Raw genomic sequence first — 72,089 nt, 5'->3', positions numbered from 1 at the left:
TCCTGAATAGCTGGGACTACACGCATGTATCACCATGCCCTGCCGATTTTTTATTTTATGTAGAGACAGGGTCTTGCTTTGTTGCCCAGACTGGTCTGGAACTCCTGGCGTTAAGTAATTCTCCCTTCTTGGCTTTCCAAAGTCCTGCCATTACAGGTATGAGCCACTGCACCCAGCCTAAAATAACTTTTTTTTTTTTTTAAAGAAGAAATTTTGTGTAATTACTCTGATAGTACTCCAGGTATAGCCATCTGAGCAGTGGCATTAGCATCACGTAGGAACTAGTTAAAAATGCAAATTTATGGTCCCTCTGCTGACCTAGTGAACCAGAATCTGCAGAGATGAGGTCCAGGAATCTGTGTTTTAATAACTCTCCATTGATTTTTGTGCACATTCAAGTTTAAGAATCACTGCATTACTGTCAACTGAAAGCCAGCATCAGTTGCTATCAATGAAAGGAAACTACAGAAAATAAAAATGGATCAACAACATCAAATTTTAGCTGGATACTCTTTCTTGTGGAGGCTCTGAGTTTTAGGCTTGCTCTCCTTTTATTAAAAGTGCAATTAGCAAATGCTATAAAGGTATTAAATATATACAAACACCAAATGGAGAGTTTATCCTTGAAATGTTGAAACAATGAAGAAAATCACTTTCTTGCCATGTCCTACACCAATGTAAAATAGCTTCTCTTACTACCAAGTGGTACCTATTCTACATTTTAGTACATATTGGTACAATTCCCAAATGTGTGGTAAACTTGAACTTCCAACACCATGCTGTTTCCTTCATATCCAGCTCTCTTAGACTCTGATCTGTGATTTGGAAGTTGATTATTTCAGCCTTTGGTCACCTTGACTTCTTTGTTTCTGTATATACATAGGTGTGGTTTTGTGGGCAGAAATGCTTTATATCCTCTCCATGAAACTAGATTACCTTTAGTCTTTTTTAAAAATCAAATCATCCTGGCCGGGCGTGGTGCTTCATGTCTATAATCCCAGCACTTCAGGAGGCTGAGGAGGGCGGATCACGAGGTCAAGAGATCAAGACCATCCTGGCTGACATGGTGAAACCCTGTCTCTACTAAAAATACAAAAAGTAGCTGGGCGTGGTGGCATGCGCCTGTAGTCTCAGCTACTCGGGAGGCTGAAGCAGGAGAATTGCTTGAACCCGGGAGGCAGCGGTTGCAGTGAGCTGAGATCGCACCACAGCACTCCAGCCTGGGTGACTGAGCGAGACTCCATCACAACAACAACAACAACAAAATTTAAATCATCCCATCTCTACTTACTTTTCTAATGAAGTCCAATTTTATGTCCCTTCAACGGTGTTCAATCCTTCATCATAGAGCTGGAAGCCAACTTGGAATTCAACTCCCCTCCTCTTACTGGTAGGCAAACTTATAAGAGAATTGATTGGCACTAGAGGGTTGTACAGCCTTGAACTAAGTTAAAACCTGGATTAAAATCTCATCCTATAAGTCTTAGCTTCTTCACTTGTAAGACGAGGCTGAAAGGCTAACAAGACCTATTTTAGAGGTTTTAGTGAGGATTAAAGAAAATAATGCATATGAAAGCATTTCCATGATGCTTGGTATATAACAATTGATCAACATGGCGCTATTACGACTCTTGTTACTACTGCAGGTATTATTATTAGTATCATTATTTGTATTTCTAGCACTACTACTACTACCGTTACTATTATTGCTGTGACTAAAGGTCTCAAAGTTCGTGTGAATCATTCTACCATGCTAGGTAAGCAATACCTCAGTTTCACCTGCCATTTAAGAGGTTATTCCCTTTACTTGACAATGGTTTTTATGGTTAAATGTACCAAAAGTGACAAAAAGTTCTACTTATTTATCCAATCTGAAGCACACCAAGGGCAGTATCACATAGGGGAATAATGTCTGTTTGCCAAATGGTGTGGTTGGAAGTATTCACAAATATATCTTCCACAGTCTCAGCACCAACTTGTAAATTATCATATACCATATTGAGGTAGGCAAGTACAATAGTTAAGACATGGAGCCTGAAGCTAGACAGTACCAGTTTAAAAGCTGATTCATCCACTTACCTAGTTGTGTTACTCTGGGTAAATTACACTAATCCTGTGTCTCAGTTTCTCCATCTCTAAATTGAAGATAACACCTACCTCATTAGGTTTGAGGGATTAAGGGAGCTACTATGTACAAAGCACTTAGACTAGATACTGGTCTATCTTTGCTATCTATGCTATCTTTGTGTTAGATCTCATTATTTTAGTCATCATACCTTTCAGCTTAGGTTAACACAGTATTCTAGGGTTAGTCGTTAAGATCTTAGTTTGAATTGGATGATCAATTTAGATTGGGAGATCAAGGTGTGTGGGAATAGCACGGAAAAAAATGCATATTTTTTAAGATTTAATTGGCTAAACAACAAAATTATATACTCATACACAATAAGCACACATATAAACACTCACATACACACACACATGCATACACACATTCTCACATTCTTGACCTTGATGACATTTCTGTGATTGCAGCAGTTTAAAACCAATGATCAGGAATGATGTTTTTTGATGCAGTGGCAAGGGGTCAGAAGAGGGCTGAGAAGGAAAGCTCAGATTTCTCAGGAAAGGCCCAGAGGGCCAGGCAGCAGTCTCAACACCCCAACTGGGGTAGAATGGGATCGATAACATGAAAAGAAGAATAAGAATGGGCTAAGGGTGATAATAAAATGAATAATCTCTTACATTTACAGAGCAGGTTATCATTTCCTTAGTATAAATCTTGCAATAACCTTGGGAAGATGGAAAAGAGAAAAATAGGGAGGAAAATGGGCCTGGAAGAAAAACCCGCTCTCATCATTTCATTTTAGACTCCTGGTGTCTGCTGGTAACATCATGGAGTTTTGAGTCTGTGTGCTTTCTTTGGGCTTTTCTTAAAAATTAGACATTGATGAAAATACTCAATGGGATATTGAGGGAAAATATGATCATCTCTTAAGCATTTTATAGTTTGCTTCCTGTCTATGCTCATCAACTTGCCATTTTTAGAGAGCAGAGAACTTTCTTTGAATTTCTACATAAGTGAGTATAGCATGAGCATCAAGACTGTTTATTCCCCAATTGTGTGAAGAGATACAATAGTCCTTATCAATCTGAAGCCCCTCAAGACCACAGTCCATAGTATTGCTAGCTTATTCAAATGTCACACCATGACATAGACAAGAAGGGCAAATCTTTAGGGAAAATTGAGGTTGTGGTCTGGTGCACTGTTGTGTTGTTGACTGTATCATCCCCTTGATCTTTTCAGCCAGGGGTCATAGCAGGGTTATGGCATGGAATGGTACAGCTCTTGGCTGATGAAGTCACTCTCTGGGTCTTAGTAGCCCTGGTGGTCTCACTGTGGGGGACCACCTGAATGAGGAGTGCATAATTGAATCTGCAGTTCTAATGCAAAGCTACTTCAAAATGTTTTGATGGACAATTGTATCTGTCTTGGTATTTATAACTCCCTTAGTAAGTGGTCATTAGACCTGCCACTCCACATCTCCCCTTCTTCCTCTTTTTTCCCAGTGCCTTCTCTTGGCATGGAATGATAGAAATATCCCCAAATCTTTGCACACTTCAGAAACATGCTGTACCCTGAATATGTCTCATAGAGAAAATGTTGATAGACTTTGCATCGGGCTCATAAAATTCTAACCTAAAAAAATTATGGGCCTGGGTCAAAAGAAGTATGTACAAAAAGCCATTTGGACTCTGTACAAAGGATTGTTGACACAGAACATACTCTTCTTTTAGACCATCAGTGGGAGACTGGCTGGTCTCAAGCCATGCATAAATCTGTCCATGTGCAATTGGTAGCAGTTCCTAATTGTGGAAAAGGAGGGTGGGAACGGACTGAAGCAGAGAAAGCTGAGACTGGCAGGCGGGGCAGAGCCAGGAGGAAGACACCCAGCACTTGATGCCACCCTTCCGGAAAGCCTCCACCAAGGGACTGCACTGAGCATACATTACCACCTTTTCTGGAGCTCAGGAAAATAAGACCATAAATAATGAATAGGTACACCCAAGTGCATTGTGGAATGAATGGTTGGATATTGAGAGGAAGAACGTGTCCAGGCTAAGAGACGGGCAAGTAGAGCAGCATTTGCTGAATATTGGGAAAAGCTGAGTGTCCCAATTAATTTTTATGAAAACTTCTCCTGTAACCCAGCTATCCAGCCTGTGCTCTCCAACAGGGGAAGGACATTAATACTCTTGGTTCTTGATGGGTAATACATTGTGAATAGCCTTGGATGGGGGCATTCTTCCATGTCTGGAAGGCTAATTTTCAGGCGCTGAGTTTACTCTCCAAACGTTTCCCTGTGAACTGTCTTTCTCTGGGTTGGAACACTTTGTGCCACCATTGGAAAGCCTCTTTTGTAAATTTTTACTCCATTATGTTGCAATTTTAACATCTCATGCTTTTGGCACTCGAAGCATTTTTATAATGGTCTTTGGTTTATTTTTGGCTCAGTTTTACGGCTCTCTGCCAGCCTCCAACTTCTGCTGTGTAGCTGACCCAAAATAGTTTCAAAGGCTCAGATGCAACTTGATATCAAAATTTTTTCCCCACGTATTAAAGTTAGCCTTGTAAATGCTGAAGGCACTGAAAAAGTTTTCCTGAGTAGTTATTAGACTTACAGGACGTGTCGTACCTTCTGCTCATGAGATGAGAAAGGCAAATTTCTATGTCACTTGTAGGTAAATCCAAATAAAAGATACCTCTGCAGTGAGGTGCTTTCTACAAGTCAGAAAAAAGTTCCAGATGTATAGAAATTGGGTTGACATTTAAAGGGTTCTAAATATGCTCCATAACCAGCTAGGCTGACAAGTGTCCTCATGAATCTTCACCATCTGATTCCTCGTGACTATATATTACTACTTTCACTACAACCAGCTGACAACGGTAACAATTATTATCTGATTACTTTTAATGTGCCAAGACTTTTACCATCTACGATCTTGTTAAAGTATCTCATTAACTGTTTATAATTGGAACATTTTCACCACTGTTTTACAGATAAGAGAATTTGTGATTTAGAGCAAAGATTTCCAAACAGCGTTGTAGAATTTCCTGGGGGGTTTTCAAAAATCTCAATGCCTCGGCAGCAACCTATGCCCATTGCATCAGAATGACTAGGGGTGGAAACCAGGCATTAGTATTTTTAAAAAATACAAATGAAAAAGATGATTTTAATGTACAGTAGTTTCATGTTTGGAAACCACTGGCTTAAACAGATTTAAGAGATTAGCTGAGAATTACCCTGCTACCAAACAGTAAAATGAAGGGACCATTTGAGTCTAAGCCTTGTACTTTTACTAATATACCAGGATGCCTTTCATGCTCCTGCAGGAAAAATTATAAAATTTATACATTAATGTAGTCTATGGACCCTACTCTCAAGGAATTTATGGTCTGAGGAAAAAAATGATGTAAGTAAAGACCAAATCAGCATTAAGCGACGTAGCACTGGTTATGAACTCAGGAAAATTTGAGAGCTATTCAACTAGCCAAGGACATGGGATGGCTTGGATTTGGTGCCTTATGTAAAAGAAACAAATGAGAAAAGGCCACTCTAACAAAAGTTGAGATCTGTTAAAATCAGAAGTAGAGATTGAAGAACACTGACAGCAATGATGTTAGCACTAGGGAAATGGATTCTTTGGGAAATTATATCATACATTCACTTATCAAATAATTTACTCATTATTAGAGGCAGGGTGCTTTAGACATATTTAATGTCACAGTAACCCAGAGTGGTATTATTATCCCTGTTTTACAGATAGAAAAACCGAAACTCAGTGTAGATAAAACGGGAACTCACATAACTTAGAAATTTCAGACTTGGAATTCACATTCAGATTTATTTAACTAATATTGATAAAGGCCCTACTGTGTGCCAAGGAGTGAGATAGACGCTGGGGATATAAGGGTATATAAAAGCATAGTCCGTGATCTTACTGACCTTCAAGTCTAGTGAGTAAAAGAGACATAAACCAAACTTTCATACAAAACACATAAAAATGTAAATGTGTTCTAGTATATAAGGCAAGAAGCATAGTAGGTGTTAATTAGGCAATTAAAGGGAAGGAAACAGACTAAGGGAACAGCTCATGACATTTTTCTATGTTAAAAGGAAACGTGGAAATCAGAAGGAGATGAAAGAAGCCTCATGAAGGGGGAGCACTGGAAAAGAGGGTAAATCAAGATAAGGTTGGAGCTGGAGAGGTGGCCAGTATTAGCTCTGGATGGTGGGAGAAGCTGTGGGAAGTGACATCAGATTCATGTACTGAAAGAATCACTCTGGTTGTCTTGTAGAGAACGTTTTGCAGGAGGCCCGACTAGATTATGTCAGTGGCTGTCAAACATTTTTTGTAGGTGATTCCTTATAAGAAATACATTTTGTATTGTGACTGTATGCTCACATACAGACACACATGCAGACACACACCAGAAGTTAGTGTCAAGACCTAAGCCTTTTTATGAATGAATGTTTCTTTTATGTTTTATCTAGTCTATTTTAGTTTTTTAAAAACGGGCTGGTTGCTATCCACTTTATTTATTTCACAGTCTACAAATGGTGTGCAGTTTGTAAGAATAGTGATTGAGGCTGGGCATAGTGGCTCACACCTGTAATCCCAGCACTTTGGGAGGCCGAGGTGGGAGGATCACCTGAGGTCAGGAGTTCAATACCAGCCTGGCCAATGTGGTGAAACCCCATCTCTACTGAAAACATAAAAATTAGACAGGCATGGTGGCATGTGCCTGTAATCCTAGCTACTCAGGAGGCTGAGGCAGGAGAATCGCTTGAACCCGGGAAGCAGAGGTTGCAGTGAGTCGAGACTGCACCACTGCACTCCAGCCTGGGCAACAGAGTGAGACATCATCTCCAAAAAAAAAAAAAAAAGAATACTGATTGAAGCTGGGCATGGTGGCTCACGCTTGTAATCCCAGCACTTCAGGAAGCCAAAGCAGGAGGATTGCTTGAAGTCAGGAGTTTGAGACCAGCTTGGGCAACAAAGTGATACCCTGTCTCTACAAAAACAAATTGAAAAAATTAGGTGTGATGGTGTGCACCAGTAGACTTTAGGTACTCAAGAGGCTGAGGTGGGAAGTTGGCTTGATCCCAGGAATTTGAGGCTGCAGTGAGCTATGATTGTTTCACTGCACTCCAGCCTGGGCAAAAGAGAAAAAACAAACAAACAAACAAAAAAAACTTCGTGAGCTATAATAGCTACTAGCCTATTACAGTGGCCTCAATGAGAGGATAATAGAGAGTGAGATAAACTGAGAGATAACAGGATAGGGAAGAGATAAGGAAATCTATGAAGGATGACTTAGTTTTCTGGCTTGAGAAACTGTATAGATGGTAGTTTCATAAACGGAGAAACGATACCTTAGAGGAAGACCATCCTTGGTGGGGATAAATCATGGGTTCAGGTTTGGACATTTTGGGTTTACGGTACCATGGCGATACCTCTCAGGAGTTGTCTGCGGGAGAGGCCTGGACTGGAGATGTACGTTTTTGTGCTTTCATCAGGCGATTGAGGGACAGTCCTAAGTGAGGCTGTCAGGAGACAAGGAGTATGAGTGAGAAGAGAAGACCCAGCACCGAAGTTTGAGAAACTCCAAAATTTAACTGGCAGGTAGAGGAGGATGAACCTGTGAAGAGGATGAGAAGAATGGGCTGGTAGGAAAAAACCAGACGGCTTGAAGCTGAGAAGAGAGTGCTTAAAAAAAGAAGTCAACAGTGCCAAATGCTGCCACACAGGGTCAAGTGGGAGAATAAAAAGTCCTCTGTCTTTGTGGATATGAATGTCTGTGGTGGCCCTCCATAGAGCTGTTCTGATGGATTCATGGGGGTAGAAGCCAGACTGCAGTACTTTGAGGCCCTAGAAAGGGAGTGATAGACATAACTCCCTGAGAAAGCATCCTGCCACCTTGGTGAGAGGCCAGAAACCAAATGTACTGTTCAGAAAAGGCTTTTGTAGCAACAGAAGAGCTCCCAGCTTTCTGAACGGGTCCTGGGGCTCTGGGCTGCCCCCTTCCCTGTAGAATCTCAGTTTCTTTGGTCACCACCAACTAAGTTAATTCTCCAACCCAAGCATAAGTCACATGTGCTATCGATATGAGTGCACTTGTGCAGGTGGGAAGTTTAAAGTAATGGATGCAAAAATCGGGGACAGTGAGTATCATATCCACTGACAGTGCTAGCTCCTGACAGAAGGGCCTTTGGGCATCTCCCATGTGGCTTACCACACACTGTACCCTCCTGTATGAAAGAAACAGACGTGCAGAGAGGTAAGGAACTTGGCTCATGTGGCAAGGGCCAGAGCTGGGATTCCACCTCGAGTCCTATTCTCTAAGACTTTTGGTTGCTGGTCAAAAGTCTAGAGGCACCAGAAGGGTTCTTTTTCCACCCATCAGGGTAAGGGTGTGGTTGTGCAGAAGGTTGCTTTGATTGCCTGTTGTAGAGGGCTTGACATACGTGGGCCATTTTTGACAATAGAACTTCTTTCTATACATCTGCTCTCACCACCAGGACATTCCTCATCTACCCTCATGTTACTGAACATTTCACCATAATGGTGGCCTGTTCCACCTTTAGGAATGGATATTAGATTCACCTGAGCCATGAAAACAATATAAGGCTAATAACACTGGGAGCAAATCAACAGGAAATAATAGAATATGGACATTATTATACATTATATTTTATCTTAGATATATCTTGACATCCTTGGAAATTTTGGTTCTCTCATTCCTTTCATATTGGTAAGGTGAAGGTCTGATCTTGGAGTTGTAGATGTTCTCATGTTCAAACAAACTGTCATTAATAAAGGCTACTGCTTACAATGCTAATTAAATGTCAGATATATTACATACATTTTATCTAATCCTCAAAACAGTCATATAAAATAGGTTTTTTGTGGTCTTTATTTCACAAATGAGGAAACTGAGTCTGGGGTTGATTAAAAATGGCTGCAAATTCTTTGCCATCTTTCCATCAAGAAGTGGGTGTTTTCTCCCCTCCTTTGACTCTGAGTTGGCGCTTGTGGCTGACTTGACCAACAGCATTTGGTGGAAGGGACACTGCATGTTCTAGATCTAGTTTTTAAGAGGCCTGGAAGCTTTTGCTTTAGTTCTAGCTGCCATGTGAGAATTTCAAGTACACCGAGACTGTTACGCTTTGAAGAAGCCCAGGCTAGCCATGTGGAGAGGCTACCTGGGGAGGGGGTGGAGGAAGACAGAGAGACGGACAGAGATCTATACCCAGCCAGCACTAGCTCATCAGCCATCTTAGCCTAGAAGTCATCTTGGACATATTCTAGCTTCATTAGAAACTGGTGAAAAAACCTGCCCCCTATCCCCTCAGGAAACCCTGACTGTCAGTTAAAATGTGGGCCCCAAACGTATGAACAGAGTTGGGCCATCCCAGTCATTTTCAGTTCTCTGTACTACTCTGTTTGAGGCCACAGACATTGTAGAGCAGAGATAATCTTTCCCTGCTGTGCACTGCCCTAATTCTAGACCCTGCAAAACCATGACTATGATAAGATGGTTGTTTTAAATTACTGAGTTTTGAGGTGGTTTGTTATGCAGCAATAAGTAACTTAAACAGTATTTCGTTAAGCAATTTTGCCTGATGACAGAGGAAGGAGCGGAATCTGGATTCAAACCCACATTTGCCTGATTACAGAGCTGGCCACTCTCTGCTACTTTGTGTGGTCCCTTCTTCTGGGACTTTTAGATTGGTGTTTCATTTTCTAGTAGGTCTCCCACTAAATTTCTCTTAGTTTAAATCCTGCACAAATAGAAGAGATAAAAAGGTTTGTTGTCCTTCCTCATAACAATAAAAAGTTAAATTATAGGTGAAGAAGTTCTGAAGATAATGTTGTGACAGCCTATTGTTAATTCTTTTTCCTAGATCTTGTTAGGAAAATAGGAGGGTCCAGAAGACCATGCTAGCCAGAACTTCATCCCTGCCCACTCCTACTTTTCAATTGTTAAAATGAGACTATTTTCCCTACTTCTTGATTTTTTTTTTTTATGTTTTAAAATAAAGCATGATGAAGGTAATTCTGCCAAAGGAAGGAGGCAAAAGAGGATTTGTGGAAAACAAATGCATTACCCCCTATTCCAAATTACCATGAAGTAGGAACCCGTGGAGTCATTTTGTGGGATCTTTGGGAAATGGCAGGAATTCAGCTTACAGGATAAATAGGGGCTGTTCCTTTAGAAGACGTTCTGTGTTTCTGTGGTAGCAAATATACCATGTGATGATAGCCCTGTGAATAGCTGTGTTTATCAAATTCCAAAGCAAATACTCAAGTGAAACTCCACATGAAAGGCCAAACCACAAGCTGGAGGTTCCCCATGGCACTGCCAAATTTGCAAAAATGTCTGTGGTTTGTGTATGTGTGTGTGTTTGAATTACACATCTATTATACATGCATCTATTTCTAGTGACTGCTGCATACAACCAGAAGAAAGGCTTATCTCTTACCTGATGCTCTAATATCTGTTTATTATCTCATTTCTCTTACCTAATGCTGAGTAGGCAGTGATGGATAGACCTCATGAAAGTTTTGTTATAGAGACAACTTCCCTATCCATAGAGGTATTGTGTTATCTAACTTCTAACTCTGGCAATATCTGGCAAGAAAGACAAATATTGAGTTGCAGGGAAATGTTTAGTGTGTAAGGAATAACTAGCTGATGTGTACATAGGTGTTGTAGATTAGATCATTGTTTGGCAAATATTTACTTTCTTTATCCCCACTACCTCCATGAGAGGAGTATATTTCCCCACTCTACTGATGTGGACTTGGCATTGTGATTTGCTTTGGTTAATGGAATACATAGGAAGTGACAGTGTGTGAGTTCTGATTCCAGGCCTTAAGATGCTTTGCATGTGTCCACATAAACCTCTGGAAGCCTTCAACTTCTTCTCTTGATACCAGCAGCTGTCTCTCTAGCAAAGCGCCCAGAATGACCACTGTGGAATAGAGTTATTTCAGCTGACTTGCAGCCTAAGGAAGAGTGTATTAGTCTTTTCTCACACTGCTATAAAGAAATACCTGAGACTGGGTAATTTATAAAGAAAAGAGGTTTTATTGGGTCATGGTTCCATAGGCTGTACAGGAGGCATGGCTGGGGAGTCCTCAGGAAACTTACAATCATGGCAGAAGATGAAAGGGAAGCAGGCACATATTCACATGGCCAGAGCAGAAGAGAGAGAGGTGGAAGGTGCTACACACTTTTTTTTTTTTTTTTTTTTTTTTGAGATGGAGCCTTGCTATGTTGTCCGGGCTGGAGTGCAGTGGTGGAATCTCAGCTCACTACAACCTCCGCTTCCCGGGTTCAAGCGATTCTCCTGCCTCAGCCTCCCAAGTAGCTGGGACTACATGCGTGTGCCACCACACCCAGCTAATTTTTTGTATTTTTAGTAGAGACGGGGTTTCACCATGTTCACTAGGATGGTCTGGATCTCCTGACCTTGTGATTCACCCGCCTCAGCCTCTCAAAGTGCTGGGATTACAGGCATAAGCCACCGGGCCCAGCCTGTACACTTTTAAGCAACCAGATCTTATGAGAACTCTATAATGAGAACAGCACTAGGGGGATGGTGCTAAACTATTAGAAACTGATCTAATTGCCTCGCACCAGGCCCCACCTCTAACATTGGGGGTTACAATTGAACATGAGATTTGGATGGGGACACAGATACAAACCATATCACAGAGCCTTATGGTGTAGTCACTGAGTTCTAGGTTGGCTAGTTACTCAGCATTATTGTGACAGTTGCTGATTGATATAATAAGTGTGTTTCAACTTATGTGCAAATTTCTTTTTCCCTGAGCTTGTTCTTATACATTAAGTTTGCTTTTATGGTTTCAAGTTGGATGAAACAGTAATAAAAAAAAACCCAAAATATGAAAATCAAACCTTTGGTTTATTCAGAGTAGAGTTTGTGATGAGAAAGGATGGCTGTCAGCTGAGGACAGGATAGAGGACTGTGTGTAAGGTTATAGAATAGCTATAAACTAGACAACTGGACAACTGGGCATGCATCACAAGGGAGATGGGGCAGTTTTTTCATTGCTAGGGATTGCATCTGTTATGTGAATTAGGTAAGTGGCCTGACTGGGCATATGCAGTTGAGGAAGAGCCCTATAATGGTTCCTGGTGAAATGGGAAGATGAGAGTATGGATTTGCTGCTGCCATGTGAAATCGATAGTCTACTGTTCTAAAATATCTTGTGGGAAGGAAGAGAGCTTAATTTCCTTTAGAGGTGGTTGGATTCACCTGCTTCATGAGGCACTATATGGCTGACTCACTCTCTGAGCTTAAACCAACAGAATGACATATTTTCTGTGATGCCAACATTTTCCCTGGAGCACAAGAGACCAGCAGAGGAAGAGTGGTCTGGGCGGACAGTCAACTCTGACCACATAACAACTCTGCCTTTTTTCTTCAGATTGTATGTTCTGGAGGGACACTGGCAAACATCTTTGCCTTTTAGTGTGGACACATCAGCATCTTAGGAAACACATCCAGAATTCAGTCACACACAAGAAATCCCTCTTCACAGCCCTTTCGGCTGCTGCCGGTCTCCTCGCTTTAGCTGAGTACCAATGATAGACTGCCAAGCAAGTACTATGGTACTCCTTTGTGAGGTTGAACTAAAATGTGAAAAAAAAAAAAAATCAACCAATGTTTATGGAATGACTCACATGTCCTGGGTTAGTTGTTTTAAGTGGCTTACTTCATTTGCTCCTCATACAATAACACTATGAGGTAAGTAACCATTTTACATTATTGTAACCATTATTGTAACCATTTTACAGGTGAAGAAACTGTTAATCAACTTACTTCCGGTCACACAGCGAATTGGAAGGACTGTCTTGTTGACCCAGGTCTTTTAGTTCTCAATCCAGTCTTCTTTCCATTATGCCTGGAACTTTCCTAAAATTTAATTTTTGGCTTAGGAGATACAAATTTGGTAGAGAGATGGTGGTTGACTCTGTTAGATACAAATTGCGGGAATGTAAGGGAAGGCAGTTCAGACTGTCTCATGGAGTGGAAACAAGACATCCTTGGAGCCCTTGTCAGGAGGATAGATTAAGAAAATGTTGGGGACTTTTCTGTCAGCCTCAAGCTTTCTTCAGAGCCTTGAACCTGTATTAGAATAGATATTTGCAGCAGGCAGAAAGAGGGCAGGAGTTTCCTCTGGCCTATAAGCCGTTTTCTACTACCTGGTTATGGAAGTGAGTATAAGACTCCTGATATCTGGACAATGGTGACTTCTGTTTGATGAGAACCTGTAATACTGCAGAAGCCAATCTAACTGTGAGTGTACATCTGTTTTCTGTTGGTACCTTTGTCAGTCTCGAAGCTGAGAAGGAGGAATGAGCAGAGTGAAAATCAGAATGGGCTTTTATTATCAACTCTGCTGTGTGATTGTTGCAACCTAATTAGCATTCTTCAACTTTGCCTTTCTGTATTGTGAGGAGATTAGATGATATCATTGCTTCTTTCTTCTTTGTAGCAGCAAAAATATTTTTTAAAAATAACATCTGATGTGGAATCTTAAGATGTAATATAGATTCAACTCTTCTGGATGAAGCGAGGATTGGATTAGGTGCCCGATATGGTCTGAATGTTTGTGTTTACCCAAAATTCCTGTGTTAAAATCTAATTACCAATGTGGTAGTAGGAGGTGGGGTGTTTGGGAGGTGATTAGGTCATGAGAGCATCTCATACATGGGATTGTTGCCTTATAAAAGAGGCCTCAGAGAGATCCCCTGCTACTGTGTCAAGACACAGCAAGAAGGTGCCATCTATGAACCAGAAAGTGGGCCCTCACCCAACAGCAAATCTATTGGTGCCTTGATCTTTGACTTCCCAACCTCCAGAACTATGAGAAATAAGTGTCTGTTGTTTATAAGCCACCCAATCTATGGTGTTTTGTTACCACAGTGTGAAGGGAATAAGACAGACCCAAACTGAGGGGCTGTCTGGAAGCCCTTGAGTCACGTATGAGAAACCCAGGGCTTTGTGGACGAGATTTAAAACTGCTGTTCTGGGTGATCTCTTGGGTCCTTTTCAAAATTAACAGCATGGGATTACAGAACATGGTGGTCTACGTCGCCCTCTAACTGTCCTCCAGGTGTTTGTTTCTTGGTTATTTCCAAATCTTCCAGCCTTGGGGAGGCATCCTTCATTATGTATTTACATTTTCTTTTAATTGTCAAATGAACTGGCTTGAGCTTCTACCTATAAGCTTCTCACCACCCTTTCCATCCATATCTGAGGATTCTTGAGGAGTGTCCATATCTCTCAGTCATATGTTGCTCCAGTTTTCTGCTTCTGCTAACCACACATTTCCTCTTTTGCAGTTGTCTCTTTCTTCTTCCTATATCAGCTCAACATAAACAGCAGCTGTCTTTGGTTCTTTTCCAAGAACCACTCACATATGGCTGCATGAGCCTTGCTTTTACTGAAGGTTGGCAATAATGGAGGGTTGGGGGGTCACGGCACCTTAAAGCGCAGCAGATAATTCAAAATTGAATTTTAGCCATCCCTGTTTTACATAGTCTCATAGCCATAGTTAGCACTGAAAATTTCTTTCTTTTTTTCAAGGTCATGCCCTCTGGGGCTTTATTCACCAGGGCCTTCTGAAACCCTCCATGACCCCACACAAGGCACAGCCCCAGCAGCCTGGAGCTCAGCCACTTGCAGTCCCTGGTGGGGTGGGGGGTGGGGGTGGGGGTGGGGTGGGGGTATGGAGTGTTGGATTTGGGGCCTGTGTTCTGAGTTTTCATTTCTGAGTCAATTCCAAATTCGGGGAAGGGGCTGGATTAACCACCTGACCCTCTGCTTTCCGGGTCCAGACAAAGCAGTCGCTGGGGAAGCGCTTATGCTCTGGGGCGCTCCCGTAGCTTGGGAGGCTTTGGCCTCAGAAGCAGGTAGAGAGTGTTACTGGGCTGCATGTCCTACCGGCCGCCGTCCCTCACACGCTAGTACTGCCTCTGCTCCCGCTTGGCTTGTTCTTACAAGGGCAGGTCCATCCCCTCCACACAGTTCAGCACCAGTGCCTTTACCATGGAGCCTCCTTACTGCTGGTCCTGGAGCCCCCCGAGGACAAGGTACAGGGAGCCCACCTGGGCTTGGAAGGGCTTCACCAGCTTGGTACAGACAAGAACCTGGTGCCGATCAGATCCATGCTGAGCCATCAGCGTCACTCCGGACTGATCACGTCATAGAGGCACAACCTGCCAAATGTTCTCAGTGTGACCCCACCAGGAACTTGGCTTGTACTGACCTCCCAGTGGAGGGAATAGGTCCCAGGTTTGGGCAGCATCACTGGCTCCTTCTCTACCCCCTCCACCTGGGTTGCTGTTGGTCACCTGCCAAGGGGAAAATTTCTTTATGGAAAAGACTTCCTTCCAGGGTGCTGGGTTCCCTCGCTGTCTGTACTTCCTTAGATCTTCTCTTCTTCCTTCTGAGGCCATTCACTTCTCAGCTTCCTGTGCAGGTCCCAATTCTCATTTTTTAAAGTCATAAAAAGGCATTTATTCTTCTCATTCTTCTACTATTTTCTTCTAGACTACCACCATTGTTCTACCTAAATGGCTCATTTTTTGCTTAACAAAAGACAGTTCTGTTATAAGAAATTCTGCCAAGATCCTTTAAAATAATATTGTCCCTCCTTTCTAATGGTTGGTCATGGAACTATTAATATATGAGGTCTTTCTTGATTTAGCTATAAAACAGGTGTTTTCTTCCAAGCCTTAATATTCATTCAGAGAAATAAGATACCTTTAAATTGAAGATGGATAATTTGGATATTTGTGATTGTTCTGGAACTTTAAACTTTTATTATCTTTACAAAAAAAGGAGAAAAAAACAGTAAAGAACACCCATATTCTTATCACCTGTTGAGCAACTTTCAACTCATGGCAAATCCTGTCTTATTTAACTCCCTGCTACTACTCGCAGATGGATCATTTTGAAGCAAATCCAGGACGCTGAATCATTTTATTCATAATTTTAGTATGTATCTAAAAGGTAAGGACTCTCTTAAGACAACATAATTATGTTACCATTGTCATAAGATTAATAATAATTCCTTAATATCATCAAACAGCTAATTGGTGGTCAAATTCCCCAGATAAGCTAGAAATCTATTTTTTAAACAATTGTTCAAATCAAGATTAGAATAAAGTTTGTCTATTGCAATTGGTTGATATGTCTCTCAATTCTCTTTTAATTTATAGGTTGTCTCTTCCTCGCTTATTTTTTTTTTCTTTGCAATTTGTTAGTTGAAAAACTTGGGTCATTGGTCCTGTAGAACTTTTCACATTCTTGATTTTGCATCCTCAAACTGTCATTTAGTGAGATTCTTATTCCCCTACATATCTATTAGAAACTGGGTGATTCACAAGCTTCTCTGTATAAGTGGTGGTATCTACTTTCAGAAGGAGACATATATCTGGTTATCTCTCTTTTGTTGATGTTAGAAGCCAATAATGATCATTTTCTGTGTTCGTTATTTTATCAGAGTTTGCAAAAATGATGATAATACAATTCAGTAATTCCTTCCTGATTTATAAGCTGGAATATTTCTGTAAAGAAATATACTATTCCTCATTAACTATTTGCTTATCCTCAAGTATAGTTGGTATAGGAGAGGAAAGGTATTGCTTGATGCTTTCTTTTGATTCATCAGTTTTCAGAATATTAAATTAATTCCCTAACACTTTCCAAAGGTAGCCAGTGAGTATTTATTTTAGAATAATAATTATCTAATGCATTTAAACATATACAATGTGTTTTAATCCATTGCAGTTATTATTATTACTTTCTGACACAGGATCTCACTGTGTTGCCCAGGCTAGAGTCAAGTGATTCTCTTGCCTCAGCTTCCTGAGTAGCTAGGACTACAGGCAGGTACTATCATGCTTGGTTATTTAAATTTTTTTTTTTTTTTTTAAGAGCTGGGATCTTACTGTGTCATTCAGGCTGGTCTCAAACTCTTGGCCTCAAGTGATCCTCCCACCTTGGCCTCCCAAAGTGCTGGGATTACAGGTGTGAGTCACCATGTTCGGCCCATTGCAGTGATGATTAATATTAAATGTTCACATTGTTCCATCTTTGCCACTGTAATGCTTTTCAAATTGGCTCCTGGACCATTTTGACAATTATGATAGCATGTGATAGTTTTCTTGCTTTCTAGTTTGGCAAAATGTTCCAGGTTCATCTAGAATGGGCCATTTCTTCAAATATAGCTGGTTCCTTTTGCTGGGAAAAGGTATTTAGAAACCACAATCTGAGTGTTAGAGTGCTTATTGCTACTAGAATGCTGATTATTTCTAAGCCTTTTCAATGGACAGAGCTAGGAAATGTATTTGTGTATTTTTTAATGAGAAAATACATCTTAAGTTTATAGTGGTATTTCAAATTGATATTTAGAATTACCAAGTTTTTATTTAACTTGAAAATTTCTTGTTTCTCTTTGCTGAAAATCTTGTATCCTAATGATATATGTATCATTGGGATATATATATTTAAAATTTTTAGCCTATATATTTAAATTTTTATGAGTACATAGTAGGTGTATATATACAGTTTTTTGAGACAGAGCTTTCTGTGTCACTCAAGCTGGAGTACAGTGGTGCAGTCTTGACTCACTACAACCTCCATCTTTTGGGTTCAAGTGATTCTTCTTCCTCAGCCTCCCGAGTAGCTGGGACTACAGGTGCACGCCACCACGCCTGGCTAAGTTTTGTAGAGACAGGGTTTCACCATGTTGGCCAGGCTGGTCTTGAACTCCTGGCCTCAAGTGATCCACCCACCTTGGACTCCCAAAGTGCTGGGATTATAGGCATAAGCCACTGTGCCTAGCTGTGAGTGTATATATTTATGGGATATATGAGATGTTTTGATACAGGCATGCAATGTGGAATATGCACATCATGGAGAATGGGTATCCATCCCCTCAAGCATTTATCCCCTAATGATATTAACATGAATATTTCTTAGTTTGATCTTATAAACAATATTTTCAGAATATTAAATTTAATATGATTACAAACAACATAATGACTTGTGTTAGTTCATTTGGGCTGTTATACTAAAATACCATAAACTGGGTAGCTTATAAGCAACAGAAATTTATCTATCACAGTTTTGGAAGCTGGGAAGTCAAGGCACTGTCAGACTTGATGTCTCGTGAGGGCCCACTTCCTGCTTCATAGACTGTGCTTCTCATTGTGTCCTTATATGGTGGAAGGGGGAAAGAAACTCCCTTAGGCCTCTTTTGTAAGGACACTAATCCCATTCACTAGGGTGGAGCCCTGATCGTTTCCTAAGGTCCTACCTTTTAATACCATCATATTGAGGTTTAGATTTCAACACATTAGTTTTGGGAGACACAAACATTCAGACTCTAGAATTACTGAAAACAGTTTCCAAGAAGTTCTTTTTGTCCTTCAGGTATATTCGTCTAAGAACGTGCAGTCTGATTTTTATGCTTTAAAATCACTTGAAATAATTTTTCTATGTTAATATTACCACTTTAGTACAAAATCTAGGTTAATTTATTTTATCTTGCTTTAAGTTTTTAGAAATTTTTTGCTTAAAATTTATTTTGTAATCTTATAAAACACATACAGCATTCCAAAATCAAATAAGTCCAGCATCTACCTCATCCCTTTTACCCTGTCCGTACCCTACCTCTCCACATTGCTTTGTTTTTAAAGGTGTGTGTGCGCACGTGTATGTGTATTTATATTTTCTTTCTTCCTTGGATAAATGACATCATTGCATGCATACTTTTCTCCATTTTGCTTTTCTCATTTAACAGTGTTTTTGGAGACATCTTCATAGTGATATAGAAAGATATTCTTTATTCATTTTTACAGCTGCACAGTATTACATGATTCTACATTGTATGAATGTACTTGTATTTATTTAGCTAGTTTCCTATTTATGAATATTTGGGTTGTTTTCTTTTTTTGCTATTATTGATTGTATTGCAATGGCTATATAAATATGATTTTTAATATTTTCTGATTAACAATAATGAAGCTAGTGTATCATTTGGATGTATTTCTAGAAGTAGGTTTGCTTGGTTAAAGGGTAAATATATATCAAATCCTGCTGGACATTTCTAATAGTTCTCCAATGGAGTTGTGTCATTCTGCATTTCTACCAGTACAGGTAATAGTATCTCAGTGTAACTTTAATTTGAATGTAAAAGAAGTTTGAAGAAATCCGGAAGCTTTTACAGTTGCGAGAATTAAGGACCTTCTATCTAGAAAGTCTTCAAAAGTCAACTGTCTAGAGTAGTTGAACCATTTCTTATTTATGAGGAGTGGACATCCAGGTTTCCTATCTGGGCTTTCTTTCTCCTGCTCGCCACAGGTATAGGTGAACAGTACAGGCATGCCACAGAGGTCTTTCTGTATCACCTCTGAGCCAGGACTAGTGGTTTAAAAATATTTTTTTCTTAGTTTTATTGTAAATGGAGATTTTTCAAATTTTTGTCTTTTTTTGGGGGGCAGAGTTTCACTCTGTCACCCAGGCTAGAGTGCAGTGGCCCTATCTCGGCTCACTGCAAGCTCCGCCTCCCAGGTTCACGCCATTCTCCTGCCTCAGCCTTCTGAGTAGCTGGGACTACAGGCGCCCACCACCGCGCCCAGCTAATTTTTTGTACTTTTAGTAGAGGCGGGGTTTCACCGTGTTAGCCAGGTTGGTCTCAATCTCCTGACCTCGTTTCGTGATCCGCCTGCCTCAGCCTCCCAAAGTACTGGGATTACAGGCGTAAGCCACTGCGCCCGGCCTAAACTGAGATTTTTCTATTTGCCTGTGGACTTGATTTTGTTATATTATATTTTCAATGAAAGAATTTTGATTGATTTGGGATTTGAAAACCTGATATATCTATGTATTTACCTACCCATCCATCTATCCATTCATCCACCCTAGCTATAGCCAAAATGAATTGAGGTGGCCTATACACTATTAGTGAAATAAGATTTTTAAAAGGTAAATACACGGTAACAGGTTAAAAATGTGGTAAAGGGGTGGAAAAATAGGGAGAAAAATAAATCATGAAATTATAAGCTGAAAAAGCCATGAATATAAGCTCTGATTTTCAACATGTAGGCTCAGAGTAAAACACAGTACATTATGTAACTCTCATTGTATAATGGTAACAATTGTACCAGCTCATTAGAAAAGAGGTACAGAATTGAAGAAGAGTTTAGGCTGGGTGCAGTGGCCCATGCCTGTACTCCTAGCATTTTGGGAGGCCAATGCAGGAGGATTGCTTGAGCCTAGGAGTTCAAGAACAGCCTGGGCAACCTACTGAGATCTTGTCTCTATTAAAAATCAAAAAAATTAGTCGAGGGTGGTGGCATGTGCCTGTAGTCCTTGCTACTCAAGAGGCTGAGGTGAAAGAATCACTTGAGCCCAGGAAGTCAAGGCTGCAGTGAGCTATGACCATGCCACTGCATTCCAGCCTGGTGACAGAGTGAAAACCTGTCTCAAAAAAACCAAAAAACCAAAAAGCAAAACCACCAAAAAGTTTGGTTGGAAATTCTGTTTCTAAAACATGGCTAACAAGCTTGTTATAGTCAATCTTCATATATATACATACATGTTACATATATATGCATATATATGTTTTTGTGTGTATTCATCTGTTTGAAGTTTTAAAATATCATAAGGCTACAAAAAAAAAAAAACCAAACCCACAAAAAACAAAAAAACCAGCAGTGAGGATTTGCAGGCCAAGATTCCCAGAAAGTAAGGAAGGACAGAGAGGACATTTGGCCCCATGTGCCTTTTCCAGTAGGGAAATCTGCTGATTTGCCATTAGTATGGAGAAGCCAAGAGGCTGAGCAGAGATTTAAGTACTCTTATGGGGCTAGGATGAAATAATTAGAATTAAAGACCTGCCAAGGAGAAAGGGTCTTAGTAGTCATCCTAGGTTTTCATTTGGGATTCTGAAGAACCAACTCTTAAAAATAAATAACCTGGGCCAGGCACGGTGGCTTACACCTGTAATCCCAGAACTTTGGGAGGCTGAGGCAGGCAGATCACGAGGTCAGGAGATCGAGACCATCCTGGCTAACATGGTGAAACCCTGTCTCTACTAAAAATACAAAAAAATTAGCCGGGCATGGTGGTGGGCGCCTGTAATCCCAGCTACTTGGGAGACTGAGGCAGGAGAATGGCGTCAACCTGGGAGGTGGAGCTTGCAGTGAGCAGAGATCATACCACTGCACTCCAACCTGGGCCACAGAACAAGATTCCGTCTCTAACTAACTAACTAACCAACCAACCAACCTGGGCCGGGCGTGGTGACTCAAGCCTGTAATCCCAGCACTTTGGCTGAGGCGGGTGGATCACGAGGTCAGGAGATTGAGACCATCCTGGCTAACACGGTGAAACCCCATCTCTACTAAAAGTACAAAAAAATTAGCTGGGCATACTCAGGAGGCTGAGGCAGGAGAACAGTGTGAACCCAGGAGGCGGAGCTTGCAGTGAGCTGAGATCGGGCCACTGCACTCCAGCCTGGGCGACAGAGCGAGACTCGGTCTCAAAAAAAAAATAAATAAATAAATAAAAGTAAATAAATAACCTGAAAATAGATAGTCCACCACAGGGACTGCATTTCAGCTCTGATTATCTCCATCCTTGATGCATTAAGATCTTTCCTATACCCTGGCAGAAGCACGTGTCTAGAAGAGAATACGTTTGTAATACATATCACTGTTAAGAGTTGTATCCAGAATGTATTTTCACAAAAAATACAGACAATCCAATAGAAAAGTGGGCAAAATACTTGAACAGGCACTGTTCATAAAAGAGGATCACCAAAATAGCCAAGGAACATATGAAAAGGTTAACAATCCCATTATAATTCATCATAGAAATGCAAATTTAAATCACAGCCATATGCTACATACCTGATAAAATGGCGAACATTAAAAAGTTGGAAATATCAACAGTTGGTAAGAGTGTAGAGCAACTGGAACTTTCTTATAGAACTGGTGAGAGTATGAATTGGTACAATGCTTTAAAATACTGTTTGGCAATATCTACGTGGACTAAACATTCACATGCCCCTATGACCCAATAATTCACACCCAGGTATAAATTGGGCAACAGAAGTTGGCAACAGAAGCATACATATGGTCCTCTAAAAAATCATATAAGATGTTCATAGTGGCATGATTTATAATAGCTCCAAATTGGAGACAATCCAGATATCCACCAACAGTAGAATAAACTGTGCTGTAGGTGTACAAAGAGACATTATAAAACAATGAAAATGAAAAAGGAACTACTGTTACAACACAGATGAACTTGACAAACATTATGTTGCATGAAATAAGCTAGACACACAAAAATACATACTGATTAATTTATATAAAGTTTAGAAATACGCAATCCTGGCCTGTGGCGTTAGAGATTAGGATAGTGGTTAATTTTGGGGAGGAGGCAGGAGCTGGGAATTGGAGCAGGCATGTCAAAGGCCTTTGGGTATTGGACATGGTCTATTTCACAACTCAGTGTCAATTACATAGGTGAGTTCACTTTGTGATTTAGCTGTACATTTATTTGTACTCTTCTGTAAGTATATTATACTGCAATAAAAAATTCATGTAAAGCAAAATTCTGAATGAAGATATCTCTCATTGGACTTCATTCCATTTCCTAATCACTGTTTTAAATCTGCAGATTACACTACTGACCACAACATCTTCTTAAAAATCGCCTGTATTTATCGAAGATATCAAGTGGAAAAAGATGTAGAAAGTTAAGAATCCACAATAGAGACCCCAATAGCCAGAAAAATGTGAGCCAATTGAGGATTGACGAAGATTATAAGGAAATAGAACAGTAACAATAATTCAGTTGAGTTTTCATAGACATGTACTTAACATCAGACCAAAAATAACACTGTTCTTTAAAAAATTTATTACACTAAAAATGACAAAGCTGTACTTACTGCAGAAAATACAGAAACATATAAGAAAAGGAAAAATAACCACATATAACCAACAATCTTGTCACCCTAAAATAATCTTTATAAACTTTTTGCCAATGTTTCATTCAACGCTCTCTTAAAATACATTTACAAAACTTGAATTTGACTTACAGACTTTTAAAAGTTTCCTTTTGCTTATGTCCAATCACATGTGCACTGAAGCAGTGCATTCTGTTTATCTAAGTTATCTGAACAGAACAGGGACAATCAGCTGTGATGAACTATGACTCGAAGACCTGGCTACTGTAAACCCATAGAGAGCAGCCACAGAGAAATGGAATGAGGGACTGTCTGTATCTATAATCAGAAGACAGATTCCCCTTAGAAAAACATTTTTCTCCACTGTTCAAGTCTTACAATTGAATGTTTTAGAGGGCAGTCATTAGGTAGGTAGGGAATTCTCTGAATCCCCAGAAAATAGCTTCATTTTTTTTCCCCACATTTCTGCATTGTAGATGACAAGTAAGGCAGAGCTGAGTGGCATGAAAAAGAAATGGGCACTTTTGTTTTCATGCCGACTCTAAGGATATAGACAGTGCCTTCTCACAGGGCAATTTTCTTTGGCATTTTGTCTGCTTTGGAATCCTCCTTTCTGTTGTGTTGTGTTTAAATTGCAGGGTGCACGCTGCAGTCATTGCCTGTCAATCCCTGAAGTTTCCAGAGTGTGGGGGAAACTTAATCACATAAAGCCCAGTGACATTTAGGGAGCCACACTGTTCAGACGTTCTTACCGCTTTCCTCCACCCATCTCCTCATCCAGGGCACAGGGTAACTTGAGATCTGCACTTGAGCAGTCTTTCCTGTTCACACCTGCTCAGTCCTGTCTGGGCACTCAAGTTTGAAGGGAGGGATGTCTGCAGAAGCACCAGCAGGCCCAGGGGAAGCTCACTTGTGAGGATATTTCTTCAAGGTTCCTAGGCAAGGAGGCCGAGTTGGGATAGAAAATGTATACCTGTAAAGCATTTCAAAAAATTCTGACAAAATACATGAATCATGAAATTTACCTTTTTAGCTATTTTAAGTGTTTAATCCAGTGACATTAAGTGTATTCAGGATGATGTGCAACCATCACCACTATCTAGTTCTGAAATTTTTTCATCATCCTAAAAGAAACCCTATACCCATTAATACCACTTCCCATTCCCGTGTAAGCCATCACCCTTCCCAGCCTCTGGAAACCACCAACCTGGTTTCTGTGTCTATGGATTTGATTATAAAGGATATTTCATAGAAGTGGAACCATACAATATGTGGCCTTCTGTATCTGGCTTCTTTCACTTAACATGTTTTTAGGGTTCATGCCTGTTGTAGCATATATCAGTATTTCATGCCTTTTTATGGCTAGTATCCCATTGTATGGATATACCACATTTTGTTTATCCATTCATCAAAGATGGGCATTTCGGTTGTTTCCACCCTTTGGCTATTGTGGATGGGGCTATTAGGAACATTCATGTGCAAGTAGTTGAACACCAGTTCTCAGTTCTTTTGGGTGTATATCTAGGAATGGAATTGGTGGGTAATTTGGTAATTCTATGTTAAACTTTTTGAGGAACTGCTAACTATTTTTCACAGTTTTAAAGAACTTTTAAGACTGGAAATGTTCAACACTGATGCCCACCTCAGCATAAGTTATTAATAGAAACCTAATAGAAAGTAGTTTCAAAGCTTTTCTTCTTCCTATCCTAGTTCCCTTCACACTTCCCAGTATTCAGTTTCTTCATTTTGTTCCCTGAACTCCAGAGTTTTTCCCAAAGCAAACTGTTCTGGCCTGCTTTTTTCTTTGCTAACTGCTATCTCACCATCAAACTTACCTTGTCCTATTATTTCATGGCACTTAAAAAGAACAAATTCATTCTGTTGTGTTTGGATACTTAATGAGGGATTACTACAGTGGCTCTGAAGCTAGGATGAACATTAGGCCCAAAATCATTTTCCAAAGCAACACTTATTTCTGGATTCCTTACTGAATCACACGTTCTGGAAGGGGAGGCTCAGTGTGTGTATTTTCACTGATTCTTTTCCACACTTCTATTTAATAATCAGTCCAGGTGTGATGGCTGATGCCTGTAATCCCAGCACCTTGGGAGGCCAAGGTGGGAGGATGGCTTGAGCCCAGAAACTTGAGACCAGTCTGGGCAACATGGTGAGACCTTGTCTGTATAAAAACTAAAAAAATTAGCCAGGCATGGTGGTGTGTGCCTGTGGTCCCAGCTACTCAGGAGGCTGAGGTGGGGGGATTGCTTGAGCCCGGGAAGTCACGGCTGCAGTGAGCCATGATTGTGCCACTGTACTCCAGCCTAAGTAACAGAGTGAGACCCTATATGAAAATAAATAAATCATAAAAATTTAATAATCAGTAGATTAGCGTGTTGTCTACATAATTTACAACGTTAATAGGAGTGTTCAGGGTATAATGCTTCATTCTAAAAGTTAGGACTATTGAAAATATTTCTGGCACTAAGGCAGTAGCTAGAAAAGACAATTTGACATTTTGGAGCAGGAGTGGGCCTTGACATTAGTTAATTCACACTGAATAAGGATCTGGTGGATTATAGGACTGATTCATCATGAGTTTAGGAGCATATTGCTGGTTGAGGTTGAAAATAAGCTGCCCCTTTTGGAAAAGCAGACTCCTGAATCATGCAGAGTTGGTATAAAGGAATAGAGTGGGTAGACTGGAAACTGTTGCAATTTGTTTAGTATGAAACAGATTAGGGATCTAGAATTAATTACTTGAGTGTGCTTCCAGAAGAGAGAATACAGCTAAGTGGAAATAGGCTGCTTTGAGAAACCAGAAAAAAATGTGTATTCAAGACTTCACTATGTCATGGCTCTTTCACTTGTTGACCAATTGAGATGATATGTAAGCGTGGGAATTGGCTGAGAGACTGAGAGGGTGTCATTAGGAGTCAAAAGATGAGATAGAATCCTGTAATTTTTTAATTTAGAATTTTGTGTATTTGGCATTACTTGGATTCTTTATTTGTGCTAGATACCTACTTTCAATAACTTGTCTTATTTTATACACTTACCTTTATATAAACACTAATCTAACATTTTCCGTTGACTTCCTATTCTAAAACTGGTCATTCTTAAATTGTCACGCACGCTCCAGCACTTGCTGGAAGCATTTATTATGAGGTTTTATTTGCAAGGAGGAAACTTTAAGAATGTGATAAGCTGCAGCGCCTTAAAGCTTAAGACACCACATCCTGACCCTTGTTCCCATTGTGTCTCCATCTCCAAATCTATACAATGGAGATAATGGGATGAATATCTCAGGATAGTTTAAAGATGACTCAGTTAATAATTTGGGAAGCTCACAGGAAATTACATATTTCTTTATTATGATTATGAGCACAAGAAAAACTTCAATACTGTCTCCTTTGAACACATGTCAGACATACTTCTAAATATATTTAATATAATTCAGGATATCAGTCAGTTGTTGCTCAGTTGTTATCCTAGGCTTGGAAAACAGGTGTGTTTTGCTGACAGTGCTGCCAAATTCGCACATGGGCTGAGATATGAATAGTGGTGCTAATTGCGCTTTGCAGAACTGGTAGCCAATTAATGTAATAAGAGAGTCCCACTAAACCACATCAGCCATGCTAAAAATAATATCATCCCAGTGGTGACCAATATGCTGATTTTATTTGCCTGTTGAGCTACCACAAGAGTGTATTATGTTTTCTGACTTTACCTGTTATTGAAATTAGAATGGAATAAAAACAAAATTGAAATATATGAAGAATTTTTCCTACAATACATATTTTCAAAATCTAGGTTCAATTACTTTGTTTCATACACTGGAAAGGAGGGATTACATGGTTAAATCCCATAATAAATAAGCTAGTTCAATGCAACAAACAAATAGGTACTAAATAAAATATTTTTCTTGCATATATTAATTTAGACATTTACAACTTGACAGATGAGCAGGCTGAACTCTTAGAATATGAAATGTATGAGTGTCCCCTTTGTCTTGACCATTTAAGCAGTCAACATACCTTCACCTATAAAAGCAAACCACAAGGCCAAATGTATGTTCCAGGGCTGTGTTTTCCAAACAGAAGTAATATACGGGCTTACTTTAGTGGACAACATTTTCACTCATTCTGCCCTCATTAAATGAGCTGATACCTTTTTAAGATAATAGTACTTATATCTCTGCAAATGTAACTATATATAAGCTTGTTGTTTTCTTTGAGATGGAGTTTCGCTCTTGTTGCACAGGTTGGAGTGCAATAGGGCGATCTCAGCTCACTGCAACCTCTGCCTCCCAGGTTCAAGTGATTCTCCTGCCTCAGCCTCCTGAGTAGCTGGGATTACAGGCACGTGCCACCATGCTGGCTAATTTTGTATTTTTAGTAGAGATGGGGTTTCTCCATCTTGGTCAGGCTGGTCTTGAACTCCTGACCTCAGGCGATCCACCTGCCTTGGCCTACCAAAGTGCTGGGATTACAGGCGTGAGCCACCATGCTCAGCCTTGTTATTCTTATAGATACAAAACAATTATAAAATCAAAATTGATTTACAAATTAAATATTAAGAAAATTACTAAACCAATGAAATCCAAATTCTACACTGATTTAAGAAAACATAGTTGCTGACCCCAATGCAACTCCAAGTCTTCAGTTTTGTGCAGTTTTGGTATCATAAACTCAATCTTCCTATTTGTTTAGTCGGACCATTAAGAAATCATCATTTACCAAATTTCACTTGGCCTTCAATTGGCACACGTGTGTCATTTTTATATTAATTCCTCCTCAGCTTTCTCTACATTAGCCCATGTACATTAAGATAGTATCACCTGCTGATGATGCAATAGAAAAATGAAAGCACAGACACTAAAATGAAGTGGAAATACTCACTTATAAGGTGGTTATCCATGTGGCCCCAAGTATGTTTCCTAACTTTTTTAGCTTATCATTAAGATAAATCACAAAATTAAAAAAGTTCTATTCTAAGGACTCTTCCTGCCCTTTACCTCCCAAGCACCATCACTCCCTACAGTACACCATGGTCCAGCCAAATTGGATCACTGTATGTTCCCTGTGCTTTTCTGCTTCTGCCCTTGCTCATGCCATTCCGCCTGCTGGTCATACCTCATCCCCCATCTGTGCTTTCTGAAATCTGACTCGTGGCTTAGTGCCCAACTCAGATGCCTCCCCTCTGTGGCGAAAGCATTCCCTGACCATGCCTGCTGGACACGATTCTCCCTTTGAGATTCTAGAGGACTTGGTCCTTCTCCCCATGGCCCCCATTTTAATGTGGACTCACATTTTGGCCATTGTGTACATGGCTTTTCTATCCATCCTTGCAGAATGTCAAATTCCTGGAGGTCAGGAACTGCACCTAACTCACTTTCCATTCTCCTCACTGTCTAGCCCAGTGCTTTTGGCATAGGAGAAACTAACTACTATTTTCTGTGTAAGTAGAAAACAGAAAATCACAATTCTAGAAGAGGTGTGAGTAGACAGTTTAATATAGTTCTAAGTAATAGATGGTATTTTACCTTCAAAAACAGCAAATCGACTATAAAAGTCTGATAAATTTTTCCAGGTTTCAGGCCTGGAAAATAACTGATAGTTATTTTCATTCATGATCAATAACAAATTTAACAATTTGCTCAAAGGTAAAAAATGACCATTATAAGGAAGGGTTAGCAATTCCCATCCACTAAAATAAGAATAGTTGTTTTATGCATATGCAGGAGATCTAATGAGAAAACAGAGCAATGGCCCAAGAATGTGGTCCAACAACATGTTATTAATTGTCTAGAAACTATGTTTACAGAAAACAGCTGACTTTGGGGATCTATGAACGCCTGTACTTTTTGGCAGTCATTTTTTGCTGCCAAGCTTAAAACATGAATAACGAATTCACATCAGTTCATTTACCTCACTGACTTAGTTTTTACTTATTTATTTTCTCTCCGTGTAGCATATATTAATGGGAAAATGAAAATACATAGAGATACAGTCTTCTACTAAACTCTGACATGAAGCTGAGGTCAAACTTATCATTCAGAGACATGTTTTGGGTTTTAAATAAATAATTTTCTTCTACTGGCCCTATTAGTATAAACATCTTTATGAATGGGCACATTTTTCCTCTGGCGGTGTTTATTTTCAGTTGAGTCTAAATACATTGCTTTCTCCTTGTTACATCACTATTGGTTGCCAAATTGATAATAGTAAATTCATCAAAAGAAGGTGCCTGCCATGTAGACATTCTTAGTTATGAGAAGGGCAACACAGTAAGAATGTCTTAGTCTTGACAAGGGCTGCCTCTTGAAGCTGCCATGTGACTAACCCTAGTTGACCAGGGAATCTGCAGGTATGCAAATGGCTGCTTGATTCCTGGGAATCTGACCACTGTCAGTAAAGGTTATTGCAGTTCTGGAAGCAGTGTGAGTAGCACATTGTATTGGTGAGAAACACATTGTTTTTGGGACAGTATGGTACCCCCCCCAAGAAGCTGCAAAAAATGGGAAAAATTCATTCGTCTGAAAGTTAAACTTTAAGCTCAAGGGACAGTAGCAGTGATACACAGAATCGTGAGAGGGACAACTTTCCCTCCAGGACTGACTAGTTTAGTGTCATAAAATATGCAAAGAAAAAAAAACTTGTCTGCCAGAAAGAGAGGATGTTTTATCATTGAGGGATGTACCAGGGAGACACGCATTGGCTGTACCTTTCCAAGTGCCATGTGGGAAGAGATCATCCTAGTCAGTGGGTGTTTACTTTAGTATGCTGGCTGCAGTGGGTGTTTAGTATGCTGGCTAACAGCGCTGGCAAAGCCCCTGTTCACATTTCCCCTAATTTGGTAATTCAAAGAGTTGTAGCTAGAGCACTTTGGGTCCTATTGGTAAAACCATCTCTACTGTCGGCTGCAGACACCTGGGCATCTTTATCTGATGCTCTTTGCTTTTGATTCACTTGACAGATATCTTCCTTCTGAAGGCAAATCTTTTTTCTTAATATAAGGAGATGTGCACATTGTGCTTGCACAGAGAATTCTGGTTTCTGTGGCACATATTTCTTGAGTCAAAATTAAATTTGGTAACTCCTGACTTGGGTTAAAGTAAACGGATCTGTCTCCCGTTTGAGGCTGTAAAGCTGAGAGTGAGTCTCTGAACTGCGATCAAGCAAATCCACAAAGGAACTGCCATCTTGTGAGGCTGCCCAGAAGTTTAGCCAGATGGAGGCAGGGGGGAGTGACTGTTCTGAGCACATTCTCTGAAAGTGGAACACGCGGGGCCCACGCGTTTGGACGTTTGTGCAGTTTGCTCACTGCGCAGTGAGTGAGGCTGCCACCCGGCCTCTGCTTAGTTCTCAAAGCTGCACTCCCCAAGCAGGTCCACTTGGAAGAAGGGGCTTTTTTATTTCCAATGTGCGGAAAGAGTTTGGTTTTGAATTAGAGCCCTTGCAGTGATTGCAATACTCATGAAAAGTGTTTCAGGGCAAGATACTTTATTGTATTTAGAACCTCACAGGTCATGCCCTAGACTCTGAGAAAGGGTCTCCAAATATGTGGATCATTCCTCATTACCAGGAAAAAATTAAAAGTGTGCAAATATATCATATATACAATAAGAAGGAAGAAATAATAAATGTAAACAGAAGATCTTGTGAATTAACTCTGGAGATCAGGAGATCACTAGAATAGGGAAGATGGTTAAAATGGGCCCCTTTTTGTCCTACTAATGGCTATACATCCAAGAAAAATTGTGTCCCCACCCACTGAGAGATTCATCTTTTCTGCTACCCAACCCACTGCATCACCCTAAATTCAGAAAGCCTTCTACGTGTCTATCTCAAATTCCAGTCACAGCAACCTAACCTTTTTTTTTTTCTTTTTGAGATGGAGTCTTGCTCTGTCGCGCAGGCGGGAGTGCAGTGGCACGATCTTGGCTCACTGCAAGCTCCGCCTCCCGGGTTCATGCCGTTCTCCTGCCTCAGCCTCCTGAGTAGGTGGGACTACAGGCGCCTGACGCCACGCCCGGCTAATTTTTTTTTTTTTTCCGGTATTTTTAGTAGAGATGGGGGGTTTCACCGTGTTAGCCAGGATGGTCTCGATCTCCTGACCTCGTGATCCGCCCACCTTGGCTTCCCAAAGTGCTGGGATTACAGGCGTGAGCCACCGCCCCCGGCTTTTTTTTTTTTTTTTTTTTTTTGAGATGGAGTCTCACCCTGTTGCCAGGCTGGAGTACAGTGGCACGATCTTGGCTCACTGCAACCTCCACCTCCCGAGTTCAAGCAATTCTCCTGCCTCAGCCTCCTGAGTAGCTGGGACTACAGGCACATGCCACCATGCCCAGCTAATTTTTGTATTTTTAGTAGAGACAGGGTTTCACCATGTTGGCTAGGATGGTCTCAATCTCTTGACCTCATGATTCGCCCGCCTGGGCCTCCCAAAGTGCTGGGATTATAGACGAGAGCCACTGCGACCGGCCAACCTAACCTTTTTAAAGGCACCCAATATTCTTCACAATAATGAATTCTAACAATTGGTATTTAGATAGGATTATAGTCTTGACTATCTTTAAGCAATTAAATCAATTAACATCATAAATTTTAAAAAGCTTAATTTGATAATTTCAAACATCTTATTGATAATTTTATTTTTACATTTCTGAAAGGTACCCTCAGAGCCTACTGCCAAGATAAAGATTAATAAGTTTCTGAAAATGCCACTACTACTACTTACAATAGCTATAGTAATGTATTTTATCTTTTAACTGGCTTTAAAAAGAAGCTCAACTGACCAAGTCTATTGCAGAAATTGGTCATTGAGACAAATACTTCCTGCTCCATGACAGGTTTCCAGAAGTTTTGCTTTATTATCTTTGATCACTTTATCTGGTTGTCAGTTTAGGAAATTTGGTGATAAAACTCCAGTACTTTTCTTTTTCTATGTCTACATTTTTATAGCATTGGCACCAGACTCTGTCTGGCAGAGCAATTTCATGGAGAGGATCTATTAGCCTGGTTGTGACTCCAGAAGGTCTGTTCAAAGAGACAGAGCTCTGTATAAACAGGGTTAACCCCTCAGAAGTTACTGGAACGTCAACACTCACTTTGCGTCTTCCTGGAATGGTGTTCTTAGAGGCCAAAGGAGTGTCCTTTATATACACAGGAAATTTTAACAGGAAAATATTTCTTGTTTCTTTGGAGAAAATGATTTCATGGGTTAGTATGATAAGGAAAGTGAAGGGAAGTACAAGAAAGAGTATCTTTCTACAGACTCTTGTTATCTGTTGAAGTCCTACCTTTTGAATACCTTTGAATATTATATATAGTTCAGTAAATATTTGGCAATTTTGGTTGCCCTCTTTCTATGCTCAGAACTACTTTTATATATACCTCTTATACCTCCTTAGACAGACACGTAGAAATCATACACATAGGTTAAACAGACACATAGAAATCATAATCTAGAGCCAATTACACATCATGAGAGTCAAAGGACGAATTCTCATTGATTTAACTGTTAAAAACTGGTATAATTAACACGTTCTAAGGCAACAATGTGTGAATATAGTTGGTAGAAATTCAAGTATACAGAAATGGTTTTCGGCCGGGTGCAGTGGCTCTTGCCTGTAGTCCCAGCAATTTGGGAGGCTGAGGTGGGTGGATCATGAGGTCAGGAGATCGAGATCATCCTAGCTAACATGGTGAAACACCGTCTCTACTAAAAATACAAAAAATTAGCTGGGCGTGGTGGTACGCACCTGTAGTCCCAGCTACTCGGGAGGCTGAGGCAGGAGAATGGTGTGTACCTTGGAGGCGGAGATGGCAGTGAGCCGAGATTGTGCCACTGCACTCCTGCCTGGGTGGCAGAGTGTGACTCCGTCTCAAAAAAAAAAAAAAAAAAGATTTTCACATTTTCCATTGAAATGCTAAATATTATTCATACATACATGCATACTCATACATTTAATGTGTGTATGTATGTTTGCAAAGTGGTTACTCATATATTATTTTATTATGATCCTTATAACAATTGCATGAATTAGGAAAGTAGATATTATTAGCCCCATTTCGTTTATAAAGAAACTGACTCTCCAATGTCTTAAATGTTCAGACTTGTCCCTTGCTTAATAATGATCTTTCCACTGATCTCTAGATGTACATATTTAACTGTTTATTTGACATATCTCTTGGATGTCTCCTAAACAACTTAATTTGTCCAAGTGAATTCCTGGCTTTATCCCAGAGCTTTTCGTACCCATTCACCAGTCTTCAAAAATAAAGATCATCACCATCATTTCATTGTGTATGTTAGAAACCCAGGCATCATTCTTAATTTTTTTTCCTCTTTTAGCAATCTCCTGCATCCAAACCATAATCAGTATAACAGATATGTCAGATACGTGTCATCACTTCCAAAATACATCTTCTTTCCACTCCTTTCCGTTGTCACTGCCAGTACCTTAAGTGGACTGCCATCATCTCTTGCTAGACTTACAATAGTCATCCCTGACAGGTCACCTAGATTTTACTCTCACCTCCAGTTAATTCTCCATACAGCAGCTAGTGTGTTCCAAAATGTAAAGTGGATAATGTTTTGCTGCTGTTTAAAATTCTGCAATGGCTCCTGATTTCTCTTGGGATAAAATCTGTACTTTTTATTCTGACCTATACAACCTGGTTCTGTCCAACCTTGTGTTGTCTCTGTGCCCCTTGCTCACTGTACTCCATCTACCCTAATCTTCCTTTCAGCTTCTTAAACATGCTAAGTTCACTCCTATTTCAGAACCTTTGCACAGTCTAGCCCCTCTGTCTGGAATGTTCTTGATCTGATTATCTCCTTATCATCTTTAGGTTTCAGCTTCAATATTACTTTTATACAGAGGCCTTCTGTAAAAATCCCATCCAAAATAGATCCTTGCCATTATTTTTGATTTCATCACCTCTGTTTCTTTCATAGCATTTATGACAATTAATATTTTTGAACTTGTTTGTGTTGGTTCCCTTCTTTACTTGATTGTGAGCTCCACTAGGGCAGTGGCTCTGTGTCTCTTTTTGCCATTCTGTCCTGGGCTCTTAGCAAACTGTCTTGCACGTAGTAGGTGTTCAAGAGATATTTGTTCAATAAATGAACCACTTAATTCAAATTCCTCATTATAAAATGGGAAATTAGGGTTGTTGAGGTGAAGTGCTTTGCCCAGTGCAACATGGAGACTTAATGACTGGATCTATCTCTTTTTATATCAGGCATTGGATTTAGTTGTTCAATGATGCAAAGGTAGTGGAAATAGTTTTTTGAGCCTCTCATTCAGGTATTGGGTGAGACTAGTTCCATTTTAAGCTAAATGTTTGATTTAGGTAGTTAAAATGTTATGACTCTGTAGTTGGAATTTAATCAACCCCTTTCAGCCTGTTTCTGAATATGGGGACTCTGGCTTCCCTGCAATCACATATTCCTGATGACTTGACTCATGAGAATCATATAAACCAAGAAGGAACTTCACTACTAAAGTTCATAATTTTTAAAAGGATCATTCAACATGGTCAATCTGTAAGAGAATAATGCTTGATAGATGACTGAGAGAGCACTGCCTTTTCTTTTCCATTCTCCTGTCTGGATCCTCCTGCAGAAATCCCTGCAGGGGTCCTTCCTGACAAGAACAGAAATTGTTCTCAAGAGATAGCCTACGACACAATCAAAGCCTAGGACTAGCCTGGAATAGCTGTGGGGACAGAGGAGGCCATTGAGGCAATGCTTGTTGTGATTCAGCCTTGCATTTATAGTTCTGACCTGCACAGCACCTTGGCACACTGTATTTGCTCAGTGTTATAGTCAGTGTTGGTCCTCCTCCCTCTCAGATTCCTTACATGGGGCCAGGGTGCCTGTTGGCCACTGCTGTGAGCATTGGTTGCTAACAGTTCAGACTTGTCCCTGTTGTGGGCCTAGAAAGCTGCCTCATCTAGAAACGTTTGGGAGGTATGTTTCTTGCCATGCCTACCCTTAACTGAGGGCAACCCCAAGCCAATGACTGACAAATATGTGGATAAAAACATCTGGGCTTTTTGAGAAAGTGGTACGATTGTGGTGCTATTCATGCTCCAAAATTTCCTGTGGAAGCAGACAAAGTGTAGACATTGGCTTAATCTGCATCTTCCTCTAGGTTTTTCTCCTGTTCTATCCTCCCATCACTCCCTTACAGATTTCACCTGCAAGCATGCCCTCAATCAGTCATTTGCACAGTGTTCCCTGTCTCAGACTCTGTCCCTAGGGAAGCTGCCCTAGAACATTTAGAATCTGGGAGCAGTTGTAAATGATATAGTTGAAAGATTATCTTAATGGCTCAAACTGCTAATATCCCTGTAACCATATTTCAGGGTGCCAATGACAGTTTCCAGGAATGAGATGTACCTATAAAGTTCTTATTTTGAATTTCAGCCTGATCCATCCCAATGGTAAAAAGATTGGCACTACATATAATACTTAACAACACCTCAATCTCTAGGCTGAAGTGAAAACAGAAGGTCTTTTTGTTACCAGAAAAGGGTCCTGATCCACACCCCTGCTCCAAGAGAGGGTTCTTGGACCTTGTGCAAGAAAGAATTCAGGGACAGTCCGTAGAGTAAAGTGAAAGCAAGTTTATTAAGAAAGCAAACGAATAAAAGAATGGTTACTCCATAGGCAGAGCAGTGGCATGGGCTGCTTGACTAATTATAGTTATTTCTTGATTATATGCTAAACAAGGGGTGGATTATTCATGAATGTTCTGGGAAAAAAGTGGGCAATTCTTGGAACTGAGGGTTCTTCCCTTTTAGACTATATAGGATAACTTCCTGAGGTTGCCATGGCATTTGTAAACTGTCATGACACTAGTGGGAATATCTGTTAGCATGCTAATGCATTATAATTAGCATATAATGAGCAGTGAGGATGACCAGAGGTCACTTTCGTCACCGTCTTGGTTTTGGCTGGCTTCTTTATAACAGCCTTTTATCAGCAAGGGCTATAAGAGAAAGACTTATATCTATGCCGACCTCCTCTCTCATCATGTGACTTAGAATGCCTAACGTCCTAGGACTGCGGCCCAGTAGGTCTCAGCCTCATTTTACCCAGCCCCTATTCAAGATGGAATCGCTCTGGATCAAACACCTCTGACATTTGAGTACTAAGTCATTCTCCTGTCAGTTAATTACAGACTAAGCACCCTTGACAATCCTATTTCATGTATCCCCAAAGAAGTTCATCTTGTAAAAATAATAATAATATGGCAGTGTTCACTTGCACACTGCCTCTTCAATTCTTCTGGTCTTTCTATCTTCTGGGACTACACCCGTTTTTTCCTCATCTTTTGTTATACTAGTCTAGGAAAATTTAGTCCTAGAAATTCTGATTTAACCCAGAAGAACTTGAAGAGGCATGTATGCTCTTAGGAAATATAGTGACTAAACTTTAGCACTGGTTGAGCTGTCCAGGAAGCAGATTCCGAGTGGAAATGAACGCACATGAAATTTAAGGAGTACTATGGAGATTGGCAGCTGTGGAAGGGAAGAAAAGAAAGTGAGACTGGGCAGAGGGAGAATTGAACTGCAATGCAGTCAGGATGGAAGCCTCAGCAAACCCATGGGGAACTTTTTTATTTTTTTTTTCAGACGGAGTCTCACTCTGTCTCCCAGGCTGGAGTGCAGTGGCGCCATCTCGGCTCACTGCAAGCTCCGCCTCCCGGGTTCACGACATTCTCCTGCCTCAGGCTCCCGAGTAGCTGGGACTACAGGCACCCGCCACTGTGCCCAGCTAATTTTTTGCATTTTTAGTAGAGGCGGGGTTTCACCGTGTTAGCCAGGATTGTCTCGATCTCCTGACCTCGTGATCTGCCCGCCCTGGCCTCCCAAAGTGCTGGGATTACAGGCGTGAGCCACCGTGCCCGACCCGAACTTTGAAGCTGCAGTGGTTCTTCAGAATTGTCCTGGACACAGCATCATGACAATTGTTCATCAGACATGGGCTGCCCCAGGAATGGAGTGATCTTGAATGTGGAGTCTCTCTTTAACAGAAGCAATACTTGCGGGGCGAGGACAGCTGAGAGCTGTCTTCCTGCAGCACTCCAGCAGCGGCAGACTAGTTCCTTCATTCCGAAAGAGAAATATGGGTGGTACAGGGACACATACAGTCACTCTGTGGTTAGGAAGTCCTGAGACAGACAGAGGCCTGGTGTACTGCTCTAAGATTTACTGTATGTGGTCTCACTCTTTCAGGACACGCTTGACCCAAAAACTTGTCTTCAAGAATGTAATTGGAAAAGTCACACAGTGGATAAGTTGCTGGCTCTGGCTGCTTTTAGGTTATCACAGTTGTGTGGGGCTGGATTTAAGCGTAGGCTTATTTCTATGGTGCCTCCTAGCTGCTGGTCCAAGAATAAAATGAGTTGTTTGAAGTCCTGGGTGTTCTATTAGAGGATGGTGTTTTTGTAACATAAGATTATGAATTCTATTCCTGGGATCGTATGATTTATATTTAGCTAGGAGCTGGGCTGGCTGTGTGTCTTTGACCACATATCTATTAAAAGAAAGCCCTGGGCTATAAGAGAAAGGCTTATCACAGCTTCTCCCAGTGTCTTGGAAACCTTGAAAGAAAGAAGAATATTTGAGAAGCGAGAAACTTTAGACATTTAAGTAGATACGGACAACAAGACTCAGAAAAGTGTCATTAAAGTTAAACATGTCAACTAATTGATTTGATAGAATATAACACTTCCAACACTTTGTATTTTCATTTCCATTTAAAAAAAATGCATATTTTCTTATAGGCCTTATATTTCTTCTGATAAAAGTATGTCTACAGTGAGTACCTCTTTCTGTAAAATGGAAATGATAGATGACCAGCTATGAAATTTTAAAATTATAGGCTATAAAGCATTTTACAAATTGCTACCCACACAGAGTACTTGGATAAATGGTACATGTTTGAGTAGCCCATCAAATTGCAGCAGGTTTAATCTCATCTCCAGACCTTCTTTAACGCTCTAACTAAATGCCTGGTGAACCAGGACAGATATGAAAATGGTTCAGTATACAGCCAAAAAACCAATAGAGGATGTCTGTTCAGTGTACTTGGGTAGCACATTTAGCATTAAGGATTTCACAAGCTTCTCAGTGATCTGTTCAGAAGAAATGAGCCTTTTCATTTTAATTTAGATCTACCTCTAACAGCAAATTACTCTGATAGAACTTTAATTTTACCATGGCTCATGGCCCTACTAGTGAAACATGCTAACAAGTCCCCAGACAGAAAAGCAGAGTTCCAAAAGGGACTTGAAAAATTCTACAGAGCTTCAAGGTTCCTGGGAGAGGGGTGGACCCTGCCCTTAGGTGGTGGACTTGCCTCAAAACTCGAAATATTAGGCTATTTCTTTCTTAGTTGCTTATTTTTTTCTTTTTCTCAGCATGAAAATGTAGTAGAGAAAAGAAATGGTGTTGTCCTTTTGCATATCCATACTGGAGAACCAAATAAAATCCTGAAGACCTAATAAGATTTAGCTTTCCAGCAATATAAATAATTTAATCAGATTAATGACATTGTTCTACCTGAGGGGTTCCGTAATTAGTGGATTATTGAAGCCACGTAAAAGTTATCTGCCATTAGCACCTAGAGGAATTCCTGTTGTCTTAGACCATGGAATTGAGCAGTATGAATATTCCTGTCATGCAAACTGTAAAGATAATAAGCCCCTGGCATTTTGTAAGCTATATAAATCCACAGATTTCACATTAAATATTTAAGGCACAGGAGGTGTTATTTGTTAGGATATAGATAAAGGGAGTTCAATTGCCTCAGCCCTTTCTCTCCGTTTCAGGAAGTCTCTTTCTTTGTCAAAGGTACTTTCAAATCTTTATTATTGTGTTTCACCACCTCCTTTAGTTTGTATATTGCTTCAGTTCCTCTGGAGATATTATTTGGATTTTGTATGAGAAACATTCAAAATATTTTAACAGAAGGTTTGTCCTTTTCATATAAAAAGGAAATTAATACCAAGGGTGCAAACAGATATGAATCAAGCAGTATATCAAAATATGGTAAATGCTAGAAAGCTATGAAAAGATCATCTCATTACTGTATTCCTAAAATATTTAAAATACCAAGTATTTTTTAGCTTTATGGGTTTCATTCCTCTTGTTTATGTGTTATTTAGCTATGGGAAAAAAGACTGGCCTTTTCATGTGCACCTATGACTTAGCTTTTTATATCATTGTAAGACCTTTCACGTAAACAAAATTCATAAATCAGAAAAGAAATACTGCCTGAGACCGTGTGTCTAAATGGTTGGTGCAGAAAATACTGTCACTATAGCTTATGGAGAGAGATGACACAGCCGATTTGGCTGGATGTGCTGCTGAGATAGGAAGTTTCCAAATTAGAGCACTTCTCATTGGGTAAAGGTGCTGCTTCCTTAATTGAGTTCCATTCACTTAAGATAATTTATCAGTCAGGTTTTGTCAGGGGGGGGACAGAAGACTCAAATGGGTAAGTTGAGGTGAGATGAATGAAGGGATTATTTGGACACACATAGGCAGGGTTAAGAAGCAGTAAGCAACAGTGAAGCACCCCAAAGCTAGCAAGAATGGAGAGCCCTTACCACATGCAGACCTGAAGGGGAAAGGGGAGCAGGTAGTTACCAGTCTCCTACAGCTGCAGAGAAGCACTGCCCATTAAGAATTAACATGATCGCTGCCAGCGGTGAACCAAAGCTGCTGCCAACCCAAGGCCTGGCAGGGAAATAGCTGGTGGAATAAATACCCCCAAACCTCTTTCCTCTCACCTTCCGTGCTGTTACCTCCCATTGACTGGTCCTAATTGGACACCAGAGGATAAGAGAGCCTGTTGTTGCTACCCGTGGAAGTTGGGCTCCCAGACCACACAGCAGGGTGGGAATGGTTGAGAATGGAGCTGAGTGGCAAATAGGAATGTCTGATGCAATCACATTTAAAAATATTTGGCAGAGTTCTTTTAATATGAGGCTTTATGTAGACAACTAATACATTTATGAGAAGAGTGATGAATTTATATAATGACATGCTGTATGAATTTATAGCATTGTTAAGTGGGAAAATCTGTTTGTTTGTAATTTGCATATACCACAAAATACCACTCATGTTTCCCTAGAGAATTTATGAAATTATTAGCCACTTAGTGCTATGAGAATATCTCAGTCATAATCACATCCAGATTCTTATTTCCTTAGACTGGTTCAGTATCATCTGCCTATCTGATGTGATATGGTGGGAAATATTAAATGACAGTCTGTGTTGGAGTAAACAGGACTTATTTTAGGGGTTTTATATTCATTAACAGTTGTCCCTGTTTCTGCAGTTGTTTGAAGTTCATAGGTCAGATACTGAGTTTTTATAAGTACTTCTATAGCACTGACTATCTTTATTTTAAAAGCATTACTGGGCCCAGGCACAGTGGCTCACGCCTGTAATCTTATCACTTTGGGAAGCCGAGATAGGGGGAATCACTTGAGGTCAGGAGTTTGAGACCAGCCTGGCCAACATGGTGAAAACCTGTCTCTACTAAAAATACAAAAATTAGCTGGGGGTGGGGGTGCATGCCTATAATCCCAGCTACTCCGGAGGCTGAGGCAGGAGAATCGCTTGAACCCAGGAGGCGGCGGTTGCAGTTAGCCGAGATCACACTACTGCACTCCAGCCTGGGTGACAGAGAGAGACTCTGTCTCAAAAACAAACAAACAAACAAAAAACAGCGTTACTAGACATAGTGCAATATTAATGTTCAGTGCAATTTGCTCTCTCACATAAGCCTTGAAGTTTTTAATTAGTTGATTAAAGTTGTCCCTTCTTATGTTCTCTATTCTCTTTAGTGGCAATAGAAGAGATTTTATATACATCCCAACTTTTTTGAAAGGAAAGGTGTCAAATTTTCCTAGGCAGGGTGTTACTTTAAAAAATTTCTCTGCTTTCCTGAAGCAATTGATTCTATAGCTTCTTTTTTTTTTTTTTTTGAGACAGAGTCTTGCTCTGTTGCCTGGGCTAGAATGCAGTGGTGTGATCTCGGCTCACTGCAGCCTCTGTCTCCTGGGTTCAAATGATTCTCCTGCCTCAGCCTCCAGAATAGCTGGGATTACAGGTGTGCACCACCACACCTGGCTAATTTTTGTATTTTTAGTAGAGATGGGGGTCTTGCCATGTTGGCCAGGCTGGTCTTGAATTCCTGACCTCAAATGATCCGCCTACCTCGGCCTCCCAAAGTGCTGGGATTATAGGCATGAGCCAAAGCACCAGGCCAGGTTCTATAGTTTCTTATATTCATCTGCTTATATTTGTCTTTACACTCCTTATATATTTCTCTATAATTTTGTTCTAGATGTGACATCTTTCAGTTTGCCCTTTGTCTTTTCATACCCTCATTCACAGTGGCTATGCATTGCTACAGCTTTTTTATTTTATTTTATTTTTATTTTTTTAAGAAGGGCAGGGAGAAAGTACTCTTTTTACCCAATGATAAAGGATTGCACTTTCCTTATATTATCTTCCTTGTATGGAGAACTATGGTGTACATAAAACTGAGGGTTAACATCTGGACTGTAGTTTCTTCTATACAACTAATTCATACCTTTGGTATCACAAGCAAATTGTTCCATGGAGTTAGCCAGCACAGGCAACATGGAGAAGTAAAATGCCCATGGAGATTAGTGCATTCTATATAGTTCACAGGAACAGCAGGAGACCTTTGGAAACTCCTAAACTTGCAGAGATGTTTTAACTGAAGGTCTTTAAGATTGCCACATCATGTAAAAACTTTTGTGGAGATAACAGATGACCTTGGCATACTTAAGATAGGTTTGTGGTTTGTGTGCTTAAGAGGACCATGAAGTTAAAAATATTTATGTAATTGTTCTTTAGAAAGCCTTGGGACATTAGCATGAGGTTATAAATTACCATAACTTTCACAAAAGCCAGAGGGGCCGAGGTTCTCAATAGGGTGGTCCTGGAATTTATCTACATAATTGTTGCATCTTTGTCAAGTTTTGAAGTCACCAGGAGGACATCCCAGGCAACAAGAAGTTACTGGTGGGCTGATAAAGCAATTGAGTTATAATATGGATCTAATTCTTCTCTGAGCAGCAATTGTAAGACATATGTCAGAAATTTATCACCTCCTTTTTAGAGAGACCTCCGATTAAATAACGAGCCAATGCTGTCTTTCATCTTCCTGGCGCCAGTGGTGGTCTAAATAAATCATTTCTAAACAAATATGTTTTAAAACCTTTTACTCTATTTAAAATGATAGGCTTGACTAAGTAAGTCTTTATCAAATTATAGTGCTGCATTTTGCCCTGTCTCTGTCTCCATTAGAAGAAACCCCTATTTTTAGAGATTTGTAACTCAGATTTCCTTGAGGGAGGAAACTTGGCATTCAAACTAGTGAGAGGGAGTGATGGTTATTCATTAGTATTACTTGCTCCTTATTTTTTAAAGTGCCTTATTTCCGAACAGAATTATAGAAAAGCAAACAAAAGCCTGAAGTAAGTTCAGGGCTATTTGTTTTTCACCAGTAGCTTGAGCTTTAATTACATAACTCAAGAATAAAAATGATATACCACTGAGAAAACTGTACCCAAACTGTGCTGTGCTCGGGAATATTTTCTGACCCTTTCTCCTTGTAATCAGCCAAATTTTTCCTATTCTCTCTCTTCCTCTTCCTGTCTCTTTCACAAGGTCTGAAGTCCTTATAATTCTGTTTGACTTAAATCCTTCTCCAGTTCCTTCTGTTATCTATGTTTTTGGAATCTTTTGTGTCTCTTTAGTATCATGTGGATAAAAAATAATGTTTCCGGCTGGGCATGGTGGCTCATGCCTGTAATCCTAGCACTTTGGGAAGCTGAAGCGGGCAGATCACGAGGTCAAGAGATTGAGACCATCCTGACCAACATGGTGAAACCCCATCTCTACTAAAAATCCAAAAATCAGCTGGGCGTGGTGGCGTGCACTTGTAGTCCCAGCTACTCGAGAGGCTGAGGCAGGAGACTCACTTGAACCCAGGAGGCAGAGGTTGCAGCGAGCTGAGATCATGCCACTGCACTCCAGCCTGGTGACAGAGGGAGACTCTGTCTCCAGAAAATAAAAAATAAAAAAAGTTTCTGTTTAAAGCATCTGGAATAAATTGTAGCAAATAGTAATTTTTGAGTTAAACATTGAATTATTTGAACACTATAATTTGGAAATTGAATAGAAATGTTTATCTCCTATCCCTTGGGCAGCATTGTGTGGGCGGCAGAGGTCATTAATTTGATAGGCTTATCTAATGGAGCCAGGTGGAATTTTACCTGTGGGGTGATTCTTATCCAAGATCAGGGATTTGGGCCAGAGGAAAAATGCCAGAGGTTTTGTATTGAGCAATGTGTTGATGTCAACATGGATCCAAGGGAGCTATGAATCAAAGGGGGCAGTTGAGACACTGGGATCAAGACACTGACTCAAATGGACGAAGTTGACGGTAGAGACAGCATGAGAAGAAGAAATAGTGTGGGGGATGTGGAAGAAATAGGCAGATGTGGACCAGTGTCTTTGGCCATCTTTTTATATGTTCCAATGTGTATTTGTGTGCAGGTGAGCTAGATTCAGAGTCGTGAGTATGGGCTGGGCCCTCTTGAACTGATCCCAAAATTAAAATCGACGGCTTTATTGGTATCATTATTTTCATTTGATAGTGAGTTGCTGTGTGATAATGTGGCTTGTCAGGGTATGTGTATGTTTCTATGGGTTTGTGAAAGCTGTAATGTATTATTTATTTTTGGATGAAGTCTGCCACAAATTTGTGGCAGGATCAGTATATCGAGAGTGATTTGGGAGTCACAGATTCAAAGTTTAGAACAAAGCTGATTTAATGAACAAATTCTTCCACTCAGGATAGCCAGAAAAATGTTTAAAAACATCTTCTTATAGGTAAGGAACTAAAACTTGGAAGAGTGAAGAATAACTGGGTTAGAATCTAGGGGCGTTCAGAGCCCAGGGCTGAGCTTTTGGCTACTTCACCTCTGGGGCTATTTGTTCATTCTCCAGGGAATGGCTGTGAAGCTTGACAGGGCTCAAATGTCAAATGGTGGGGGCAGGAACTGGAGTCCAGGGTCACAAAGGGCTGGGGTAATGAGCCCTCAATGTTTTGGGTTAAGAATCAAAGGGCTGATCCCTAATAATAAACGGAACTGGGAGAATTCATACCTTCTTGAGACTGCAGCTCAGATGTAAATAATACCAGTTTCTGAAATTAGAATGAAATGAATTCATATTGCTAGTTCTTCTAGCTACAAGCCAAAGTCGAATTTAAATTCTCTTTGATGGAAGATATCATCATCCTACACATCAAATTATTTCTACAAATAATTTTTCAAATAAAATGCTTGTCAAAAAATAAAAAGTAACCAGATCTCTAAATAGTCAATAAAACATTAGCAAAAACAGCAGAAGAAACAGGCAAAATAAACAAACCCACAGAGGCTACAGACCCTGAAGTTGTCACAAAGAGATTTTAAAATAACAATGCTTGTTATATTTAAGAACATGAAAAACAAGATTGAGAATATTTGCAGAAAGCAGGAAGCTATTAAAAAAAAGAACCAAATGGAGATTCTAAAAGGTATAAGGCCGAATTTGTGGGTTTAGTGGATAGGGTATTCAACATATTAGACCCAAATAAAGAAATAATTCACACACTGGAAAGTAGGTCAGAAGAAAATATCCAGATGGAAGTATTTAGTGACACAAGGATGGAAAATACAGAAAACAGATAAAAGACATAGAAGATATGGTGACGGTCTAATATGCTTGTAATTGGAGTTTTGAAGGAAAGGAGATAGAAAACTGGAAAAAGCAATATTTACAGAGATAATGGTTGACACATTTCCAACTCAATTAAAGACATTAAGCCATATATTCAAGAGGTACCATTTTAGCAGCATAAATGAAAAAAAATCTATCTTTAGATATCTATCTAATCTAGAAAAATCTTATAAGCAGGCAGAGAACAAGAGATTGCTAAAGTAGCAATAATTAAACCAATAGCTGATTTCTAAGCAAAATCAAATACAAAATCAGGAAAAAACTTATAAGTAGATTTAGTGTCCAGGGAGCTGGAACCGACAGGTAGAGTAATAGATGAAGACAGACAGAAGTACTGTGGGGAGATATAAAAACCCTAAAGTGAAATAACTCGGCTGGGTGCGGTGGCTCATACCTGTAATCCCAGCACATTGGGAGGCCGAGGTGGGTGGATCACTTGAGATCAGGCGTTTGAGACCAGCCTGGCCAACATGGTGAAACCCAGTTTCTACTAAAAATACAAAAATTAGGTGGGTGTGGTGACACATGCCTGTAGTCCCGGGAGGTTGAGGCAGGAGAATTGCTTGAACCTGGTAAGTGAAGGTTGCAGTGAGCTGAGATCATGCCATGGCACTCCAGCCTGGGCAACAGAGTGAGACTCTGTCTCAAAAGAAAGAAAGAAAAAAAAAAAAAAAGAAAAAAAGAAATAACACGCTGGTACAAGTTGAGCTTCGTATATGTGCAAGCGACTGCATTTGTGGACTCTTCCTAACACCTTCAACAACTGAGCATGTCTCTGTTGGTCATAGATTTCTGGAAATTGGTTTTTTTATCCTGGTCTCTGGTGCTTTTTTGTTATTTAAGGAAAAGAGAGACGTTGCATAGCCATGTTCCTAATCCTTTCACAGATTATATTGGCTTACATGGATCTTTTAATAGTTTATAATTGAGAAAGTAGCATTAACCTATGCCTTGCCTTGCTTGATGCAAAAGAGCACATTTAAGCCCTGTCTGATATAAAGGTGGCCCAAAGCAGTCAGCATCATGCTATTCAGAACTCCAAGATGACTATGCACTGTGCTTTATATTTAAGAAAGCAGAAAGGAAACTCATCCTCCAAAACCTGGGTCAAAAATATTTAGTATGAACAAATATTTGAAAAATATTATGACTTGTATGTTACTACCAAGAAAAGCGTCCTTGAGTTCAACACTCCTTGAAGTGAAGGATGGGTCCTATGCTAATATTTGCTTATCAAAATGAAAATGTTCTCCTCCCTTTTAATAAAACCAGTGACTTGTAACCATATCCTAAAGAAAGTCTTCTCAGCTGTCAAAGTGCTAAAAGCAATCTCTCAAAATTTCCAAGTCATTATAAGAACCAGTATGTTTATTTTAAAAAGGGATCTCAAATAATACCATGCTTGTTTCAGACCTTTTGACAACTTCCAACTGCATCTATTCTCATCATATTGCCTACACAATCTACGTGATTTGGCCCTGTCTACTTGATATCAGCATGAAGAATGCAAGCCAAAGAAAAGCTTTTGGCAGATGAAAGGCTGCAATTAATGAAGGTGTTTATGGTTAGGCTTCAGACAACATGATTGCCAAACATTGTATCTGAAATTTGAGATGCCCCATAATAAAGGTAGACTCCATGAGCATTTTCCAAATAAATCCAGTTCAGATAAGGACAAATGAGTAATGCCTAAAGCAGTTGCAGAAAAATGATCAAGAATTAGTAGGACTGTATGCCAATGACCAAATCAGGAGGAAATGCATAATTGTGGTACTGCACAGACTTAGGACCCAACGTCTCTTTTTGGAGCTTTCCAAACAATTCCAAGCCTATATGAGCTGAAAGGAAGACTTTTCTACTCATTTGAACAGTGCTGCAGCTTTGCAGGGAAACACTTGGTTGGAAATAAAGATGAACGCATAAGAGTGTCTTGATTCTATTATGTAGCTGGTCAATTGATTAAGAAAAAAATGAAAAAATATGGAAGCAGATGACCATCTAATCTAGCATTCCACGACCAGTGTTTTCTTGGTATAAATCCTTAATGCTAAAGGGATCAATGTTAGAAACTGTTCTATGCTGATCATTAAACTAAGTGATAATCTTTATAATCCCTTGGAATATAAATTCTGTGAGACGTAGTGTGATGGGAAGTAGAGAGGAAAAACTGTTCAAGTACCCTTTGAAGGCCTTGGCTTTTTACCATCTGCTTGTTGATTCATTGGTCCCATTTTTTCCTCATCTGTTTATTTGCATAGCAGCACCAGCTGCCCCCTCAAATTTGAATTGCTTGACTTAATCAGACAGGCCCCTGATTGAGAACTGAGTTACAAATTGGCAGATGAATACCAAATTGTTTTTAATAAGACACAGAGTTCTGGGTGCTTTGTGCTTGGCTATAACTGTTTGTTGGCAGCTACAATAACCAGCAGCGTTCCTTTCATCTTGAAGAGAAAGGCAAAAGGCATTCAAAAGAAGCCTTTGAATTTTGTACTCAGAAATTCCACTCATCTGCCTAATGTTCTTTTTTTTTTTAATTAGAAGGATACACATATGACTTAATTAATCAAGCCTGTCTTAGGGAATTATGCATTTATTAATGGTTTCTGCACTCAAGCACATTATTAAGGGATTTGTGCTAAGCACCTGACATAAAGCAGACTAATTTTGCTTGCTTTGCTTAATGTATTGAGAAACAGCATGTTGATCAGATTTCAAAACATTCAAGCTATGAACTAATGTCCTATTTAGAGGGCTTAAAAATTCAGTGCTTTGGCAGTCCAGCCTTATAATGCTTTCTTTATCAGGCACTCCCCAACCTGAAAGGAAGAATGACTTGATGGAGAGAAAAGCACTAAAAAATGAAAAGAAAGGAAAGAGTAGAGGGGAAAGCCCTCTCCCATCCCAGGGCAGAGCAGGGCCAGGCCTTAGAAAATTGAATTTGTTGTTCTTTCCTCCAGTCTTTCCATAGTTTTTGATGACCACATCTGAACTGATCTTGCAAAGACCCCCACTGGGTATGTGAATGGCTGAAATGGCTGCATTGCACCTACTCTGTCATATAGACTTTGTCAGGTTTGAGTGTGTAAATCCATATTCACTTTGCTGATCTAGTTGTAGTCTGAGCTCCTTAGATTACTGATCATTTTATAGTTTTTATCCATGACAGTGATTAAAAATATATTATCTGGCATTGTCAGTACCATTATTAAAAGGACATTACATGTTGAACCAGGAATTCCTCTACACAGACCACAAAAATTGAATGTACCAAAGTTCTCAGTAACCAAAAAGTAACACAAGAAACACATTACAGAATGCTCTGTAGACATCTACAGTGAAAAGTAATGTGGTTTGACCAAATGGAGAACAAGTCTCATGAATTCGGGAAATTTTTCAGTGTTTCATTTTTAGGAAACAGTGGCCAGCTGATGTCAGGGAAGGGTAGCTCTCCATGAGTTGCAGATATTAAAGCCTTGCCATTCACTACTGTCCTAGGAAAGCAGAGAACACAGAGGACCTGAGGGCAGTGTACTTCAGTAGATAAGAGAAACACCTCAAGAGCCAAAAGGCTGGCTGAGATTGGAATCCTGGCCCTGCCACTTAGCAGCTGAGCAACCATGCACAGCTCAGGTGACCTCTCTAAACTTAAGCTCTAGAATGGTGATCATTATGTCTCCTATCTAGATTTGTTGTGATGATTGAATGAGATAAGACAAGTAAGCATTCAGTGTGTATTCACATTGTTATTATTCATCAGTCATCAGCCAGGTGCTCGGAGAAACACGTCTTAGTGCACATTTATTGTATGCAAATTCAGTTATACCATGGTAATGCTTTTCTACCTGTGTTGGCTGATAGAAACCTCAGTTCAGAATCTGTAGCTCACCTCTGGCAATTACTCTGGTAAAGTCCAATTAGGGCTTTGCTGTACATATTTTCTGTACTACAAAGCTGGCTTCATCTTTATGTTTTTATCTTTATTAACCTTTAATTCTAATTTTCTTCCTTATTTTAAAATTAGTATTTTTTTTTCCTTGAAATGCCCCCCTCTTCTCTCCTGTTCCTGGTTAACATCTATTTATGCCTCATCTAGCCCAGCAAACACTTTTCCCACCTATTAGATTGGGTCACAACCCTTGTTTTACACTCTCATAACTCTCCAGTTTTCTATCTTCCCTTGTTGCTGTTTAAAGTGTATAAGCATGTCACAAGGTGGAAAAATCTTGTTACTTTCACAGGTAGCAGTAACATTCCCCTTAGGAAAAGCACTTTTGGGAAAATTATTCAGAGTGCATTCAGAGTTGAAGCAAGCTCCTTGAGGGACTGGAATTGGTCTGTACTATAGGCTCAGCAAGGGGCGATATCTGTCCTATGAGATAGAGAAAAATCTGTAACTCTTGCTGAATTATCATATTGGCCATTCCATATTCTATGCATTGTACTCCATAATGGAATTGAAACGAGGAAAATAAGGGACAAGGGAGAAAGTGGCGAGATTAGAGGAAGGTTGTGTACTATGCATAGGGGACCGACCCCTTCTTGGGATCCAACTGAAACCATCAATAATGACCACCAATATTACAATTGCTTGGGTTAGACAATTTTGTTGTGGAAACTGAATAAGGCAGGCCCAGTTTAATGTAGGAATTACAGTGCGACTTGATCAAGCACACATAAGGAAATCAGTGCCCCCAAAGCCAGATGACTGTAAAGCTTCCCCTTTCCTCTACAGAACTGGTGGAAATCTTGGGGGAGACTTCTGTTAGTCATGATCATGGCATGGGGGTGAAGAGGGACAGTTCAGGATTTCAAAGGGATGGAAAGCCTCGGCTGCCACATGGATTGCATCTATTCATGTGATTATTATGTAATATTTGTCCGCATTCCGTGAGTGCTGAGATTGTGTCAATTTTGCCCGTCTTTAATTTCCTGGCCACTAGCTCGTTTTCTGGCACATAATAAGTTCTCAATACATATTTGTTGAATGAATAGTTATTGTACATCTCCTTAGGTTCTTTTGGAAACATAGCTTGGAAGATGGAAAGTTGGAAAGAAGAAATGAAGAGAGATTAAGTGCAAATACATTATCCAAGGTTACGGTTACATAGCAGGTTAGCCATGGAGTGAGAGTTTAAACATAGACCATTCCTAACCTTGTTTGCTTATACAGTAATGTAGTATTGCTATCCTCATGTTTACAGACAAGGATTTTGAGATTCAAGGAAGTTCGGGAATGCGGTTAGGATATACAGTTAGAAGATTAGGGAGCTGGGATGTGAATCCTAATTTGTGTGACTCCAAATCTTATTTTATTGCTCTATGTTTTATTAGGAATATTTCAGTTGTTAGATGGCAGAAACCTAAGTTACATAGGATTAAACACAATAAGGAATTAATAGGCCCTTATAAGTCCCGAGGAAGATCATCTCAGGCACAGTTGGATCCAGGAGTTCTAAATTATATTATCAGGGCTTTATTTGTTTTCTCAGATAGACTTTCTCCATATGACTGACAGCTCAAGAGCCAAATACTGATATCTTAGCAACCTCAAAGGAAAAGAAATATTTGTCCTTGATACTCTGGCTGAGTGGTCTCTGAAGTTGTCTGACTGGCTCAGCTTGAGTCCTATCCCACTCTGCCTAGGGGAAAGGGATTGGATAGCTATGATTGGCCAGCTTCCTTCATGTGCCCAATTCTTTGGTAGAGAAAATAAGGCCCACGTAGTCAACCCCACCATAATCAGACACACTGAGGGAAGGCTCCAAAAAGGAGGGAATGTGAGGCAAATGAATAAATGACAGATGTTTACTCCCACTTGTTTCTGATGCTGTAGAGAAAAAAATGCCTAAGAGTGTGGGTTTTTGGATTATATTCTTGCAACCAATTCCCAGTTACTTCACTTTCCATATGTGCCTCTTGAGCAAGTTACTTACCCCTGTGAACCTTGGTTATTTTCTTTTATAAATAATTTTTAATACAATGTTGTAATGGATAAATGAATGCATGCATGCAAAGCACTTACCACAGTATCTAGTTTATAGAATTACAATTTTATCATTGCTATAAGAAACATGAAAGAAATTAGGGGTGTAGTGGTTTTGTGCAGTTGTACATATCATGGGATTAAAATTTTGAGATTACCTTAAATTAAGGAAATAGTCATTGTGGAATCCTAATAAGTCCTTTTTTTTTTTTTTGAGACAGAGTCTTGGTCTGTTGCCTAGGCTGGAATGTAGTGGCGTGATCTCAGCTCACTGCACCCTCAACCTCCTGGGTTTAAGAGATTCTCATACCTCAGCCTTCCTAGTAGCTAGGACTATAGGCACATGCCACCACTACCAGGTAATTTTTGTATTTTTGTTAGAGACAGGGTTTTGCCGTATAGTCCAGGCTGGTCTTGAACTCCTGGCCCCAAGTGGTCTGCCTGGCTCGGCCTCCCAAAGTGTTGGGATTACAGATGTGAGCCACTGTGACTCGTAATAAGGATTACTATTTATTTCCATCATCAATATAGCATATGGTTGTAAGCCCCTTTGAGACCTCGTTTTTTTTTCTTTTTTTTTTTTTGAGACAGAGTCTCGCTCTGTTGCCCAGGCTGGAGTGCAGCGGCACGATCTCGGCTCACTGCAAGCTCCACCTCCTGGGTTCAAGCTATTCTCTTGCCTCAGCCTCCCGAGTAGCTGGGACTACAGGCACCCGTCACCAAGCCTGGCTAATTTTTTGTATTTTTAGTGGAGACAGGGTTTCACCATGTTAGCCAGGATGCTCTCGATCTCCTGATCTCGTGATTTGCCCATCTTGGCCTCCCAAAGTGCTGGGATTACAGGCATGAGCCACCGTGCCCGGCCAAGACCTTGTTTTGAGACTCTTAGATGATCTTGGTTCTTTCTCTTCATTCTATAATAATTTACCATAAGCTGTCCCCCTTTTGAGAACAAAACGGGCCAACAGCAACCACTACCCTTGCCTTTACCTTATTTTTCAAGTTGTCATACCTTATTACCCAAAGACTTCTTGAAAGAATGATTTGTCTTTGTTTCTTCTCAGTTATTTCCTAAACAACTCAGTCCAGCTTCTGCAGATATCAGTGTATGATTTAAACTGCTTTCAGGAGAGCATGATACCTGGCCTGGTGGTCAGGGGACATATTAAAGAACTTATTTTGCTTGATTTCCAAATCTGTATCTCTGGACTGACAGGCCTCTCCCCCTCAACTCCAGATTGATACATCTCAGTGACTGACACATTTGTCATCATGAGAAAGGCACTGTTGGGAAATGAAATAGGCAGGCTGGCATGGGACTTTGTCTTCCCCATCTTACTCAGGGTGAGTTCAAGGGTGGTAGACAACATTGTTCCTTTATGCTGAACATCATCTCTAAGCTTCCTCAGGACTCTAGGTTTCCACCATTAGTCATTATTTTGGTTTCTAGTAAGAAAATACACCCTGTCAAAAAAATCAATGTATATGACATTATCAGCTGTTATTAGCTCTTAAAAGAGCTAAGTTATGGCCCCTAGAGAATGAGACATACAAAAGATACATTTTAAGTAACTAATAATAAAGGGGTATTTGGAAGGATTGGAGCACATTTCAGGTAGTGGGATGTCAGTGCAAAGTATGGATACTGGGAAGTACGACGGGGAAGTAAACTGTTTCCTATGCTTTATCCTGACATCTACAATAACAAGAAAAACAGACCACCACTGCTTATTGGAATTATCCTATATATCAGGCACCTTATCCAATGCATTACATGCACAACCTAATTTAATCCTCCCAATAACTCTGTGGAGTAAATGAATTAACCCACTTACAGACAAAACTGAAGTTATTAAAAGATAAAGCAATTGACTGAAGCTCATGGAACAGGTAAAATGGCTAAGCTTAAGTTTGATTTATTTGTTTATTTAATGAATAACTTTTCAGGGACTATTGTATAAAAGTCACTGTTCTAACTTTTGGATAAAACAGTGAACAAACGATTTCCCCTCAAGAGGCTTATATTCTAGTATGTGAGAATAAAAAAGTAAAGCATGGAAACTTCTCAAAAATTCTATCTAAGATCAGCAGTATGATTTGCTCAGGGAGACTGGGCCTGGCCAATATAGCTTTTTTTATTTTTAGGAAAGGAATAATTGCATTGTTAGACAAGAAGACAGATATATAGAAATTGAACTTAAATACTGATTTTGAACTGCATTAAGAAATATAAGAAAATATTTTTAAAAATCAGTCTATTGACTATATTTTCTTATTTTCTGTATTTTTGATGCCCTGGCATTTGGTGTCTAGATACTGGAGAGGCTGTCTCTACCAGGGGTAGCTAATTCCTAGAGACAGCAAATGACTTCCTTTCCGGCACAGCTTTCATATGCAAATAAGCCAATCTAGAGCCCATACCCCAACCATCTCCTTTATCAAATTCCTATACACCAAGTCAATATCACCTTACCCCAGATCATCCTAGAACCAGACAGTGGATGACTAGGGACCACCCCTATGTTCCAGAGTGCATTGAAATTATTCTAACTATCCAATCCTAAATTTACTCAACATACCTATCTTGCCCCACTCTTTCTTCCCTGAGAACCCCATAAAAGCTTTAGGCCATGCTTTTTTCCCCCACTTTGTCTCCTTACCTGGCTGTTTCCCAACATGGCCTGCATGACTGCTGTGCCTCTTGTTTCTAAGGATCTGTATGTATCAATTTCTTTTTTCACAACAATCATTTTTATATTCATATCTTCTCATGTCCGATTAAAACAAATTCCAGGTACACTTTGATACCATCAGGAATACAGACAAGTATATTGCAGAATTCAGGATATTTAAAAATGTACTTACTGTTTTAGAAGAAAAGATTTGTACCCCTAGTTCATATATTGTTAGCCTTTCAATCAGGGAGAAAGCGATTAAAAAAGCAAAAAGGGGAAGGCCAGGAGAGGATTTAAATAACCAAACTGGGCATAATTTAAAAAAATTGAATGTGGGAGGGTAAGAATACAGAAAGTGCACTACATAAGCCCATTTAGAAGCATTTTCCTTAAGCAATGATTAGACAAATATGTAAAAACTATAAATGAAATAAAGACAAGTCAATAGTTAATTTAAAAATAGACTTAATAATATTTTCGAATAAAATTCTGAGTAGATTGTACAGCTGAAGTAAAAGGAGCCTTGTCTTCTCTGTTTGTAAGTGGACTCAGAAAGAAAAAATAGATTGGAATGAGAAATTGCCAATTTAGAAAATTTCTAACGTGGTAAACATTTTCAAAGAATAGCAATAAAGCAAACAAGCTAGAAATCAAAATAAACTTTTAGCTATTTAAGTAGAAACATTAGCTCATGAAATGAAAGGAACAAAAGGTCTTTTATTTTCTAAGAATCAAGAGCTCATAAATAAGGACACCTGTAGCTTTTACAGACAGAAGAGTCATTGGAAGAGTCAATGACACTATTCTACAAGATAGAGAAAGAGAATCTTCCCTAAATCATTCTTTGAAGCCAGTATCAACCTAATACTAAAATGAGTAAAGGACATAACAAAGAAAAGAAAACTATAGAACAATATCTCTGATGAACATAGATACAAAAATCCTCAACAAAATACTATTTAACCAAATCCAACAGTATATCAAAAAGATAATCAACCATGATCCAGTGGGTTTCATACCAGAGATGCTGGGATGGTTCAACATATCCAAGTTAATAAATGTGATATACCATATAAACAGAATTAAAAACAATAATTACATGACCATCTCAATAGACACAGAAAAAGCATTTGACAAAATCCAGCATCCCTTTATGATTAAAACCCTGAGCAAAATCAGCATTGAAAAGACATACATTAATGTAATAAAAGCCATCTATACCAAACACAGAACTAACTTTATACTGAATGGAGAAAAGATGGAAGCATTCACCCTGAGAACTGGAAGAAGACAAGGATGCCCACTTCTACCACTTCTATTCAACATAGTACTGGAAGCACTCAGACAAGAGAAAGCGATCAGACAAGACAAAGAAATAAAGGGCATCCAAATTGGTAAAGAGAAAGTTAAATTGTCACTGTTTGCTGATGATATGGTTGTATACCTAGAAAACCCTACAGACTCGTACAAAGAGCTCCTAGAACTGGTAAATGAATTCAGCAGAGTTTCAGGATACAAAATTAGTGGACGCAAATCACTAGCACTGCTATACACCAACAGTGACGAAGCTGAGAATCAAATCAAGAACTCAAACCCTTTTACAATAGCTATAAAAAATACAATACAATACAATACAATACAATACAATACAATACAATACAATACATAGGAATATACCTAACCAAGGAGGTGAAAGACCTCTACAAGGAAAACTATAAAACACTGCTGAAATAAATCATAGATGACACAAACGAATGGATACACATCCCATGTGGGTAGAATCAATATTGTGGGTAGAATCAATATTGTGAAAATGACTATTCTGCCAAATACAATCTACAAATTCAATGCAATTCCCATCAGAATACCACCATCATTCTTCACAGAGCTAGAAAAAAAAAATTCTAAAAATTGTATGGAACCAAAAAAGAGCTCATGTAGCCAAAGCAAGGCTAAGCAAAAAGAACAAATCTGAACGCATCACATTCAACTATAGTTGTCAACTGACTTCAAACTATACCATAAGGCCACAGTCACTAAAACAGCATGGTACTGGTATAAAAATGTGCACATAGACCAATTGAACAGAATAGAGAACCCAGAAATAAAGCCAAATACTTACAACCAACTGATCTTCGACAAAGCAAACAAAAGCATAAGGTGGGGGAAAAGACACCCTATTCAACAAATGATGCTGGGATAACTGGCAAGCCACATGTAGAAGATAAAACTGGATCTTCATCTCATGTAATACCAAAATCAACTCAAAATAGATCGAATTCTTCTTCTTTTTTTTTTTTTTTTTTTTGAGATTGAGTCTTGTTCTATTGCCCAGGCTGGAGTGCAGTGGCATGATCTTGGCTCACTGCAACCTCTGCTTCCTGGGTTCAAGTGATTCTCCTGCCTCAGCCTCCTGAGTAGCTGTGATTACAGGCATCTGCCATTACACCCAGCTAATTTTTGTATTTTTAGTAGAGATGGGGTTTCACCATGTTGGCCAGGCTGGTCTCAAATTCCTGACCTCAAGTGATCCACCTGCCTCGGCCTCCAAAAGTGTTGAGATTACAGGCATGAGCCACTGCACCTGACCAAGATGGATCAAACACTTAAATTTAAGATCTGAAGCCATTAAAATTCTATCAGATAACATTGGAAAAATTCTTATAGATACTGGCTTAGGCAAAGACTTCGTGACAAAGAACCAACAACCAAATCCAAAAACAAAAACCAAAACCAAATAGATGGGACTTAATTAAACTAAAGAGCTTCTGCACATTGAAAGAAAAAATCAGCAGAGTAAACAGACAATCCACTGAGTGGAAGAAAATCTTCACAATCTATACATCTGACAAAGTACTAATATCCAAAATCTACAAGGAACTCAAATCAGCAAGAAAAAACAAAGAATCCCATTAATAAGGGGGCTAAGGACATGAATAGACAACTCTTAAAAGAAGATGTACAAATGGCTGACAAACATGAAAAAATGCTCAACATCACTAATGATCAGGGAAATGCAAATCAAAACTACAATGTGATAACACCTTACTCCTGCAAGAATGGCCATAATAATAAAATAATAGATGTTGGCATGGATGTGGTGAAAAGGGAACACTTTTATACTACAGGAGGGAATGTAAACTATTACAACCACTATGGAAAACAGTGTGGGAATTTCTTAAAGAACTAAAAGTAGATCTACCATTTGATCTAGCAATACCACTACTAGGTATCTACCCAGAGGAAAAGAAATCATTATGCAAAATAGATAGTTGCACACACATGTTTATAGCAGCACAACGCACAATTGCAAAAATATGGAAGCAGCCCAAATGCCCATCAATCAATGTGTGGATAAAGAAAATGTGGCATATATATACCATGGAATACAACTCAGCCATAAAAAAAAAATGGTATTCACAGCAAGCTAGATGGAATTGGAGACAAGCATACACAGGAAAAAAATCAGTAGAGATTGTCCCTGAGAAAGCCAAGATGTTGAGCTTACTGGGCAGAGATTTTAAATCAGCTATTAAAAATATATTTACAGAACTAAAGGAAACAATGTCTAAAGAACTCAAATAAAGTAATAAGGATGATGTCTCACCAAATAGAGAACAAAAGGAGAGAGAAATAAATAAAAATAAAAATTCTGGAGTTGAAAAGTACAGTAACTGAAATAGACTTCACTAGATATGTTCAAAAGCCTACTTGAACTGGCAGAGGAAAAAATCAGTGAACTTGTTGATAGATAAATTGAGATTATGAAGTTTATTGGCAGAAAAAAATGGAGAAAACTAAAAGCCTCAGAAACTCAGTGGACACCATGAAGTTTACCAACATATACATAATGGAAGTTACACAAACACACACACACACACACACACACACACACAGAGACAGATGGGGGGAAACGGTATGGAGGAGGGAGAGAGGAGCAGAAAGAATGTTGGAAGAAATAATGACTGAAACTTTCCAAATTTTATAAAATACATTAAGCTACACATCCATGAAGCTTGGAGCTCAGTGAATTCCAAGTAAGTTACACTCAGGGATCCACATCAGACAAATCATAATCAAGTTGTTGAAAGACAAAGAGAAAATCTTGAAAGCAGCAAAAAGAAGCAACTCATCACATACAAGAAATTCTCAATAAGATGAGCAGCTGATTTCTTATCAGAAGCCATAGAAGCCATGCGGCAATGGGATGACATATTCAAAGTGCTGAGAGAAAGAAAGAATTAACCAAAAATTCTACATCCAGAAAAACAGTCTTTCAAAAATGATGAAGAAGAAATTAAGCATTCCTAGACATATAAAAGCTGAAATAATTTATCACTAGCAGGCTCACCTTATAAGAAACACTATAGGGAATCCTTCAAGCTGAAACATGTAACTCAATCCACACTGAGCATGAAACAGTAACTCAATCCACACTGAGAAATAAAAAGCACTGGTAACTGCATAGATAAAACTGAAGGATAACATAAATGTATTTTTTTTGTTGTGCTGGTAGTAAATAGCACATAAAATGAGCTCTCTCCTCTTATATTTTTATGTGTACAATACAGTATTGTGAGCTATAAGTACAATGTAGTACAGGAGAGCTCTAGAAAATTTTTAATCTTGCATGACTGAAACATATCAATTTTCCCCTCCCCCAGTCTTTGGCAACCACCATGCTACTTTCTGCTTCAATGACACTGACTACTTAAGATACCTCATGTAAATGAAATCATGCAGTATTTTTCCTGCTGTGACTTACATACTTTGCATAATGTTCTAAAGGTTCATACATGTTGTGGCATATGACAGGAAGTCCTTATATGTGACTGAATTGTATTCCATTGTATGTATATACCACATTTTCTTTATCCATTCATTCACTGATGGATGGTTAGGTTGTTTCCACCTCTTGGCTCTTGTGAATAATGTGGCAACAAACAGGAGAGTGCAATTATCTCTTTGAGATTCTGCTTTCAATTCTTTTGGATAAATACCCAGAAGTGAGATTGCTAAATGATATAGTAGCTCCATTTTTAATTTTTTGAGAAAACATCCACCCCATGTAACATGGTGGCTGTTCCATTCTACATTCTCATCAACAGTGTACTAGTGTTCCAATTTCTCCACATCCTTACCAGCACTTGTTATTTTGTTATTTTCTGTTCTTTTTTTGTTTGGTTTTGTTTCATTTTTGATAATGGTCATCTTAATAGGTGTGAGGTGATATCTCATTCTGTTTTTTTGCATATCCCTGATGATTATTGATTTGAGCGTCTTATCATCTACTGTTGACCATTTTTATGTCTTTTTTTTTTTGAGAAATGTCTATTAAAGTCATCAGCCCGTTTTTAAATCAGGCTATTTGCTGTTTTTTATTGAGTTGTAGGAGTTCATCATATATTTTGAATATTAACCCCTTATCAGATATATGGTATGTACATATTTTCTCCCATTCTGTAGGCTGCATTTTCACTCTACTGATTATTTTGCTGTGCAAAAGCCCTATACTTTGATGTAGTCCCACTTGTCTAATTTTGCTCTTATTGCCTGTGCTTTTGGTGTCATATCCAAGATATAATTGTACAGACCAATATTATAAAGTTTCTCCCTGTTTTATTCTAGGAATTTTGTAGTTTTAGGTCTTCCATTTAAGTTTTTTATTCATTTTAGTTGATATTTATGCATGATGTTAGATAAGGGTCCAATTTTGTGCTTTTGCATGTGGGATATATAGTTTTTCCAGCACTGTTTTTTGAAGTGCCTATCCTTTCCCTATTGTGTATTCTTGGAACCCTTGTTGGAAACTAGTTGACCATATATGTGTGGTTTTATTTCTTGTCACTCTATTCTGTTCTATTTGTCTAAGTTTGTTTTTATGCCAGTATCATACTGTTTTGATTTTGTAGCTCTGCAATATGTTTTGAAATTAGAAAGTGTGAAGACTTCAGCTTTCTTCTTCTTTCTCAAAATTTTCTTGGTTAGTTGGAGCTCTTTGTGGTTTCATATATATTTTAGGATTGTTTTTTCTATTTCTGTGAAAAATACCATTGGAATTTTGATAGTGATTGCATTGAATGTATGGATTGCTTCAGAAAGAATAGACATTTTATCAATGTTAAGTCTTCCAACTGATGAACATGATAAGTCTTTCCATTTATTTGTGTCTTTTAATTTCTTTCAGCAATGTGTGTGTGTCTTTTTTGTGTTTTGTTTTTTTTTGAGAAGGAGCCTTGTTCTGTCACCCAGGCTGGAATGCAGTGGTGTGATCTTGGCTCACTGCAGCCTCCACCTCCCGAGTTCAAGTGCTTCTCCTGCCTCAGCCTCCTGAGTAGCTGGGACTACAGGCATGTGCCACCACACCTGGCTAATTTTTGTACTTTTAGGAAAGATGGGGTTTCTCCATGTTGGCCAGGCTGGTCTTGAACTCCTGATCTCAGGTGATCTGCCCTAGTCGGCCTCCCAAATTGCTGGGATTACAGGCATTTTTCAGCAGTGTTTTGTAGTGTTCGGTATACAAACTCCTTAGTAAAGTTTATTTCTAGATATTTTATTCTTTCTGTTGTATTGTGAATGGAATTGTTTTCTTAATTTCTTTTTCAGATTGTTTGATGTTAGTATATGGAAATGCCACTGAATATTGTATATGGATTTTGTATCCTACAGCATTACTGACTTTATTAGTTTTAATAGTTGTTTTTGTGTGGAATCTTTAGGGTTTCCTATAAAGATAATATCATGTCATTTCCAAGTAGAAATAATTTTACTTCTTTCTTTCTAGTTTGGATGCCTTTTACTTTTTCTCTTGTCTAATTCCTCAGGCTAGGATGTCCATTACTGTGTTGAATGGAAGTGGTGAGAGTGAGCATCTTTGCTTTGTTCTTGATCTTAGTGGAAAAGATTTTAGTTTTTCACTATTGACCATGATATTTGTTGTAGGTTTTACTATGTTAAGGTAATTGCCTACTATTCTTGTTTTTTTTTTTTTTTTTTTTTTTTAAATCATGTAAGGGTGTTGAGTTTTGTCAAATGCTTTTTCTGCATCCATTGAGATGGTCATGTGAGTTTTATCCTTTATTGTCTTAATGTCACATCAATTGATTTTTCCTTTGTTGAACCACCCTTCCATTCCAGGAATAAATCCCACTTGGTCATGATGTGTAATCCTTTTAATGTGCAGTTGAATTCAGTTTGCTAATATTTTGATGGGGATTTCTGCATCTACGTTCATCAGAGATATTGGCCTGAAGGTGTTTTTTTCTTTTTTTTTTTTTTGTGGTGTCTTTGTTTGACTTTGATATCTGGGTAATGCTAGCCTCATAAAATAAGTTTGAAAGTATTCCTTCCTCTTCTTCCATTTATTGGAAGAGTAGTAAAAGAGTTGGTGGTCATTCTTTAAATGCTTGGCAGTATTCACCCATGAAGTCCTCTGGTCCCAGACTTTTTTGTTGTTGAAAGATTTTTGATCACTGATAAAATCTCCTTACTAGCTACAGTTCTAGTTACGAGTCTGTTCAGATTTTCTGTTTCTTCATGATTCAGTCTTGGTAGGTTGCATGTTTCTAAGAATTTATTTTTTTCTTGCTCTTAGTTCAAAATGAATTACAGATTCAAATTATTATCAGAATTTGAACCTATGGCTGGGAGCCAAGGTGTATGCCTGTAATCCCAGCACTTTGAGAGGCTGAGGTGGGTTGATTGCTTGAGTATGGAGTTCAAGACCAGCTTGGGGAACATAGCAAGACTCAGTCTCTATCTTTTAAAAGAATAAAAGTTTAAAGATAAAGTGGTGGGGTGCAGTGGCTCAGGCCTGTTATCCCAGCACTTTGGGAGGCTGAGGCAGGTGAATTGCTTGAGCTCAGGAGTCCAAGACCAGCCTGAACAACATGCTGAAACCCTCCCTATCTCTACCAAAAATACAAGAAAATTACCCAGGCGTGATGGTGCATGCTTGTGGTCCCAGCTGCTCAGGAGGCTAAGGTGGGAGGATTGCTTGAGCCTGGGAGGTGGAGTGAGTCAAAATTGCACCACTGCACTCCAACCTGGGCAACACAGTGAGACACCATCTCAAAAAAATAAAGAACTTGAACTTGATTGGGTGTGGTGGCTCACACCTGTAATCTGAGCACTTTGGGAGGCTGAGGTGGGCAGATCATGAGGTCAGGAGATTGAGACCATCCTGGCTAACACAGTGAAACCCTGTCTCTACTAAAAGTACAACAAATTAGCTGGATGTAGTGGTGGGTGCCTGTAGTCCCAGCTACTTGGGAGGCTGAGGCAGGAGAATGGCGTGAACCAGGGAGGTGGAGCCTGCAGTGAGCTGAGATGGCGCCACTGCACTCCAGCCTGGGCCACAGAGCGAGACTCTGTCTCAGAAAAAAAAAACCAAAAAAAAAACCAAAAAAAAACCACCAGAATTTGAACCTAAGTCACTTCTATTCTAAAGCCCAGTCTGTTAACCACCTTTGTAACTGCTAGGAAAAATAAGAAAGGACAAATTTTTTAAATCTCACATTCAATAAAAGTATTATTCATTTTTTCTCATGCATAAGAGAAAAAAAGTATCATTCATATTATTTTACAACTTGCATGAATATACTCTTACTTCACTGAAAATAATATCACAATATCAACTAAGCAACACTAAGCTTTATTTTGTAATAGGTTTCAGTTTGGCAGTGATGTCTCACATTTGACAGCTTGTATATTTCATTTTTTAGTCTGAAGATTAGGAAATTGAGCAAAGCATGCTTGTCTTATTTCTTCAAAAGGCAAAAAGCATTAAATATAAATTATTTGTCAATTACTTATAAAAGGTAAACTTCCTTTATCAGATTCTATCATCACATCTGGTTTTTGGAGTAATCTCTCTATTTGAAGAAACAATTTACTCTTAGAACACAAGGTTCAGAATTTCTCTTAGACATGATGTAAAGTCTTGCAAGGTTTGGCTAGAATTATTTAAATAGTTGTTATTTGATTTTTAACCAAAATCCCATTGATAACATGCAAATGTTGGACATTGTTCTACCCTTCAAAGAAAAATATATTCAGCTGGAAGTGATTTCAAAAGCTGCTTGTAATTTAGCAGCTATTAAACGTTTTATGGACGGTAGGCATGGAACTTAAATTTTCATAGCATCAAAATTATTATGTTAAGACCAACCAAAAACAGGGCTATAATTCCTCTAGTTTGTATCATTAGAAATGTCTTCCAAGACATATGCTCATAAGACAATTAGAATTTTGAATCATGACACAAAATTGATGATTCATAAATTATACATGTGTCTGGATTGTCAAGAAAATGTGTTGCATTTTCTGTGTACTTAATGTACTCTCAGTGTCTATAACATACATATCATTTTAAAAAGAAGCCAAAATTTCAAAAAGAAGCCATGTATACACTGTCTTTGCAGGGAGTTTGTATGCATCCATATATTTCTACAGTAAAGGAGGTGATGACAATGAAAATGAACAGATAAAGGAAGCTGTGGTTTTCTTACTTCTTTCAGGCCCCATGTATTTACTGAGGAAAACTGCATAGCAGCAAGAATTGAATTCAAAGGGACTATGTACTGTAAAATTTAGGATTGAAAAGAAATTTAGGAAGACATCTGATTTCAAGAGAATCTCATCTCTTTACTACCCTGAACAGATAGCTTTTTTTATTTTTTGGCTGGCATATTTACCAGGTACATGACATAGTATGGACAGCTTTTTAGGTATAATATTGCTTTGTGGTTTGAGTGAGTGCTTGTGTTGGACTTGAGTAGATATTTTCGAGATAAGAAAATTGTTCATATAAAGATATGACAATAATTAAAGTCTTGATAAACATATTGCATATTGTCTCTTTAATTCATCACTTAGATTCATTTTAGAAAGCCTTTCTGAATGCAGAGAATAGACTGAGAACTTGCCTTAGATTAACTTTTGTTTTTAGGTATCAAAAACAGTATTTGGTTTGGGAGGCCGAGGCAGGCGGATCACTTGAGGTCATGAGTTTGAGACTAGCGTGGCCAACATGGTGAAACCCCATGTCTACCAAAAATATAAAAAATTAGCTGAGTGTGGTGGCACATGCCTATAATCCTAGCTACTTGGGAGGCTGAAGCAGGAGAATCACTTGAACCTGGGAGGTGGAGGTTGTAGTGAGCCGAGATCATGCCACTGTATTCCAGTCTCTTCAACAGAGCGAGACTCCGTCCCAAACAACAACAACAATGACAACGACAACAATGACAACGACAACGACAACAACAGTATTTGTCTATTATTGGTACCTGAATATTTACCTAGAAGAATAGTAAAAAAAGAAATCTTATAAAATTTTAAAGTTTTTCTATCTATTTCAAAAAACATACCTCAAAAGCTTTATGTACAATCTGATAGCATAGCTGGTAGCAATAAAACAATTTTAATTTTATTGCAAGGAATTATAAGCTAATGAGATATCATAGTAAAGTTTTCAAGATGAAGAAGGCAGATGCGCCCAATGCTAAGTAAGAAAATACTTTTAAGCCTCAGAATAATATCAAATTGACTTTTAATTACCTGGACAATTACTGGAAATCACATAATCTTTGATTATTTTATATTATCAATGTTACTCTCATGTTTTCTAAGAAGACGAGTTAAGATTTGGAAAGTGGAGCATTTAATCAGAGATAATCCATCTTATGTGGGATTGAGTGAGAATACAGAAAAATGGAAATCTGTTAGTTCCTTAGTCTGTTTAGTGGTGCTGTAACAGAATACCCAAGGCTGTGTATTTTATAAAGAAAAGAGGTGTGTTTGGCTTATGATTTTGGTGGCTGGAAGGTTCAAGATTGGGCATCTACATCTGGTGAGAGTCTCAGACTGCTTCAACTCATGGTGGAAAACAGGAGGGGAGTGGGCATGTGCAAACAGCTTACACAGCAAGAGAGAGAAAGCAAGAGATAGAAACCTAGAAAGCCAGGCTTTTTTTTTTAAAAAAAAAAAAAAACCAAAAAACAACCAGCTGTCATTGGGACTAACCTATCCCCAGGAGAACTAAAACTGACTCGTCCTCATGGGAGGGCATTAATCTATTAATGAGGGATCTGCCCTGTGACCCAAACACCTCCCACTAAACACCACTTCCCAACACAGCCACATTGGGGATCAAATTTCCACAGGAGTTTTGGAGGGGACAAACCACACCCAAACCACACCCAAACCAAGCACTAGCTGACCTTGGAATTCAAATTATTTTTAAAAAGATGTATGTGACTTAGTGACACAAGTGCACTACATGCATTTCAAGAAAGAAACATTTGCTAAATTTAAAACCCTGGCAATTATATGACAGTGAAAGATAGTGAGTTTAGTTCAAGAAAAAGAATTGCTAAAATTTATGAAACAGTGTGGTAGGTTGATTGTATCAATGGCCCTAGTTAATGGCTTCCTTATATCATGCTGTTTGCCCTGTATCTTTGTGGTCGTCTTCCACTGGGACTCTGGGCTTAAATGCCTTGCTTTGGTTAATGGGAAACTTGAATGACTGGGCTTCCTTTTTCTTGCTCTTCTGCCTACATCGTAAGAAAATTCCTAGGCTAGTCTGATGGATCATGAGACATTTGGAACAGAGCTGAGTCAGCCCAGTTCCCCCAGTTGAGGCCCCGGATATATGAGAGATCCCAGTCAACTTCAGCAAAGCTGCCTAGTCAACCCCAAACTGACTGCTGACCATAAGTGAGTCCTACCAAGCACAGCTCATCTGAACAGAATGCCAACCAATTAACAGTCATGAACAGATGTAAATGTTTATTTTTGTATGCTCTGAGGTTTTGTGGTTCTTTGTTATGCAGTTTACTGTGGCAATAGAGAACTGACACACAAAGGATAAGCATGCTATAATTTATCTGCAAATCTATACTTTTCCTTTTGCTTCAGCTTCTGTTCCTAAATGATGTATACACATAAATGCAAGCATCTGTATTCGGGCTGAGTTAAATTCCATTTTAGCATTTTCAAATGTATGAAAAATAAGACAATAGAGGGAATGATAAAAGTAGGAAAGAGTCTTCAATGCACACATAAAAAAGATGCCTATTTTCAACAATACTTCAGGCTTCGACATTGCTTACATCCCATAATAGTGTTATTTATAACATACATGACATACATGTATGTTAAAGGAGTTCAATTATAATGAGTCCAAGGTATCTGATTTATAATAAGATGATTTGGTAATTAATGTTATTGATGTAAAATTTTACCTTAATGCTGATACAATAAAAATCACAATAACTAACGTACAGTATTTACTATATAGCACTTACTGTCCTCAGTTTCTTGCATATACAAACTTATGTCATCCTAAGAACCTAATGTAGTATCTACAGATGTTTTCATCATTTATAAACGAGGGAACTGGGGCACAGAGAGGTTGAGTTACTTGCTCAGGTTCACACAGGATAATTATTGGTAGAACTGGGATTTGAATCCAAGTAGTTTAGCTATAGATCCCACACACTGAACATACTACCTTTCACATTTGTGTTAAGCAGGTTTATCTTTTCATTTACTAAAAGGCAAACCCAAGTAAGGAGAGAGCTCAAGTGGAGCAAGAGTAATATTTATGGAAAATGAGACAGGTGTTTTTTATTCCTTCTAAATAATTTAATGTAGAAAATGAGATAATTTTAAGTGCATTTTGTAAAAGAGGACACTAATCAGGTTTCCTTAGGGTAACAAGTCCTTTTTCCGTTTGTCTCATTACGGTAGTCAGATGTGCTAGTTCATATGGTTTAATTATAAAGTGTGACATATTAAATTGGGTGATAATAATAGGCAGGTATACAAGAGGAAATAATCAAAAGGCATAAAGCAGTTAGGATTACAACCTTTAACCTGTGATGAGATTGTGTTAAGAACCTCGTACCCTAACCAGCAGTTCTTCAGATTTAGTACACATATGACTCATTCCGTAGAAATCTGGATTTCAGCTTCAGAGAGAGTCTCGTTCAACATGCCTAGATAGGTCAAGAAATCTACATTTACAAATAGCATAAAGTAATTTTCATGCATATTGGCTCTTGAGCAGTACTTTCAACAACTTTCTGTGGTAATGGAAATGTTCTGTATCTGAAGTGTCCACATGCCTCATGCTCAATTGAGAAACTGAAGTTTTAATTCTACGTAATTTCATTTTAATTTTAAATAACTTAAACTTCAATTTAATAGTCATGGTGGCAAGTGGCTTTTTGTATTGGATAGCTCTAGAGCAATGGTTAGCAAACAATGGCCTGATGACCAAATTTAGCCATGCCTATTTGTTTACATGTTGTCTATGGCTACTTTCACTCTACAAAGGCGGTGTTGAATAGTTGCAACAGATACCATATGGCCTGTAAAGCCCAGAATGTTTACTATCTGGCTGTTTACAGAGAAGGTTTTCTGAGCCTTGGCCTAGAGCATTTCTTTGGGAAACAATACCCTATAATTTGGGTTTTCTTTCGAAAGGAATGGGGAAGCAAAGGAATGTTTTTTTTTTAATAGGAGAATGTGAATGGATTGACTAATGGTATCTAATTTACAAGGTTATCACGGACATATTTGGTATATCATATTAAAATCACCATAATCAAGACCTTCAAATGACTGGTATTTATTTAAGATATGGCTTTTTTGGGTATCTTGACAACCTTGGGCATATTTATAAGATTTTAAAAGGAATTTTTAAGGATTTTATCTGATAACTTCCATCATTTTTATTATTTCTGGGTCGATTTCTATTAATTGATTTGTCTCCTGGATAAGGGTGTATTTTCCTTCTTTGCTTGCAAGCATGCTAATTTTTCATTGGTTGCTGACCATTCAGACTTTTACCTTGTGGAGTACTAGCTTTTGTTGGATTCCTTTAAGGAGTCTTAGACTATGTTCTGGCCTATAACTTGGGATCAGTTTTATGTTTCTGAGGCTTGTTTTTAAGCATTGTAATGACAGTTCCTGAGTAGCCTTTATTCTAGGGACAATTTAGCCTCACTGCTAAGGGAGGACCCTTCTGATAAGTCTGCCTTGCGCCCCACATCTTATGAAGTCTCTCCACTCTGGCTGGTGAGATGCAAACCATTTCCCACCTTGTTTTAGCTCTGGGAATTGTTTGGCCTACTGATTTCTAGTAGTTCTTCCTGCAACCTCATGAAGTTTTACCCGATGCGTACATGGATTAGTACTTCAGCAAAGACAACAAGGGACCTTTCTTCAGGTCTCCAGAGCTCTCTTTCCACGTAGCTGCTGCTGCTTCAGTACTCTGCCCTGCAAAAACATTAGATGCTTCAACTTCCCTGAATGTCCTGACCTTTGTTTCCTTAATTCTGAAAGAACTGATGAACTCCCTATCCTGGCCCTTTAGCCTGGCAAATGCTTCCAGGCAGTAAGCTGGGAGCAATCCTGGAGCTTATTTAATTTGTTTTCTTTCACTCAGGAATTAATTTCCTGTGCTGCCTGTTGTCAGTGTCTAAAAAGAGTTGTTCCAAATATTTTATGTGTGTTTCTAGATGTAAACGATGGGACAGCAATTCCTGTAACAGCTAATTCTTTATGGGCATAAATGAAAATAAAATAATTAATATTTAAGTCATTTAAAATTTCTCCAATAACAAAATTATTTAAAAACAGAGACATGTTTGTTAAATGTTTAATTACATACTTAAAATATTAATATAACTTTTAAAATGTATAAGCCTTTTTAACCAAGTCAATAAGAAACAATTTTAAATGTATACTTTGTTCTTTTCTTTTCATATTTATTCATGATCTGGAGGGGAAATACATTCTCTTTTAATTCAAACTCTTTCTTAGCTTCAATAAATCTGTCCAAGGGAAAAAATTATTTCCATGTTTGTGAAATAATTATGCTTGTAGACCTAGATGGTTCTATGGGTATGAGTTCAGGAGGCTGGTGAATACAGATGCTTTAGTAACTTCTTTCTTTCTTATTAGTAATTCTCTTTATAATCTCAGCAAATTCATATTTCCTGAGTGACTCACCTGTAACCATCAAATCGATCCTAGTTGTCATCATGGATGAGTTATTATTGGAGGTTTATGTTTTAGTGAGTCTGCTTTAGTAAAGTTTGACCCTGGAAATGGCTGTAAGAATTTTGGCAAGACAATGACGTGTAGCACATACTTATCTTGCCTATTTGTCAAAAGTTTCTAGAATGTCTTCTCATGTACTATTTTTATATCATTAACAGTTATAAGCATAATTCCATAATAATATTTGGACCTTTAGCATGTCTTAAATACCCTTTTTTTTTTTTTTTTTTGAGACGGAGTCTTGCTCTGTCACCCAGGCTGGAGTGCAGTGGTGCGATCTTGGCTCCGCCTCCCAGGTTCCTGCCATTCTCCTGCTTCAGCTTCCTGAGTAGCTGAGACTACAGGTGCCTGCCACCACGCCTGGCTAATTTTTTGTCTTTTTAGTAGAGATGGGGTTTCATCACTTAAGCCAGGATGGTCTTGATCTCCTGACCTCGTGATCCGCCCGCCTTGGCCTCCCAGAGTGCTGGGATTACAGGTGTGAGCCACCACACCCGGCCTTAAAAACCCTTTTAATATAGAGTTCAGTGTTTTAACAAAGCATTTTAAGCATAATTAATATATTCTATAGGTGAAAAATTTATCATTATCTTTCAGTCACCTTGATTTATTTTTTCCTTGACATTTTGAAGAAGGAAAAAAATGAGATAAACAATAAAAAAATTTTCATTTCATTGATTGATGGGGGCTTGGCAGTTTAAGGCCTGACTCTAAGCCAACTGATAAGAATAGAACCTATTGTGAAAGAGATACTGTGGCTAAAATGGATCAATGAATTGGAGACTAATGGTTCAATCAAGATGCTGAACTGTGAGGTCTTAGTGGCTGTAGGTGCTAGATTGTAGCAACAGAGGAAGGGGATTAGGAGCAGGAGAAAATAAGATATAGCATAGACAGAGAACAGATCATGGAGTAGTCATAAAGAGTTTGTTAAGAATCAAGACGAATGACAAAAACTCAGTAAAGGCTCTGTTTACCTGAAATGACTATTGACTCATTTGAAACAGTGTATTTTAAGGGGATGAACATTTCACAATGTGGATATCTGTAGGGAGCTCTGTTTGATGTCATTTGTAAAACTAGTAGTTAAAATATGATAGTAGTATATACTGTCACTTTTAACATTCTGTACCTGTCTCTGCCTGTCTGCCTGTCTGTCTGTCTGTCTGTCTATCTATCTATCTAGAGAGATGGGTTTAATGGAGTATTTTCTACTCATTAGAAATTATCTTTCTACTGACAACACTTAGTATCACTCAAAGATGCTGTGAGAACATTATGTTCTGATGTGTGAAAACTCTAAAGGAGAAATTTATTTTTATACTACAGTATACACATATGTAAGTATATTAGGTCAGATGTATGACATTGCTGATGTTCAACCAATTTTGACCTACTGAAACAGCAATTTCATATGGTGCATCCTAATGTTAGTTTCACATCTGAAAATGTTTACAAACAAAGGCATTTAATAAAATAGTAATCCTATTTGAATTTAGGATGGTGTTATGTCTGGCTAAAGGGCTGGTAGCTTAGCTCCTGGATTTTGCTTTACACTTTGGACTAAATTGAAGGGTTAAAAAGTCAAACAAATCACTTCTCCCCAAAATACAGCAGTTTCACAAACCACTTTCACCTTGAAATTTCTGTGTGGATCTACCCTAAGTGCCTTCTAAAAAAAACTGCTCATGTGGCCCTCAGAAATAACGCCGCATATCTACAACTATCTGATCTTTGACAAACCTGAGAAAAACAAGCAATGGGGAAAGGATTCCGTATTTAATAAATGGTGCTGGGAAAACTGGCTAGCCATATGCAGAAAGCTGAAACTGGATCCCTTCCTTACACCTCATACAAAAATTAATTCAAGATGGATTAAAGACTTAAACGTTAGACCTAAAACCATAAAAACCCTAGAAGAAAACCTAGGCATTACCATTCAGGACATAGGCATGGGCAAGGACTTCATGTCTAAAACACCAAAAGCAATGGCAACAAAAGCCAAAATAGACAAATGGGATCTAATTAAACTAAAGAGCTTCTGCACAGCAAAAGAAACTACCATCAGAGTGAACAGGCAACCTACAAAATGGGAGAAAATTTTCGCAACCTACTCATCTGACAAAGGGCTAATATCCAGAATCTACAATGAACTCAAACAAATTTACAAGAAAAAAACAAACAACCCGATCAAAAAGTGGGCAAAGGACATGAACAGACACTTCTCAAAAGAAGACATTTATGCAGCCAAAAAACACATGAAAAAATGCTCACCATCACTGGCCATCAGAGAAATGCAAATCAAAACCACAATGAGATACCATCTCACACCTGTTAGAATGGCAATCATTAAAAAGTCAGGAAACAACAGGTGCTGGAGAGGATGTGGAGAAATAGGAACACTTTTACACTGTTGGTGGGACTGTAAACTAGTTCAACCATTGTGGAAGTCAGTGTGGCAATTCCTCAGGGATCTAGAACTAGAAATACCATTTGACCCAGCCATCCCATTACTGGGTATATACCCAAAGGAATATAAATCATGCTGCTATAAAGACACAAGCACACGTGTGTTTATTGCGGCACTATTCACAATAGCAAAGACTTGGAACCAACCCAAATGTCCAACAATGGTAGACTGGATTAAGAAAATGTGGCACATATACACCATGGAATACTATGCAGCCATAAAAAATGATGAGTTCATGTCCTTTGTAGGGACATGGATGAAATTGGAAATTATCATTCTCAGTAAACTATCGCAAGGACAAAAAACAAACACCGCATATTCTCACTCATAGGTAGGAATTGAACAATGAGAACACATGGACACAGGAAGGAGAACATCACACTCTGGGGACTGTTATGGGGTGGGGGGAGGGGGGAGGGATAGCATTAGGAGATATACCTAATGCTAAATGACGAGTTAATGGGTGCAGCACACCAGCATGGAACATGTATACATATGTAACTAATCTGCACATTGTGCACAGGTACCCTAAAACTTAAAGTATAAAAAAAAAAAAAAACTGCTCATGTGTCCATCTGAGACTCTCTTTCTCTAACAATGAGTCACAAATTTCCATTGCTTCCCATCATTTTTCTTTTTCACTGTTTTTTAGATAGATGTGAGAAAAATTAATAATACTTAAATTTCCAGTTGTATTTATGAATTTTTAGATTTCTCTTTATTTCTTTCATTTCTCTCCTTTATTCTGTCATTGTTTACTTCATATTAAATTATGAAATTATGCTATTAGGTATACACTTTTTTTTAATCTTACTGTCGAATTAACTTTTTAAAAATCATTTTTATTCTCTTTATCTCTGGTTATTCTTCTTGCCTTAAAATTTATATATAGCTGGTGTTATGTCTACTATCTTGCTCTTTGTTTTTTATTTGAAACA

Source organism: Pongo abelii, chromosome 13 (assembly GCF_028885655.2).
Source record: "Pongo abelii isolate AG06213 chromosome 13, NHGRI_mPonAbe1-v2.0_pri, whole genome shotgun sequence".
NCBI lineage: Eukaryota > Metazoa > Chordata > Mammalia > Primates > Hominidae > Pongo > Pongo abelii.
This window is presented reverse-complemented; position numbering follows the sequence as displayed.